This window comes from Miscanthus floridulus, chromosome 12, assembly GCF_019320115.1.
Source record: "Miscanthus floridulus cultivar M001 chromosome 12, ASM1932011v1, whole genome shotgun sequence".
Lineage (NCBI taxonomy): Eukaryota > Viridiplantae > Streptophyta > Magnoliopsida > Poales > Poaceae > Miscanthus > Miscanthus floridulus.
Genome location: NC_089591.1, coordinates 58,974,885 through 59,045,643, shown reverse-complemented (window position 1 = coordinate 59,045,643; position 70,759 = coordinate 58,974,885). Strand labels below are relative to the sequence as shown.

General features: G+C 47.4%; 3 protein-coding genes and 1 pseudogene across 6 annotated transcripts; 2 read left to right on the top strand and 2 right to left on the bottom strand.

Annotated features, from left to right (window-relative positions):
- Nucleotides 1-32,081: 32,081 nt before the first annotated feature.
- Nucleotides 32,082-42,522, top strand: LOC136495957 (regulator of nonsense transcripts UPF2-like; annotated as a pseudogene).
- Nucleotides 42,523-49,893: 7,371 nt separating this feature from the next.
- LOC136496631 (uncharacterized) lies at nucleotides 49,894-55,577 on the top strand. 2 transcript variants are annotated; one of them, XM_066492364.1, is made up of 9 exons: nucleotides 49,894-50,468; nucleotides 51,229-51,654; nucleotides 51,896-51,995; nucleotides 52,942-53,010; nucleotides 53,670-53,721; nucleotides 54,367-54,455; nucleotides 54,685-54,746; nucleotides 54,873-54,969; nucleotides 55,130-55,577. In XM_066492364.1, the coding sequence occupies exons 2-9, from the start codon at nucleotides 51,278-51,280 to the stop codon at nucleotides 55,178-55,180; spliced, it is 897 nt and encodes a 298-aa protein (XP_066348461.1). In that variant the 5' UTR covers nucleotides 49,894-50,468; nucleotides 51,229-51,277; the 3' UTR covers nucleotides 55,181-55,577. The 2 variants fall into 2 exon arrangements, with proteins under 2 accessions (XP_066348461.1, XP_066348460.1); XM_066492363.1 differs by having other exon boundaries at nucleotides 49,901-50,468; nucleotides 53,670-53,781.
- Nucleotides 55,578-55,732: 155 nt separating this feature from the next.
- On the bottom strand, nucleotides 55,733-56,619 carry LOC136496632 (psbQ-like protein 3, chloroplastic). The gene is made up of 2 exons (XM_066492365.1): nucleotides 56,051-56,619; nucleotides 55,733-55,946 (listed from the first exon to the last, which is right to left on the bottom strand). Exons 1-2 carry the CDS (start codon nucleotides 56,537-56,539, stop codon nucleotides 55,848-55,850), a joined length of 588 nt encoding a protein of 195 aa, XP_066348462.1. The 5' UTR covers nucleotides 56,540-56,619; the 3' UTR covers nucleotides 55,733-55,847.
- A 4,212-nt stretch (nucleotides 56,620-60,831) lies between these two features.
- On the bottom strand, nucleotides 60,832-64,789 carry LOC136497656 (photosynthetic NDH subunit of lumenal location 3, chloroplastic-like). Of its 3 annotated transcripts, none has more exons than XM_066493498.1 (3): nucleotides 64,633-64,789; nucleotides 61,615-61,902; nucleotides 60,832-61,173 (listed from the first exon to the last, which is right to left on the bottom strand). In XM_066493498.1, the coding sequence occupies exons 2-3, from the start codon at nucleotides 61,864-61,866 to the stop codon at nucleotides 61,036-61,038; spliced, it is 390 nt and encodes a 129-aa protein (XP_066349595.1). In that variant the 5' UTR covers nucleotides 61,867-61,902; nucleotides 64,633-64,789; the 3' UTR covers nucleotides 60,832-61,035. The 3 variants fall into 3 exon arrangements, with proteins under 3 accessions (XP_066349595.1, XP_066349596.1, XP_066349594.1); XM_066493499.1 differs by lacking the exon at nucleotides 64,633-64,789 and adding an exon at nucleotides 62,060-63,379; XM_066493497.1 differs by lacking the exon at nucleotides 64,633-64,789 and having other exon boundaries at nucleotides 61,615-63,379.
- Between the last annotated feature and the right edge of the window lie 5,970 nt (nucleotides 64,790-70,759).

Genomic DNA, 70,759 nt, shown 5'->3' with positions numbered 1-70,759 from the left:
CCGTCTCGCGACTCTGCCGGCCTCCTGCTTAGGAAACAGACTTTTCGGTCCGTGGGGTTTTTACAATCGATTCGTCAGAGCGTGCTAGAGAGACTTGGCGTAGGAATTTTTTCGAAAAACGACTGAAGAATGGTGCATGGGACTTAGGGGGAGTCCCCCATCTAGCCCCCGAGGGAGGCTTGGTTCTGCAGAGGCAGAGCCGAGTCTCCCTCACAGTGTTATCGTATTGCCGAGACCCACGATGGGCTCGGAGGGTTACTCGAAAAATTAGAACAACTAAAGAACGCTTCTTAATTGTATTTCGAGAAACAATATACATACAATGCTTGGAAATTTAAGGGTAAAAGCGACGTAGCTGTTCTATGTTCCAAGCGTTGGTGAAGATTTCGCCCTTCTCGTTGGCTAGCTTGTAGGTCCCGGGCTTCAGTACTTGGGCGACGATGTACGGCCCTTCCCATGGTGGGGTCAGCTTGTGGCGGCCCTTGTTGCTCTGTGTCAGCCTCAACACCAGGTCGCCTACCTTCAAGTCTCGGCTTCGAATGCGCCGAGCCTGATAGCGCCGTAGGGCTTGCTGGTACTTGGCCGAATGTAGCAGCGCAACGTCTCGGGCTTCCTCCAGTTGGTCGAGGGCGTCTTCACGGGCGGTGCGATTGCTTTGCTCGTTGTAGGCCTGTAGCCTCGAGGAACCATATTCCAAATCAGTGGGGAGGATGGCCTCGGCACCATAGACCAGGAAGAAAGGTGTGAACCCCGTGGCTCGGCTTGGAGTGTTCCTCAGGCTCCAGGTGACCGATGGGAGTTCGGCGAGCCATTTCTTGCCAAACTTCTTCAACCGGTTGTAAATTCTTGGCTTGAGGCCTTGTAGGATCATGCCATTGGCACGTTCTACTTGGCTGTTTGTCCTTGGGTGTCCTACGGCCGACCAGGCCACACAGATGTGGTGGTCGTCGCAGAATGCTAAGAATTTTTTGCCGGTGAACTGTGTCCCGTTATCGGTGATGATGGTGTTCGGGACCCCGAACCTGTGGATAATGTCGGTGAAGAATAGCACTGCTTGCTCGGATTTGATTCGATTGATCGGATGAGCCTTGATCCACTTGGAAAATTTATCGATTGCTACCAAGAGATGGGTGTAGCCCCCGGGCGCCTTCTGCAGAGGCCCGACCATGTCGAGCCCCCATACGGCAAATGGCCAAGTGATGGGGATGGTTTGGAGGGCTTGGGCCAGGAGGTGCGTCTGCCTTGCGAAGTACTGGCATCCCTCGCAGGAGCGTACTAACTTGGTGGCGTCGGTGACCGCCGTCGGCCAGTAGAACCCTTGGCGGAAGGCGTTTCCGACGAGCGTCCGAGGCACCGCGTGGTGCCCATAGGCCCCTGCGTGCAAGTCCCAAAGTAGGGCTTAGCCTGCCTTAGTGGTGATGCATCGTTGGAGGACGCTAGAGGGACTTTGCCTATACAATTCGTGATTGTAGAGGACGTAAGTCTTGGCTTGTCGCGCAAGCCGTCGGGCTTTGGTCCTATCGCTAGGAAGCTCTCCCTGAGCGAGCCAATCAAGGAACGGGACTCGCCAGTCCGTGTTCTGGTCGCTCTGGGGAGGCTCCGCGCTCACTTCCATGACCTCGAGCTCGGCCGAAGGAGTTTTGACAGTCGAGGAGGCGTCGAGCCCCGCGGTGGGTTCGGCCGGTGTGCCCTCTTATGCTGCTGAGGCGTAGTCAGCGGAAGGCTTGTGGAGGTCCCTGGCAAAGACGTTCGGGGGGACCGGAGCTCGAGTCGAGGCCATCTTTGCCAGTTCGTCCGCGGCCTCGTTGTATTTTTGGGCGATGTGGTTGAGTTCGAGATCGTCGAACTTGTCTTCTAGGCGACGTACCACCCTGCAGTATGCCTCCATTTTGGGGTCGAGGCAGTTTGACTCCTTCATGACTTGATCAATGACGAGTTGTGAGTCACCCCGGATGTCGAGACGCCGTACCCCAAGCTCGATGGCGATCCGCAAGCCGTTGACGAGGGCTTCATACTCGGCCACGTTGTTGGAGGCGGCGAAGTGGAGCCGAACCATGTAGCGCATGTGTATTCCGAGGGGCAAGACGAAGAGCAGACCCGCACCTGCCCCGGACTTCATTAGGGACCCGTCGAAGTACATGGTCCAGCACTCTGTCCGAATTTGAGTAGGTGGTAGTTGGGTGTCGGTCCACTCAGCCACAAAATCGGCCAAGACCTGAGACTTGATTGCTTTCCAAGGCGCAAAGGTCAGGGCTTGCCCCATGAGTTCGATGGCCCATTTGGCTATCCTACCCGAGGCCTCCCGGTTATGGATTATCTCTCCTAGGGGGAAAGATGATATTACCGTTACCGGGTGGGACTCGAAGTAGTGGCGCAGCTTGCATCGAGCCAAGACTACGGCGTATATAAGCTTTTGGATGTGGGGGTAGCGTGCTTTGGTCTCGGAGAGCACTTCGCTGATGAAGTAGATAGGTCGTTGGATGGGTAGAGCATGCCCTTCTTCCTGCCTCTCTACTACTACGGCCGAGCTAACCATTTGGGTTGTTGCGGCGACGTATAGTAGGAGGGCCTCGTCCCTGGCCGGCGGTACCAGGACGGGAGGATTGATGAGCAGTGTTTGAGCTTGGCGAGGGCTGCTTCGGCCTCGGGGGTCCAAGAGAAGCGTTCGGATTTTCTCAAGAGGCGGTACAGAGGCAAGCCTCTTTCGCCGAGGCGCAAGATGAAGCGGCTCAGGGCCGCAAGGCATCCCATGACCCTCTGTACTCCCTTGAGGTCTTTGATTGGTCCCATGCTGGTTACGGCCGAGACCTTCTCTGGGTTGGCTTCGATGCCGTGCTCTGAGACTATGAATCCCAAGAGCATGCCTCGGGGGACCCCGAACACACACTTCTCGGGGTTGAGCTTGATATCCTTCTATCTAAGGCATTCGAAGGCTATCTTTAGGTCGTCGACGAGATCTCCGGCCTTTCTGGACTTGACCACGATGTCGTCCACATAGGCCTCGACGGTTCGCCCGATGTGGTCGCCAAAGACCTAGGTCATGCACCGCTGGTAAGTGGCCCCTGCGTTTCTGAGGCCGAAAGGCATAGTCACGTAGCAGTACATGCCGAATGGGGTGATGAAAGAAGTCACGAGCTGGTCAGACTCTTTCATCTTGATCTGATGGTAACCAGAATAAGCATCAAGGAAGGACAAAGTCTCGCATCCCGCAGTGGAGTCAACGATTTAATCGATTCGAGGTAATGGGAAGGGGACTTTTGGACATGCTTTATTCAAACCGGTGTAGTCTACACACATCCTCCATTTCCCATTTTTCTTCCTAACTAACACGGGGTTAGCCAACCATTCTGGGTGGGACACTTCCTTGATGAACCTGGCCGCCAAGAGCTTCTGCACTTCCTCACCGATGGCCCTACGCTTTTCCTCGTCAAATCGGCGCAGGCGTTGCTTCACCGGTCTGGAGCCGGCCCGGATGTCCAAGGCGTGCTCGGCGACCTCCCTCGGTATGCCTGGCATGTCCGAGGGACTCCATGCGAATATGTCAGCATTCGCACAGAGGAAGTCGACGAGCACGGCTTCCTATTTGATGTCGAGGGTGGCACTGATCCTCAGCGCCCGGTCGTCGGGGCAGGCGGGGTCGACCGGGATGAGCTTGATGGCTTCCGCAGGCTCAAACGTCCCTGTGCGATGCTTGGAGTCGGGCGCCTCACCACTGAGTTGGTCGAGGTTGGCGATGAGGATCTCGGCCTCCGCGAGAGCCTCGGCGTATTCGATGCACTCGACGTCACAGTCGTATGCATGCTTGTATGTGGACTCGATCGTGATGACGCCGTTGGGACCCGGCATCTTGAGCTTGAGGTAGGTGTAGTTGGGGACCGCCATGAACTTGGAGTAGCACGGTCGCCCCAGGATGGCGTGGTAGGTTCCCCTGAATCCGACCACCTCGAAGGTAAGTACCTCCTTGTGGTAGTTGGACGGGGTGCCGAAGCAGATGGGAAGGTCGATGCGCCCGAGGGGTCACGTGCGTTTCCCTGGCATGATGCCATGGAAAGGTGCGGCGTCGCCTCGGAGCCTTGATCGATCGATTTCCAATAGCTCCAGGGTGCTGACGTAGAGGATATTGAGGCTACTGCCTCCGTCCATCAACACCTTGGTGAGTCGGGTGTTGCCGATGATCGGGTCGACAACAAGCGGGTATTGTCTGGGATTTGGAACATGGTCGGGGTGGTCATCTTGATCAAAGGTGATCGCTTCCCAAGACCAATCGAGGTACCGGGGAGTGGCCACCTTGACCGAGAAGACCTCCCGGTGTTCCCTCTTCTGCTGCCGTGCCGTAAGGCACGTCGAGGGTCCACCGAAGATCATGAAGGCGTTGTGTACCTTGGGGAACCCGTCGTCCTTGTCATCGTCCCGGTCGCCGGCACCCTTCTGTTTGGCGTCGTTGTCGGGGAGCCCGAGCCTGGCGTAGTAACGCCGCAGCATGGAGCAATCCTCGAGGGCGTGCTTTACCGGGCCTTGGTGGTAAGGGCAGGGTTTCTTAAGCATGTCATCGAAAGGCCTAGGGCCTCTGGGGCCTCGGGGATTCTTGCGTTCTGCGGCCGCGACCAGATCGGCCTCGAGGACAGCCCGCTTCCCCTGGCGATCCTTTTTCTTTCTTTTGGGGAGGTGGGGAACCGAGGCCTCGGCGGCCTCATCCCTCCACTTCCCCTTGGCGTCATTCTCGGGGAAGATGGCCCCTATAGCCTCTTCGCCCGAGGCGAAGTTGGTCGTGATGTCAAGGAGCGCGGCAGCGGAATGCGGCACGTTCCGGCCTAATTCTCGGACCAAGTCACGGCAGGTGGTGCCAGAGAGGAAAGCCTGGATGATTTCCGAGTCGCCAATGCTGGGCAACTCGGTGCACTGTTTAGAGAAGCGTCGGATGAAGTCTCGGAGAGACTCGTCTGGTTTCTGGTGACAACTCTTAAGGTCCCAGGAGTTTCTAGGGCGCACGTATGTGCCCTAGAAATTCCTGACGAAGATCCGAACCAAGTCACGCCAGTCGTGGATCTAAGAGGGAGGAAGGTGCTCGAGCCAGGCTCGCGCTGAGTCTGATAAGAGCAAGGGGAGGTTGCGGATGATGAGCCGGTCATCGTCTGCGCCGCCTAGCTGACAAGCCAGGCGGTAATCGGCAAGCCAGAGCTCGGGGTTGGTCTCGCCGCTATACTTGGTGAGGTTGGCTGGCTAGCGAAACCGGGCTGGAAACTGAGCATTGCAGACGGCTCTACTGAAGACTCGAGGGCCAGGTGGTTCAGGAGAAGGACTGCGGTCTTCCTCACTGTCATATCGGCCGCCTCGATGTGGATGGTAGCCTTGTGCGGGCCCCTCACCATCGAGGCGCCGTCGTCGGCCGATCACCTCGTGGTCGCCCGGCGGCTCGCGTCGATTACCATGGCGGTCGTGGACCAAGGGGACCCTATTGATTGTTGGCGCTCGAGCGGGCTCGGGGCGAACCGAGGCCTCCCTATCCCGCCGATGTAGTGCTGGGGGGAGGTCCGAGATGGTACCGCGCCGCCGGGAGGCGGAACTCTCGGCCTGCTGCACCGCGGCAGTCTTGAGGAGATCTCGGAGCTCGCCGCGAACCCGTCGCCCTTCCGTGGTGGAGGGCTCGAGCATCGCGCGCACTAGTATCGCCGCAGCCGCGACATTCTGGCTAGCGCGATTGAAGATTGGGGGACGATCGTCCCCTTCGTCGTCGTTGATGCGGTAGTGCACGTCGCGGGCCCTTCGTTGGGCTCCTCCGCCGTCGCCTTGACCTCGCGGCTCCTATTCGAGAGAGTCTCGAAGCTGCTGCAGGAGGAGCCGATCTTGTTCGACCTTGGCCTGGAGCTCAAGGAGCTGTTCTAGGTCCGGGCGTTGAGGTTGTGCGGGGGCAAGGTTCCTACTCCGCGCTGCCGCTAGGACAACGTGCGGAGGTGTGGCGGCGTCCACTCCCTGGCGAGGCGGGGACCAGCTGCCTGTGCCCTCGACCTCCTCGTCCATCCTTGGCATCCCGAGTCCGACGTGGAAACACTCGCGAGTGGAGTCGTAGGTGCCCTCGTCGTCGGAGTCGGAGTAGCCAAAACAGTAGTCGCTCGCGGCCAAGAAGTGGCGTACGGCTTCAGGGTCGTGGAGTTCGGAGAAATCCGTTCCGGCCCATGCCTCGTCCTCCTCCGAGGAGTCGGTGTGGGTGTGAGTCGACGTGGTGGTGTCGAAGTCGAGGGCGAAGCGCTGGCTGCGTCCTGAGGGATCCGCGTGAGCGGAAGCGTAGGCATAAGCATAAGAGGCGACGGCGTTTCTCAACCCGAAGGGGTGTGGGGATGGTGCCATCGCCGGGCTCTGCTCCGCCGGGGTTGGCTCCTCAGGGAATGGTGGAGCGGAGCTTGATGATGGGGCGTCGCCGTACGCCACCGGCGTTTTTCCCTTGTCCAGGCTTAGGCTCGACAGGTCCCCAACCAGGGACCTTGCGCCAATAGCTAGTCGTAGGATACCCGCGGAGAGCGGCGTGTCGCCCTGAGTTCGCGTAGTGTCGGGGTGATCCTGCTCGCGTCGCGCCTGGCGAGCGCGGCGAGAGCGGCCGCCCAGGCACCGCCTACGCCTGGGCTGCCGGTGCGTGACGTCATCATCGGTCGGTGGGGCTCGGGCCGTGAGGAGCACCATGTCGTACTCATGCCCTAGAGACATGAACTCTAGGCTCCCAAACCAGATTACCGTGCCGAGACGCAGCGGTCGTACGGGGTTTGCCATCCGGAACTTGTTGGGATGACAAAACTGACACGCAGAAGCCCCCTACCTGGCGCGCCAACTGTCGGTGTTTGGGACCAGGGGGGTCCTCAACCAACTAGTAAATTTGTACTGCGTGTTCCCAATTCCAGATGGTGATACAAAGAGACACAAGGTTTATACTAGTTTAGGCAATCGGTGCCCTACGTCCAGTCTGAGAGATCGATCTTGTATTCCTTGCACCGAAGTGCTTGTAGTAGGGGGTTACAAGCTGGGTGAGAGATGGAGCTAGTCCCAGGTCTCGGCGGGAAGCGACGTGGGCCGCTTGAGACGTTGCTCTCAGGCGGCTGGGAAGTGTGCGTGTTACAGGGCGTTGTTCTTGTGTGTGTCCCTCCCTCGAAATGGCCAAGTCCTTTCCTTTTATAGTTTGAAGGGAGGACAAGGGTAGTACATGAGCTAACTATATGCCGTCGTGTGAACAGAGGCGGCGTGTCCGAGCCCTGTAGCTTGTTCCTGTGGCGGTGTGGTTGTCGGAGTGGTCCGTCCTTGGAGCGCTGTGGCGACGTGCTGGTCACATCCGATCCTGTGCGTCATGGGAGCTCCAGGGCTGCCTCGGAGCGGGTGCGGTGGTCAGCGTGCGGGTCGCTGTGGATTGACTGTGTGCGAGGCCGAGGCTCGGTTGGTGCCGAGGCCGAACAGCGGTGGGGGGTCTCGGCAGACGTGAATCCCGAGATAGCCGAGACCCTGGCGTGGAGTGCCGAGGCCTAGAGGGAGCGGTCGATCTGGTACACTGATTCGGAGGCGATGATGACCCGAGCCAGACTTCCCATGCCGCGTTGTCTTCGAGGCGGGGATTGCGGGGCACAGTGCGGTGCGAGCGCTGATCGTGGGCGCAGCGCTAGAATACAGTGGCCGGTAATCCCCGCCGTGCCCCGTCTCAGCCGGTATGGCGCTGATGCGACCTCTGGTCCCGTCAGCCACTCCGTAGTATTGAGCCGTCGTCCAGCTGAGATTGCGGGAGTGGTTGATGCATTAATTGGACGCGACATGTTGTCGGGAAGACTGGTCGAGGCTGGAGTGACGGGTTCTTGATAAGCCGGCCTCGAGCGATACGGAGAATAGCTGTCTTATTCGAGGCTGTTCGCACGGGGACTCGGGCGAGACGGAGATTGGGCTCCTGGCCGAGTCCTCTCGCGAGAGGCCTCGTGCGAGGCGGAGATTGCGCCAGGGCGCCGAGACCTCCCGCGCGAGGCCTGAGGCGAGGTGGAGAGCCTGGTGGGCTCGGACGGGGCTGGTGATGAGCCCATGGCTTACCCTCTAGCTTTGCTGTTGATGGGATTTAAGTGACCCTTTCGGTGTACGCTCGGGGTACCCCGTTCTATGGTACCCGACAGGCTGAATGCGATCGATCGCTAGCTCGGTCTCTGATGAAGACGCTATATATGGCCCTGGCCGTGCCATCGATCGATCGCTATCGGATCTGTGCAGTATCTTCAGCGTTGGACTGCGAGCACGGAAAGGACGATCTCGCATTTCCATCGACCAGGGCCTCTTTAGTTCCCCTCCAAAACGCCAATTTTTTAAGATTTCTCGTTAGATCGAATCTTTGGACGCATGAAGCATTAAATATAAATAAAAAATAAAACTAATTACACAGTTTAGACAAAATCTACAAGACGAATCTTTAAAGCCTAATTAGACTATGATTGGATATTAATTATCAAATAACAATAAAAATACTATAGTGTCGTTTTGCCAAAATTTTCGGCAACTAAACTGGGCCAAGCGTATCTGGTGCTCCACGAGGCCACGGGGGCACCGCACTGCACTACGCTACACAGTCGCTGCAGGACTGCACGCCACGTCTGCCGAGGGCGCCGGGCGCCGATGGGTCTACTACGTCCATGCGCTTTGACGCCGTCGGGTCGATCGGTTGGCTTCTCACTTGTCAGGGCAGTCCAATGGAGAATTTCTATAGCAGTTTTCTAGGGCTGGCATATTTAATTTTAGACTCAACGCCTCCAATGCATAGTTTCCTATACTAGTTTCTATGGATAATGATATTTAATGAACATCAACATGTATTAAAAACTGACAACGATTATATGTGGCAAGCAGTCATGCAGGAAACCACGCCACATCTCTATTACGTTGATATCTTGTGTGGTTCTCCTTCTCCCTCTGTAGCATTCCAGTTGAACGACGTGCGGAGAGACACATGGATCCAAGCCTCCCGCAGGGGCACCATGCATCGCGAGCGGCTCCAGCGGCCTGTGTGGTGGCTCCGGGCTCCAGCGACTTGAACGGTGAGGCAAGCTACGGTGGCTGGCGTGTCAAGGAGACATGCGCGCGGCCCTCGCCATGGCCGGAGACAGAGGTTGCCGTGCGAGTTGGGGAACGGACTCTCCTGCTCTCGGCTGATGCGTGAATCAGGGGTGGAGCTCACCCGCGCTCGTCTCTGCGGCCGGAGACGGAACTCGCGCGCACAAGACAGGGGATGCCAGAGCGCACGCAGGCGGGGAATCGCGGGAGCGCGCACGGGCTGGCTGGCGACGCGGGTGCACGGGAGGGACAAGCGCACGCTTCGGCGCGACAACAGTGGAGCACTGGATCTGGAGGAAGGAGATAGAAACGACTCGAGTCTCCCCAACGCTACACGGCTGATTTCTTTCGTTCTTGCGGCCTGTTCGTTGGTTGGTTTCTGGGCTGGTTTGGGCTGGCTGGTGCTGGTTTGCTGTGAGAGGAAAACACTGTTGGCTGGCTGGTTTGGGCTGGCTGAAACCAACAAGCGAACAGGGTGTTGATCTGTGAGTCGACTCGGTTTAGTGAAGGAGAAACCGTTTCTCTGTTTTCTAATCTCTCTCTACGTTAGCTCTGTTGTCACCTCAACAAATTGCTTAGCTCTCAAGATAATTAAAACACATAGAAACTATCGTTAATATTGTAACATCCCGCCTCTACAAGGCCGGGCCCGCTTACATCTTGCAGCTTTTCTAGGACATAAACTGCCCTCACAGATCCACACAAGTCTTTTCCGCGCACTTTGTCCTCACTCATGCGCACTCAGGAAGGACTTCCCGGTCGGTCACCCATCCTAAAATTGCTCTAGACCACTCACGCTTAACCTCACGCTTAACCTCGGAGTTCTTTAGAGATGACCTTCCGGAAAAGAAATTGCAACTTGTTTGTATAAGTATGCTATTAATCCTGTTAAGCCATGGGCCAGGATGTTACATCCTCACCCCCTTAAGAGACCGACGTCCTTGTCGGTCAATCCCAAGCCAGGAACGTCCCCTCTTGGCCACATTCGTGTGTCCAGTGCCAGCGCATGTGCCATGCTGTGGGACCACTCCAGCTATGCGCACCATGCCTGCGCAACTACGACACACGCGTCTGTGAAACCGCGAGAGTCGGCTCTGATACCATTTTGTAACGGTCCCGTCTCTACAAGGCCGGGCCCACTTACATCTGTCAGCTTTTCTAGGACATAGACTGCCCTCACAGACCCACACAAGTCTTTTCTGCGCACTTTATCCTCACTCATGTGCACCCAGAAAGGACTTCCCGGTCGGTCACCCATCCTGAAATTGCTCTAGACCAAGCACGCTTAACCTCAGAGTTCTTTAGAGATGGACTTTCAAAAAAGAAGTTACAACTTATTTGTATAAGTATGCTATTAATCCTATTAAGCCCTGGACCGGGATGTTACAAATATCCCATTGGAAGTGCCCTCGGTCTCCCCGATAGGCGTTGTGCCTATACTACTCTATACAGGATCAAGATCAAAGTGGTAGTCACGTAATAGCCACCTACGCGCCTCTCCGCGGCTAGGGCTGCTATTGTTCCTAGTCTATATATTGCCATGTACTTCATTCGTCCCAAAAACAGTGACGTTTTTTACTTTGATTTGTAGACATCATGTTTGACATCATGTTTGACCGTTCGTCTTATTCAAAAACTTTATATAAATTATAAAATAAATAAATTATTATTAAAGTATTTCTAATGATAAAATAAGTTATAACAAAATAGATGATATTTATATAAAAACCATAGCCATCACCACCATCTTCATGATCTCTATCCATTTGCTCCACCACTTGGAATGTGTTGCCCTATCTCATATTCACTTAGGGCAAATGAGTTAGCACTTAGAGTTTCATCAATTTACCAAAACCAAACTAGAGCTTTCAACCTCCCTCTACGCCGACGATCTCGTCGTGTTGTTGTCGCCAAAGGCAGAGGACCTCAATTGTCTGCACCAGATTCTACAACTCTTCGCTGGGGCGTCAGGCCTTGTCACCAACGTCGACAAATGCGTGGTGACGCCCATTCGGTGCACCGACGGGATGGTCGCGGAGGTCCAGCATGTCTTCTCCTGCGTGCTCGCGCCATTCCCATGCAAGTACCTTGGAATCCCTCTATCACTAACCAGTAACTTGTTCGTTTCGGCTGGATTAGCTTATAATTCATGGCTGAAAGTACTGCTGGCTGATTTGGTGTGAGAGAAAAATACTATTTGTTGGCTGATAAGTCAAGGCTTATAAGGCAGATACGAGCTGCCGAACAGGCTGAAGGCTAAGAAGGGCTGATGAGCAATTGCTGGTCGACTCCATCGTCGCCGGAATCCCAACTTGGAAGTCAGGGCTACTCACGAACGCTGGTCGCACGCTGCTGACAAAGGTTACTCTATCCGCGATCCCGGTGCATGTCAGCAACGCCTGTTGCCTATCCGAGTGGGCAATCGCACAGATTGACAAGCGCCGCCGAGCTTTCCTTTGGGCTGGCTCAGAAACCGTGTCGGGAGGAAAATGCAGAATTGCATGGACTACGTTTCTCTGGGTGGGCTTGGCGTATGCAGACCGACATGTCTGGGTGGGCTTGGCGTCGTGGATCTACGTTTCTTTGGGTATGCCCTTCGCCTGTGGTGGGAGACTGGGAGTGGCTACGCAAGTCAGAGCCTGAGCGCTGCTGGGTGAAGCTCCCGGCCCGTCTCGAAAAACCGGTCGCTGCCATGGCCTCGATCAGTATGTCAGTGGTCCATGGTGATGGCTGTGCGGCGCTGTTCTGGACAAATAACTGGTCGCCGGTTGGACCTCTTTGCCGATTCGCCCCTCAACTCTTTGCAGCAATGTCCAGGACCGGTCGCAGGAGGACTCTCAAGGATGGAATGGATCAAAACCGGTGGGCACGGGACATTGTTGGTGCGCTTACCACATAGGTCCTTAATTTGCCAATACCTCCAGGTCTGGGAACTCATCCGTGGGGTGACGTTGAACCCGCTGCAGTCGGATTGCTTCGTCTGGAAGTGGTCAAACGACGGGAAGTACTCCGCTTCGTCGACCTATAGTGCGTTCTTCGCAGGATCCACATCACTGATCGGGGCCAGAGAGCTATGGAAAACCAAGGCGCTGCCGCGAGTGAAGTTCTTCTGCTGGCTTGCTCTTCATAATCACTTGTGGACTGCAGAGAGGCGGAAGAGGCATCGGCTGCAAGATGTCGACGACTGCGCCCTCTGTGCTCAGGCGCCTGAGACGGTTTCTTGGGATGCACCTTCGCAAGAGAGCTATGGTTCTCGGTGCTGTCGCCAATCGGCTTGGCTATGCTCGTGCCGGAATATGACGAAGAGATCGGAGAATGGTGGCTGCGCCAGCGCCAACGTCTAGACTCGTCCGCTCGACCGATCCTCGATTCCATGTTCCTGTTCGTCGCTTGGAACTTATGGAAAGAAAGGAACAGCGTGACATTTGGGAGAGCAGCAGCCACGGATGTCACGGCACTACGGCAAGCAGTCGCGCGGGAGGAAGACAGGGTCACGGCGGGGTTCACGTCGCTCGCGGTCCCTTCGGCAGCTTGGTCACCGCAACCAGGGCCAATGTAACGACAACTCACATGTCTAGTAGTTAGGTTGTAGTCGCTCGATGTTGGCTTCTCGCCACTATCCAGGATTGCTCTATAACACTTGGTTACTTTCCTCTTCATAAAAAACGGGTTGAACACCTGATCGAGAAGAAAAATCAATGATAGTGGATACTACATGCTCCGTAGTCGGCACCACTACACTACAACCTCTTGCAAGTTGCAAGTTTTGGACCTGTGGTGCGAACGCCGTCCTCTCAATGCATGAGAGCCGTGCCGAGACGCCTCTTGGAACCTGTGTGAAGCAGTCGTGTCCGATCCGCGACTGGCCATCGGCGCATCGCTGTGCTGTATCACTCAGCAGCGTTACTGACGACTGTGTGGCTCTGTTATTAATGTCGTCTTCATCGTCTCAGCAACTTTTCGCAGCCACTGTTTCGCGAGCAAACAGCAAAGTGTTGTAGCGTACGGAGTATCCTCATATCCTGTGTAAGCCCGATCGAGGTAGACCAGCAATGCACGGATCAATAGCCCAGCACAGATACACGTGAAGTCCCCTCGCCGTACCGTATCAAAGAACTCAAGAGACAGGAGGCGGCTCAGGCGCGGTCAGGTCATGCATGGCGCGCGGCACAGGGCGCGCAACATCCGGGCACAGCACACGCACGCGCGGCGAAGCGACGGCACAGAGCGAGAGCGTCCACAGAGTGAGACCACAGGCCACAGCCCACAGCAATGGCAACCCCTTCTCGTCGGATCAGTCGCCCCAGTTTAGGCAGACACATCTGCCCGTGCGCGGTCGGCATGATCAGAGGAAGGGCCCGTTTGGCACTGCTCGCAGCGGCTCCGGCTTACCTGACAAAAACACTACAGCAACACTGTAGCAAAAACCGGTTTCCTCTCTCCTACTTTTCTGTCTTACTGTAACAAAAAACACTGTAGCGCGCGGGGGAAGCCAGGAGCCCGGACTTCTCCGGCTTCGATGAACAGCGCCGATGTCAGTGAGAGGGAAGGGGAGGAGAGAGAAAACCGGCTTTTTACTACAGTTTGCTACAGTGTTTTTATCAGATAAGCCGGAGCCGCTGCGAGTCGTGCCAAACGGGCCCGAAATCTACCAGGCCGTAAGGCGCAGGATCTCGTGGCTTGGCCGTGCATGCATATGCATGCGGGGGATCTCACGACTCCGACGACTCGCGTAGTCACATGCAAAGAGGCCGGGTACGCGCGCGGGCAGCAGGCCAGCACTCTCCAACAGTGCTCACTGCTCGCAGGTGCATGCACAGTAGATCGATGTGGACATCAGACAGAGAGTATACGGCTGCCTCCTCCGTCCCCAGCTGGGCGTCCAGAAACACTTGTTCCGGCCGGCCGCTCACAATGACCACGGCCGGTCGTCCACTCCACAACAGCAGTTCATCTACCCGGTCAGTACCCAGCACGGCCACAGCACACCGCACTCATGTCGTCAGTACTTACGTTTTACGACATCGTCTACGTGACATGCACTACGAAAGCAGGTACGGTGACATTGTGACAAGAAGTATGGCTGCTAGATTTGTTGGTCTGCTTGGCATGGGGCCGGCCGGGACGATCGCGTCCGATCCGCTTGCGATCTCTTCAGTCTTCGTCGCCGGCTGTCATCTCGCTTGCTTGCCCGCTGGACAAGCGCAGGGTTCCATGAACCTTTGGAACAAGCAGACATCCGCCCATGCGGGCTCGCGATCTTTGCGCAGAGATTGGGCGCCCCTGCCTCTGGACCCACGACCACGAGTAGGTAGGTACTTCCTCCGTTCAAAAAGAAAAATGTAATTATAGGACCAAAAAAAAAGATGGGAAATTATGAAAAATGCTCCTAGACAGTTCAGCTACTGCACAATCCTCTACCAACCTGATTGCTCGCTCCTCTCTATGCCGTCTTACTGTACATGAGCTTTCCAGAAGATACTCCTGGAAAGAGTGGATAGGAAGGCACACAGGTTGTGGCCGATTTTTTTATTCGAGTGCAGCAACTTTTTTTTTTACAAGAGAAGCCGAGAAGGCATGTGCTTGTTTTGTTCTGGGTGGGTCCCATGCTAGCTGTGGTCCATGTGTGTACTTTTTATGGGAAAATTTTGAATGGTAGGATTGCGTTATTTTTGGATGGAGGAACTACATACAAGCCGCCGAATTTAGCTGTGTAAAACAAAGGCGCCCATGTTCATGCCGCCGCATTGGCCCATCTATCTGCGCGTCTCTCTCTCGCAATCGCAAGCGCACAGATGAGATATATTTGCTCATGACCTCATGCTATGCTGAAAGGTTGATAGTGTTGTATATCGTCACCCCGTGGCCCATGCAGATTTTGATCTCTCGTTGTCACTGATAGACAAAATATGTTGGTCCATCTAACAGGTGGCAGTTTCCAGCTTGTCATGTCAGTGTTTCTAGCAGCCTAATCCCACTTTTAAGCCTAAGAGCAATATTCTTGGGATATGCTTGATCAGGTTGCTCAGATTTACTTGAAAAAGCCTGCCCTTCTTTGCTCAAAATAAGTAAAGTAAAAAAAAAACATGACGTCTTAGAAGGATCGGCACATCAGACAAACAGGATGAGTTCTGATATAGTGATATCACAATATAGCTTGAACTGAGAGCGTTCCCTTTGGTCTTTGGATGATATTGTACCTTCCAGCTCTGCATGCATTCATATTACAAAATCGTCATTACTTGCACTTTGCATTGGTTACTTGCTGCTTGTGTCTTCTGAGAAATGCCAAAGTGCCGTCTCTCTCTCACTCACCCAATCACTCTCATGTCACAAAGAAAGCGGTTTCTTTGGTGCAAACCGTCTATTTGAGGTAATGTCAGGAACTGAGAAGCCAATTTCGTATTAGGAATCCATGTGTTCTCGGTTGCAAAATATATTAATCATTGCTGCTCTGTTCCGTCAATTTTAAGCTTCAAGTTTGATAGCTTTTGCTTATCAAACCCTCTGTAGTAACTTTTGCTTTGTATACGAAATGTGTTTTTCAGTTTGGCTTTGGCACACTGTCATGTAGTATTTTCTTTTTGTCCGGTGTGTTTGGATGATGATCACACATGGCCACACTTCTTTGCTAAACATGTCTAACAATTTTCTCGCCACACCTTAGACATGGTTTGGCAAAGAAATAAGTTAATGAGAAATGGGTTAAAAGTGTGACAAGCCACAATTGCGACAGAGAAACCAAACAACAACCTAAGAAACAATGACAGCGGCTAAACTATGACTTGGCAATGTTTGGCCATGAACCAAATATACCCAAGCCATTATAGTTTTGCTATATCATATCCCGGTAAAAAACTCCCTCTTACACCTAAATTTTGTGAGCATGTTAGAAGAAAATATTCAGGTTATTTAGAAGAGTTCCGCAGCTAAGTTAAAGATCTTGCAGGAACCGGGTGAATATTTTTCACCGACCCGAATTTTAAGTTACACTAATTTTACCTAGAAACTAGACCAAAATAATCACAATAATTTTAGTATAAATCGAGTGTAAATCTAACAAAAGTTGATGCATGGTAACTAAAAACAGGGTATGAGAGAGAGAGAGAGAGATTTGTTTTTGGGCATGGCAAGCACCTAGATGTCCGGACAGACGCCCGCGTTCGGATGCCCATGCCTGCACCGGGTCATGCACTGTGGCTCGAATTCCCACGCTCGGATTCCCACGCCGCACCTTGATTCGCGCAACCACAAGGGGGCCCGCGCTTGTTGGACGACTCACCCTGCCCATGCCGCACCCCTGCACACGGGGACCACTCATGCCCCCCTCCGATTCCCACGTGCATGCACGCGGATACCATTTGCGTCCGCTCGGCGACGCCCCAGCAGCTTGAAAGCTCTAGTTTGGTTTTGGTGAATTGATTAAACCATAAGTGCTAACCTAGTTTATCAAGTGATCATGAGATAGGTAGCACACTCTAAGTTGCGAAGCAAACAAAGATCATAGCATGACGAAGATGATGCCATGGTGATGATCAAGTGCTTGGACTTGGAAAGAAGAAAGAGAAAAACAAAAAGCTCAAGGCAAAGGTATAAACCATAGGAGCTATTTTGTTTTAGTGATCAAGACACTTAGAGAGTGTGATCACATTTAGGTTTGATAGCCGTACTATTAAAAGGAGTGAAACTCGTATCGGAATGCGGTTATCAAAGTGCCACTAGATGCTCTAACTCATTGCCTATGCTTTTAGGATCTAGTAGAGAACTAACACCCTTGACATTGTTTGTAAAAATATGCTAACACATGTGCACAAAGTGATACACTTGGTGGTTGGCACATTCGAGCAAAGGTGAAGAAGTTAGATGTGAAATAGAGTTGGTCGCAAAGATGCTGGCGTCGGTCAACTGACCGGACGCTGGGTCGCTCAGCGACCGGACGCTGAAGGGCTGCGTCCGGTCGTGTTGTCGGTCAGCACAGTAAGAAGTCACAGTGTGACCGGACGCTGGCAGGGTCCGGTCGAGCATGAGCGGACACGTCCGGTCGGTAAAAGTCGGTTTTGGAACCTTACTGTAAACGACCGGACGCTGGGTGTTCAGCGTTCGGTCAACTCAGGCGCAGTGTTCGGTCAAGACAGATGATTGTTTAAGTTGGGACACGTGGCTGACTATGAGCGACCGGACGCTGGGGGCTCAGCGTCCGGTCAACTGACCGGAGCGTCCGGTCGGCCCGTGTTCAGTACAGTGAGGAGCTCAACGGCTCTATTTCGTGGGGCTTCTATTTAAGCCCCATGGCCGGCTCAAGCTCACTCTCTTGGCCATTTACATTGACATAGCAACCTTGTGAGCTTAGCCAAAGTCCCCCCACTCATCTCCATCATTGATTCATCATCTTTGTGAGATTGGGAGAGAATCCAAGTGCATTGCTTGAGTAATTGCATCTAGAGGCACTTGGTGTTCGTGTTTTGCTGCGGAATTCGCTTGTTACTCTTGGTGGTTGCCGCTACCTAGACGGCTTGGAGCAGCGAGGATCGTCGAGCGGAGGGTGGTGATTGTCTCCGGCTCCTTACTATCTGTGTAGAGGTACCACTAATTATAACGTAGGATGTACCATTATTTGGCACCTAAGGTATGATACAATTTTTGGTATCTTAGATACCAGTTTCAAGCAATAATTTTTGTACTTCTTGGTACCTTTCTGAGATACCAGAATGCTAGTCATGTTGAATACAAGTTTTGCCTTCCTCACCTAATAACATCAAAACTTCTGTGCTGCTCAATAGAGTCCATTTGGCAGTAGCCCAGGGAGCCTAGCTTATTTGGTTAGCTTATTTGCTCGTAAAATATGTCTAGGAGAGGAAATTTCCTAAACCCTATTTCTTGCATTGGCATTCTAAATTGCTAAGTTATTCTAATTTATCCATATTAAACACTAAGCTTTGCTTGGGGATTGAGAAGAAAATGCTACTCTAGGATCCAAACACACCCTTTGTTTCCATTTCTGCTTGAAATTGTTTTTGAGTTTCCGTGGTAACAAACAACCTGATACAACAATACCTTCAAAGCAAACAGTAAAATTAAATTAACCTCTGCCAATAATTCCCATTCCCACTTCCCACGTCAGCAATCAAACAACTGTCCATTCATTTTCATTTTGAAACCTTATCTGATGGTTTGCATGTTTATATTCTTTATTCCCTTTTCTATTTCTAGAACACTCTTGCTTTGGTATTGTCGATACGGAACCCACAGGATACCCCGCAAGGGAGAGAGAAGATCTAGTTCAACTAGGATTCTTCCCATGTAAATTTTAGTAGTAGAACTATCAAGTAATCCTACTAGGAAATCTCATTGTAAACCGACTAGGACTCTGGCCTCCTGACTATATGAAGGAGGGCAATGCTCCTGTCAAAAGAGAGAACAGAGCAGATCATAATCAATCCAACGCAAAGGCTAAGGCCGACTGGACGTAAGGTTATTACTCGATCTACGATCGAGGGCCTGAACCAGGATAAATCGGCTGTCTCTTGCGTAAACCATCGAATTCGGCATACGCCGAAGCCCGAACATACTGCCCCGGGTACCCCCGTGGCAGGCTATCGGTGGTAAAACATCGACAGCTGGTGCGCCAGGTAGGGGCTTTCGGCGACTTTGCTTCCGAGAGCTCGATGGACCTCGACAACATAATTTTCCCGACGGGATCAACTTTCATCTTCGGCTCATGGATCTGCGAGGCAGACAACAACGGCAAGCTTCAAAACCATCTCCTCGAAGATCCAGATCATCTAAAAGAAGTTCCTAGTTCAACAACTGCAACGGATCAGCTCACCAAAAGATTCGCGCAGCTCATAGTATCCGAGTCAAATCGGATTTCACGACCACTCGTATCCGATTCGAATTCAAGCTCCAAGGCGAAATTTTATCCGAGTGCTTTCAAGAAACCGAGTTCTTTTTTAGCAAGATTCCAGAGCACAACCCAAAACAACTCGGATTACCCCCAGAATTCTCTCAAGAAGTCGAGTTCTTTTCCATTTGGGCTCGACAACATGACAAAATCCTATCAGGGACAGGTCGAAGGATTTTTCAATCCAAGATTCGGGATACCACTGACAGGAGCTCAGGAGGGTCTCGTGCTAACGATAACATCGCAGGACTGTATCGTCCACTGGCCGGATTCCGTTCCTGAGGGTAGCGGAACCCAACTAGTCAGCACAACAACAACAGCTATTTTACCTTACCAAGAAGGAGACTCGATCTACGACACCGAAGCATCCACTAAAGTTATCAGCGACTCCGACAGCATGAAAACTAACGCCAATAACAGAACGACTCATGCATGAGAAGTGCTCATGGTTCGATGACCGCGGTCACCATTAAATCTCCCAGAAGCACCCGATGTTAGATCATCAGATGAATCAGAATCCAACATATCACCCTTTGCCCAGGGCTACGACGGAGAAACAGATAGTCAGAAACAAGCTAGAGAAAGAAAAAACAAGTTGAAGCAAGGGCGCCAACACCGTGCTAGGCAGCGCAGGGAAGCTTGGATCAGATACGAGTCAGAATTGGCTGAGTACGATAAAAGAAAATCGCAACGAGAAGTCGAAGGAAGACGCACGGCGAATACGCCTTACGATAAGATTCGAGAAGCATTAGAAGAACTCGGAGCAACTTCGCATCCTGGTGAGAAGTATGAACAGCTCCAGGACTTGCTTCGATCGACAATCCCGAGAACGCATGAAGAGAAAGCTCGATCAAGACTACCCGCCAGATCAACAACCCACCGGCAAGAAGATCAAAATCAAAGGAAATCCGCTTTCGAAAGACTTGGGCCGGGTGGAAGCCATGACGGAGGAAGTAGGAAGGAACATAACCAAGGCCACCGATTTGAACAACTAAGGAAGACTAGGAGCAGGGTACCTACCTAGACAACCTCGCAAGATTGTTCCCATCAGAATAACAGTTGGCCAGAGGAAGGCGCCGAATCTGAATTCAAAGAAACCAAGGCACACGATAGGTTCCCCTGCTTCGCGAACAGGCTCGCATTGGTGCGATTACCTCACAAATTCAAACCGTCTAATCACTCCAAGTATGATGGCAAAACTAAACCAAAGCAATGGCTCAGAATATATTCACAATCAATTGAACTAGCCGGAGGAGACGACGATATCAAAACCCTTTTCTTCCCCATGGCACTGGAGGCCATGCCCCTCCAATGGTTCGATAAACTAAATCCAGGATCTATCAGAAATTGGGAGGATTTGCAAAGAGCTTTTTGTGAGAATTTCGCAGGAATCATTACACACCCTATCACTCATGCAGAACTAAAAGGACTCAAGCAAAAGGGAGGTGAAAGTCTTAGAAACTACTATCGACGATTCGGCGAACTACGAGCTCAAGTGCATGACATAACCGAACGAGAAGTAATTGAAGCTTTCTCTCACGGAATCATGGCTAGATGGCAATTTCAAGACTTCTGCAAAGAAAATCCGAGAAACAATGAAGAATTCAGACGTACAGTAGAAAAGATGATTACTGCAGAAGAAAAAACACGAGAGAGGTTCCCAGACAGAAGCAACCAAGACAACCCGGACAAGCAAAATCACCGAAATAGCAGACATCAAGAAAGAAAACGTAGACCAGACAATACTGTGGCAATGGCCGACAAATCAAAGAAGTTTCCCAAACCCAGAAGATATGATGACATTGAAAACATACGTTGCCCATTGCACCCTAGTGGGAGGCACACCATCGGAAATTGCTACACTTTCAATGATCGATACACAAGAAAAGATAGTAAGGAAAACACCAAAAAGGACAATCAGAAAAGAGAAGAAGACAACCACGAGGACAAAGGATTCCAAAAACCCAGGGGAACGGTAGCAGTGATTTTCTCAGGGGCTCCGGATTGCAGAAGCAAACATCAAGAAAAACTAGCACTGCGGACCATTATGACAGCAGAACCGGCTACACCAAGATACCTCAATTGGTCGCAGTATCCTATCCAATTTACCAAAGAAGACCAATGGACTAGCGTGGGAAACGCAGGCCATTATCCACTGGTTCTAGATCCGACTATTGCTGGTATGACCGTCACCAAAGTACTAATCGATGGAGGAGCTGGACTTAACATCATCTTTTCAGAAACTCTAAGGAAAATGGGACTACAACTCGCCGGGATGATTACACCAACAAGCACACCTTTTTACGGAATAGTACCCAGCAAAGCAGCCATGCCACTCGGACAAATTACTTTACCTGTTACCTTTGGAACTCCTTCAAACTACCGAACAGAGTTTATCAAATTTGAAGTCGCCGACTTCGATTCATCATATCATGTAATCCTCGGACGTCCAGCACTGGCCAAATTCATGGCAATACCACATTATCCGTACTTACTGCTTAAGATGCCAGGACCCAACGGTATCCTTTCTCTTGGAAGCGATTTAAAGCGCGCTTTTGACTGCGACGTTCAGGCGATCCAAATTGCAGCTAAAGCGCAAGCCGACAATGGAAGAAAAGAAATAGCCGCAATCGCTGCAGAAACAAGCCAAGAAGAATTAGAAATACCGGCTAAAAAGCCCAGCATCATCGCACCACCAAAAGAAGCCGACGTCAAGCAAATCGACTTAGGCACAGGCGATACCTCCAAGACAGCAACTATCAGTGCTCACCTCTCGGCAAAATAGGAACTCGCGCTCACCAACTTTCTTCGGGACAACAAAGATATCTTCGCTTGGAAGCTAGCCGACATGCCAGGAGTCCCAAGGGAGTTTGGCTGAGCACAGAATTGATGTTAACAAAAGCTCCAAACCTGTAAAACAACGACTACGACAATTCTCACCCAACAAGAAGGCAGCAATTAAAAAGGAAATAACAAAACTGATGGCAGCCGGATTCATCAAGGAGATCCTTCATCCAGATTGGCTAGCAAACCCGGTCCTTGTATAGAAGAAAAACACGGACGAGTGGCGTATGTGCGTCGATTACACAGATCTCAACAAACATTGCCCAAAAGATCCGTTCGGGTTACCACGCATTGACCAGATAGTTGACTCGACAGCAGGATCTGCGCTATTATCTTTTCTCGATTGCTATTCAGGATATCACCAGATCACACTAAAAGAAGAAGACCAGAGCAAGACATCTTTCATCACCCCGTTTGGTGCCTACTGCTACAAGACCATGTCATTTGGACTAAAGAACGCTGGCGCCACGTACCAAAGAGCTATCCAGACTTGCCTTGGGAATCAAATCGGTGAAAATGTGGAGGCATACGTGGACGATGTGGTGGTGAAAACAAAGAACCCCGACACTGTAATTGAAGATTTAAAGCAAACCTTCGAAAACTTGAAGAAATGGAGATGTAAATTGAACCCAAATAAATGTGTATTTGGAGTTCCCTTAGGACAACTACTCAGATTTTTGGTCAGTCAGCGCGGGATCAAAGCCAGCACCAAGCAAATTCGAGCTATAACAGAAATGGGCCCACCTAGAAGTGTCAAAGATGTGCAAAAACTAACAGGATGCATGGCGGCCCTCAACCGTTTCATATCAAGACTCGGCGAAAAGGGGTTACCTTTCTTTAAACTACTAAAGAAGACAGACAAGTTCGAGTGGACAATAGAGGCCGACGAAGCTTTCAAAAAACTTAAAGAATACCTCACTTCATCGCCTATCCTGACACCTCCAAAGAAAGATAAAGATATGATGCTATATATTGCGGCAACTCCTACCGTAATCAGCACAGCAATAGTCATAGAAAGAGAAGAACAAGGGCGCGTGTATAAAGTGCAACGTCCCGTATACTACATCAGCGAAGTACTGTCAGAATCCAAAATCCGGTACCCGCATGTACAAAAACTACTCTACGCTCTACTCATTACCTCACGGAAGCTTCGCCACTATTTCGAAAGCCACAAGATTACCGTGGTGACAGATTTTCCACTCAGAGACATCCTACACAATAAAGATGCCACGGGGCGCATATCCAAGTGGGCAGTTGAAATTAGAGCTCTTGGCATCAATTTCACCCCACGGAAAGCAATCAAATCTCAAGCCCTCGTCGATTTCATGGCCGAATGGACAGAGATTCAACAGCCTTTATCAGATACAATCCTTGACCACTGGAAGATGTACTTTGACGGATCACTCAAACTAGGCGGGGCCGGTGCAGGCATTCTCCTCATTTCTCCAGAAGGAAAACAACTCAAGTACGTCCTTCAGATATTATGGCAAGCTACAAATAACGAAGCAGGATATGAAGCCCTCATCCACGGGCTACGAGTGGCGATTACCCTCGGAATAAAAAGATTACTCGTATACGGCGATTCAGCAGTGGTCATCAACCAAGTCAACAAAGATTGGGATTGCACCAAAGAAAACATGGGTGCTTATTGTGCTGAAATACGGAAACTTGAAAAACATTTCCAAGGATTAGAAATTTTACACGTCCTACGCGATTCCAACATTGCAGCAGATGTCCTTGCCAAGCTCGGATCAGACAGAGCAAAAGTTCCACCTAGCGTATTCATAGAAGAGCTATTAGTTCCCTCTATCAAACAACCCGGTGAAACAACACATGAAATTCAGGCTAAAGGCGTTCAGATCTTGATAATCAAAACTTCATGGACCCAAGTTTTCATTGACTATATCAAAGAAAATAAACTGCCAGCAGATAAAACAGAGGCCACACAAGTTGTTCACAGAAGCAAAAACTACGTTCTAGTAGGGGATAAACTCTACAGAAGAGCAGCATCATCAGGAGTACTACTAAAATGTGTCTCATTTGAAGAAGGCAAAGAAATCCTAGATGAAATACACTCAGGTTGCTGTGGAAATCATGCCGCTTCAAGGACACTGGTTGGCAAAGCATTTCACACCGGATTCTACTGGCCAACCGCTTTGAAAGACACAGAAGAGCTTGTCAAAAAATGCAAAGGTTGCCAAATGTTTGCAAGACAAGCCCATGTACCAGCTCACAATCTTATCTGCATCCCACCCGCTTGGCCTTTTTCTTGCTGGGGGCTAGATCAAGTAGGGCCCCTGAAAAAAGCAAAAGGCGGCTTCGAGTACATCTTCGTAGCAATCGACAAATTCACCAAGTGGATTGAATACAAACCACTCGCGAAGTACAGCGCAACCAAAGCAGTCGAGTTCATCCAAGACATTATGCACCGCTTCGGCATGCCCAATCGAATCATCACAGATCTAGGCTCCCCTTTCACAGCTACAGAATTCAAGGGCTGGGCACAAGACTGTGGTTTCAGTATAGACTATGCGTCTGTTGCACATCCAGAGGCCAACGGACAAGTAGAAAGGGCTAATGGACTCATACTAGCTGGATTAAAGCCAAGATTATATGAAGAACTAGTGGACTATGGGTCCAAATGGATTGAAGAATTACCGAAAGTAGTATGGGGACTACGAACTCAAATAAGCAGAGCAACAGGCTACTCACCTTTCTTCCTAGTTTACGGGTCAGAGGCCGTACTGCCCACCGACTTGATCTGGACATCCCCAAAGATAGAGCAATACGATGAAGGAGAAGCGGAACACATAAGAAGATTAGAACTCGACAGCTCAGAAGAAATCAGAGTAAACGCTACCCTCCAATCAGCCAGATACCTACAAGGTTTAAGACGGCATTACAACAAGAGTACCCAACCTCGATCACTACAAGTCAGAGACTTAGTACTAAGAAGGATACAGAAGACTGACGGACGATATAAGCTACTCAGTCCATGGGAAGGTCCCTTCATTGTCACAAAAGTCACCAGACCAGGCACATACAAGTTAATAACCGAAGATGGAAAAGAAGTCAGCAATACATGGCACATCAGCCAGCTAAGAAGATTCTACGCGTAGAAACAACTCAAGAAAAAACAGATATGCAAGCCACAAGGGACCAACGTTCACAATCGACGAAAAGCAATACTCTTCAATAACATATGTAGTAGTTTATACTCATGATCAATAAAGATGGCATTCATCCACAGCATGTCTTGTCATGACCTTCAACGAGTTGTTTTCACGAAACAAAAAGCAAAATGGCTGAAAACATGCCTAAGCATCCTGGCCGAGAGCAAAATAGCTGAAAAAACGCTTGAGCCCGTCGATGAGGGTAGCTAAAAGCTAACACCCGAAACAAAAAAGCAAAATGGCTGAAAACATGCCTGAGCATCCCGGCCGAGAGCAAAATAGCTAAAAAACGCTTGAGCCCGCCGATGAGGGTAGCTAAAAGCTAACACCCGAAACAAAAAAGCAAAATGGCTGAAAACATGCCTGAGCATCCCGGCCGAGAGCAAAATAGCTGAAAAAATGCTTGAGCCCTCCGATGAGGGTAGCTAAAAGCTAACAACCGAAACAAAAAAGCAAAATGGCTGAAAACATGCCTGAGCATCCCGGCCGAGAGCAAAATAGCTGAAAAAAACGCTTGAGCCCGCCGATGAGGGTAGCTAAAAGCTAACACCCGAAACAAAAAAGCAAAATGGCTGAAAACATGCCTGAGCATCCCGGCCGAGAGCAAAATAGCTGAAAAAACGCTTGAGCCCGCCGATGAGGGTAGCTAAAAGCTAACACCCGAAACAAAAAAGCAAAATGGCTGAAAACATGCCTGAGCATCCCGGCCGAGAGCAAAATAGCTGAAAAAACGCTTGAGCTCGCCGATGAGGGTAGCTAAAAGCTAACACCCAAAATAAAAAGCAAAATGGCTGAGTCGACCGAAATTTAACTTCAAAAGACCCTCTAGCACTTTGTTCCGAAAAGCAAGAGGCTCGGGGGCTACATCCAGATAGGAATACTTTTTCCTCAAAAAAGCACAAGCGCCATTCAAGAAAGCACTCAGATGCCGAAGTTTGTCAAGGCAACATTCTATACCGAGTCGTTTTACATAGCGCAGGTGAAAGGTTGTTAACGCAAAGATCTACATCTAACAAGTTATAGCACGGACAAAGCACTTGACGGATCACAAAGGAGGAAGAAAAGAAAAGTACTCGACAAATCGAGGGGTCTCGTCAGAATAACGCACAGAGTTGTTTTACGGAGCAGAGACGGGAACAGGACAAAGTACTCAGCAAGTCAAGTAACTTCAACCGCACCCAGGCAAAGAATACATCAACAAAAATAAAGAATCTTCATTTAAAAAGGAGTGTAATATTACAAGGGGATGCTCAATCGAGTCAGGCGTTGTCATTAGAAAGGGAAATGTCAATATTTAGACTGTCTACAACCCTACTAGCTAGACCTTCGACCTCAGACTCCATCCTCTCAACGGCGTCAAGATATTCTTGGCTTTTAGCTTCTTCTGCTATCTTGGAGAGAGGCGCCTCTGGAGCAAGGACCCGGACCTGGGCCAGCACATTCTTGGTACATACTTGGGCACACCTCTTCGCGAACTCTTGGAAATGAGTCGAAATCCGGGGAATGAACTGCGCCCAAGATTGCCTGTCATCCGCTGGAGTCCGGAGGACATCGGCTACTGAATGAAAAGATTTCCACAAAACATTCTAATTCTCAGTAGCCGTCGCCAGCTTCCCGGACAAGCCTTCAATAGTTTTTTGGGCCTGCACAAGATCTTTGTCAGCTCCGCGCCTAATTAGCTTAGCAAGGGCGAGTTCTTCCTCAGCATGAGTAATTACCTCCTCAGCTCTATTATGACTAGAACAGACAAGGGCCCTCATTTCATCAATACTCTCCGAGAGCTTCTGCTTCTCAACTCGGAGAGCTAGACAGGACACCCAAGAACAAGTCAGCGAAAAAAGAAGTCAAAATACAAGAAGAAACAGGCAGAACCCGTGGCACCTTTGCATTCATTCTTCGCAGACTCCACCGCAGCATCTCTCTATTTCTCCGTCTCCACTACCCGGGCGCGAAGGGCTTTCTCCTCCTTTTGGTGCATTTGACGCTCCGTCTCCAACTCAGCCCGGAGGAGGTCAAGATCGGCTTTCAGAGCATCCACCTCCGAAGACAACTTCCTCTCATTTTCAGATGAGAAAAAGAAGCCAGAATGATCACGAGAGAAAGACTGAGCAAAAAGAGGCAAAGAGAAACAAGGCGTAAGGATAGAAGAAAAAACAAGCATGCAAAAGAGGAGTGGCAGTAAAACCTACCTGGAGCTTTTCACCAAAAGAAGTCGTGAGGGTCGACAAGCTCCCCCAGACTGCGATCAGCTCCGATAACCGATGAGTGGCATCGAACTGTTGCACCACGTCACCAGAAAAGGAAGGGCCGCCGGAAGCAAGAGAAGGGGAAGGAGAGGCCAGCTGGGGCGAAGAAGGAACGACCAAAGCAACCTCCAGGGAAGCCAGAGCCAAACCCTCAGAAGGACCCGGCGCGACGGCCACAGTTACCTCTGGAGCGACCAAGTCCGCAACTCCGCCAGGTAGCTCTGAAGCCCCCGCGGCGACTTCATCAACAGAATGTTGTGAGTCTCGAGGTTCAGAACTCGTTGGCACGGCGGGAGGCAGAGAAGAAGTCGATGAAGAAATTAGAGAAGACGAAACACTGAAAAGTGATAAAAGGAAGCACCAATAAAAACAAGAGGAAGGAAGATAAAAGCCAAAAAGATAAAGCTAGAATATACTCACCCGACTACTTTTTTCTTCGCGAAGCCACGAGAAAGCCTCGCAGGGGGAACCACGACGATGAAGACGTCCCCACCACCCGGCGACGGGAGCGGGACAACCGACAATGGAGCCATGGAAGAAGCCGGGGCTGGAGCCGTGGGAGAACTCTGCACCGGAGGAGCGTTACAGCTCGGGACAGAGGCAACCAAAGAACTCGACACCGGAGCTTCAGAAGAAGTCGGCGCGGGAGCCTCGGAAGAACTCACACCCGACCTCCGATTACTTCAAAAAGTTCAAGACTAAAATTCAAAACAAAGAGGAGAAATTCAATGCAACAAGAATATGAAAAACAACTCACCGCCGCATGATGAGGGGGACTTCATCATCCTCTTCTTTCTCAGCCAACGAAACCAGAGCACCTGCTGAAAAGGAGATGAAAAGTACTCGGTTCAAGAGAGAAACATGAAAATAAAAGAACAAAGAGTATTAAATGTGCTCACCTAAGAGCATGCTAGCAACAACTGGAGTACCTGAGAGAGTACTTGGTTTGCGAGGCTTCTTGGAGACAGGCAAGCCAGATGAAGACCCGTCCATTCACCCCCTCTTCGGGACACTGTGAGGACCGCGAGGGACTAGACGAGGAACATATTCTTCATACACATCAACAAATCTGAAAGAAACCCTAGGAAGGGCTGTAAAGGTTTGAGACTTACTAATTGCAGAAGTACCAGCTAGACGATCCCCAGTCTCCACCACGGTAGGGAGAACATCAAGGGGGATCGGATCGACAAAGTTCCACCCAAGCTCCTGTGAAAAAAAGATAAAACACCAAGACAAGGAAAAGCTAAGCAAGAATGGATGCAGCAAGAGTACATAAAGAACTCAAACAAAAAGATAGACAACTCATAGCTGGGGGTGGGTTGATGGCCGAGAACTCAGAGACGGCAGGAGGAATGACGCTCACTCCTTTCAGCATCTTCTGGAGGCGCTTGAGTACCTCCTCACCGGTCAGCTCAAGAGCTAGGACCATGCGTGAAGGATCCTCGGCCCCAGAATACTCAAAGCCGAGATGCTCCCGCTCTTTCAAAGGCTGAACCCGGCGACGAAGGAAGCTTGAAACAATACCAAAGCCGGTCAAACCCTACTGTTTCAGCATGCTAATCCTATCAAGGAGTGGCTGGATCGCTTGAATCTCAGCAGGTGACTCAAGCTTCTTGTCCCATCGGTCATTCACCATAGGACCAGATCCGGAGTGAACGACAAGAGAAGGGATCAAATTGGCAGCGTAGAACCACTCGGCACGCCAATCTTTGACAGAATCAACCAGGTCATAATCAAAAAACTTAATTTTGAGACCCTGGCGAAACTGAATCCCGCAACCGCCGAGGGCGCTGGTTTCTTCACGGCGGGGTTGAGGTTTCAGACGAAAGAAAAAGCGAAAAAGAGATAGAGAAGGAGGGATCCCAAGGAAGGCTTCACAAAGGTGAACAAAAACAGAAAGATGGAGAATGGCATTGGGGGTTAGATGGTTCAGACTAACCCCGAAATAACCAAGAAACAGATGAAGGAAGGCGGAAGCAGGAAGACAAAGTCCAGCGCGGACAAAGGAAACAAAAAGGACAATCTCACCAGGACCCAGAGCCGAAACCCGATGCTCGCCCGGAACTCTCCATTCAGCGATGACTTTGCTTTGGATCAAGCCGTCGCTAACGAGCTCGCGCAGCTGGTCTTCGCTTGTTGTTGGAGTCGGCCAAACCTTCTGAGCTGCCCTCATGGCCACGACCTCCTGGTTTTCAATCAAAGACAGGGATGACTCCTCATCCACGAAGGTCGCCTGAGACTTGCTTGCGGTTTTCTTCTTTCCCATGAACTGGCGGAAGCAAAAAAGGCACTAAGGAAGATGAAGCTAGAATGATGGTGCTCGGGTGATGGCGACAATGACGGCGGCGGATTTCTGAGAGCTAGGGTTTAAAGGCAAGAGCTGGGCGACAAGGGAAAAGAAGATAAAAGGTCTTTAAATAGATTTTTCAGTGATACAAACGGCCCACAAAGCCCGTTAAAACACAATGTGGGAACGCAACGGTCCATTTACCGACGCAGCTAAAACGACGGAGGGCACGAATCCTCACAACGGTACAAACCAACGGGCAGATTTCAGACTTATCCGTCCAACGCCACGGCAGGGTTATCAGATTGATACAAGAACAACCCGTCAAACCAAGAAGAGAGAAAGAAGAAAGAAAGGGCTACCTCACGAGGAACAAAAGAACCCGGTTATGTAAGAAAGAACTCGGTAGTCTCACGAACGACAGGGATCACAACAGAAAAGTCAAAGACAACTCAGAAGACAAGATTCGTTACATTACAAGTGACTTCAAAAATAGAAGATTACAAATCTTACAAGACCCAACGAACTCGGTACCATGAAAAGCAAAGTAGCAAAGAGGAACACGGACACGACTAGGCTCTGGAACGACCACGTGTCCCAAATTGCTACTCAGAAGAACAAACCGCCATCAGTTACACTGTTTTCTTCAAAGGACGGACGCAGTGCATCCAAGGCGGAAATCGACAGCACGGCAGGGCAACATGGAGCATAGAAGGCCGGCATGCATCTGTCTACCCAAGACCGATGTGATGCTGGATATGGTGTTGATCTGCACCGGACGGTCTCAAGACAGACGACGAGGATCAACCCAGAACTGCCGGATGAAGGAACGAAGCCCACATCACAAGACTTCCTCCAACTACCACCACGTACATCCTAGCACAATGCTGTTGCGGGATTAGCCTACCTCTAATCCCTATCACAAGACTTCCTCCAGCTACGACAAGACACACAGGAACTACAAAACATGCCCGAGGGCTGCTCTACTTCACAAACTACCATGTTCATGACCACCAAGGTTTCAACAGAATATCCAATGAATGAAAACAAGCACTCCGGGACAGTATTTATAGACCAAAGGATCGGCGCACATGGACTAGGAGTACCAACGAAATAAGCCTAACAAAGGACACAGTGAAAAGACATGACTCAATAATAGATGACTCAGGCGAGAGGAAGCAGTACTCGAAGACGGGCATATTCGGAAGAATATACCAGCACAGTACAACCCGTGAACAAAAGGCATTTACACTCAACCACCACCATACAACTACATCTAGCAACAGCAGACCATCAAAGAATACGCTAGGACCTCGCATCCGATTTCTTCCTGAACAAAACAACACGGACATACGCTCGGAGGCTCGACCAGCACCATAGCCTAATCAACACTAAGCTAGGGAACCCGGTTTTCATTTCAACTAATTCCGGAGGCTCGGAACCAAAGACAAAGGACCAAGAATACAAGAAACTCAAGACTACAACGACGACGATACATCAAGACTCTTCATCCGACTTCTTTTCTAAAGAGAAGAACTCGGAGAAAGCGCGGAGCTGCGTGATAAACCCAAAAGCACGAGGCTAGTACACTCAGTGAGTGCAATTTCACCAAAAAGGAACCTGGACATAAGCTCGGAGGCTACATGCCGCAAAACTACTCGGATGATGGTTTAATCCAAGACTAAAAGGCCACTTCGGAAGGATGCCGCGAGACTACTCGGACGATGGTTTAATCCAAGTCTTGGGGACTACTTCAGAACACAAACTTTCAAACAACATAAAGGATCAAGACCCTCCAACTTTTTGTTCCAAATAGCAAGAGGCTCGGGGGCTACATTCAGTGAGTGCACTTTTTCTTTGAAAAAGCACACGTCACCAAAAGACTTCCTCAACACAGACCATTTCAAGACATTACGACAAAAAGAACCCAGAACGAGCCATATTCGAGTTCTTTTTGATAAAACTTCAACGAACAATCGGAACAACTTCAAGACAAGATCCTCCAGCTCCTTGTTCCAAATAGCAAGAGGCTCGGGGGCTACAACCAGATGAATGTATTTTTTCTTCAGAAAAGCACTCACCACTCAAAGATCCTAAGAAGCGCTACAAGGTTTCACTCCAGAAAGCACTCGGATGACATCTTATTCCTACTCAACAAGACTTGAAGGGACAGAGCGAGACTTTCAGAGCTCAACCATGAAGTGCTCGGGGGCTTGTCGATACGGGACCCACAGGATACCCCGCAAGGGAGAGAGAAAATCTAGTTCAACTAGGATTCTTCCCATGTAAATTTTAGTAGTAGAACTATCAAGTAATCCTACTAGGAAATCTCATTGTAAACCGACTAGGACTCTGGCCTCCTGACTATATGAAGGAGGGCAATGCTCTTGTCAAAAGAGAGAACAGAGCAGATCATAATCAATCCAACGCAAAGGCTAAGGTTGACTGGACGTAAGGTTATTACTCGATCTACGATCGAGGGCCTGAACCAGGATAAATCGGCTGTCTCTTGCGTAAACCATCGAGTTCGGCATACGCCGAAGCCCGAACATACTGCCCCGGGTACCCCCATGGCAGGCTATCGGTGGTAAAACATCGACAGGTATCAGAGGTGATTGTTAATGTAGTGAGTAGTAAATCTTGACATTTGATGTACATAGATTATGATGTAACCGAATTGTTCATTTCAGATGCGAATCACATGAGGACTCTTGATTCAAGTATTAAACGTAATTTAGCAATTATCAAGAAGCTTAAAGTGATAAACGATGAAGTGAAGGACGGGTTAATTGAAGAATTGAAAACTGTAAACTTGAGCAAATTTGTCAGTGAAGCAGTTTCTTACATTTGTGCTGCTAAGCTTCGTTCTACTGACATACAAGTTGCAGTTCAGGTATGCGCAGTGTTAACAGTACCTGGATCTGTTTTACTTAGTCTTATCAGTTCACAAATATACACTTAATCCGTCTTGTAAGCTACAGCCTTGCTCATTATACATTTCTTTATAAGTTATTTCAAAGTTGATGAGCCAAACTATGAAGTTATGGGAGAGAGTCATCGAGCAGCGCCTGCGAGGAACGACGCAGATATCAACAAACCAATTTGGTTTCATGCCCAGAAGGTCAACCACAGAAGCAATCTTCTTAATAAGACAGGTTATAGAGCGGTTTAGAGACCAGAAGAAGGACCTCCACTTGGTTTTCATTGACTTGGAGAAGGCTTATGACAAGATACCAAGAAATGTTATGTGGTGGTCTTTGGACAAACATAAAATCCCATCAAAGTACGTGACCCTCATCAAGGACATGTACAACAATGTTGTGACTAGTGTTCGAACAAACGATGGTAACACAAATTACTTCCCAATTAAAATCGGACTTCATCAAGGGTCAGCCTTAAGCCCGTATCTCTTTGCCTTGGTAATGGATGAGGTTACCAGAAACATACAAGGGGATATCCCTTGGTGCATGTTGTTCGCTGATGATGTAGTGTTAGTGGACGAAAGCTAGGCGGGAGTAAATAGGAAACTAGAGTTATGGCGGCAGACCCTTAAGTCTAAAGGTTGTAGATTGAGCAGAACTAAAACCGAATACATAAGATGCGACTTTGACGGAGTTGTACAGGAGGAGGAAGATGTGAGTTTGGAAGGTCAAGTAGTGCCTAAGAAGGATACCTTTCGGTATTTGGGATCGATGCTACAGAGGGATGGAGATATTGATGCGAACGTTAGCCATAGAATCAAAGCAGGGTGGATCAAGTGGCGACAAGCTTCTGGCATTCTCTGTGATAAGAGGGTACCACAAAAGCTAAAAGGCAAGTTCTATAGAAAGGCGATTAAACCGGCTATGTTGTATGGAGCAAAATGTTGGCCTACAAAGATTCAACATGTTCAACAACTGAGTGTTGCAGAAATGCATATGTTGCGATGGATTTGCGGTCACACAAGAATAGGCTGAATTCGGAACGATGATATACGTGATTGTCTAGAGGTAGCACCAATTGAAGAAAAGCTTGTCCAACATCGGTTGAGGTGGTTTGACCATGTCCAAAGGAGACCTCCAGAGGCACCAGTGCATTGTGGAGTCCTAAGCCAAGCTAATAATATGAGGAGAGGTAGAGGAAGACCGAAATTGACATGGAAGAAGACAATAAAAAGATATTTGAAAGCGATATACCTAGAGATCTATGTTTGAATAGGAGTAATTGGAAAGCAGCTATTGAAGTGCCTGAACCGTGACTTGGGACTCTTGGTGGGTTTCAACTCTAGCCTACCTCAACTTGCTTGGGACTCAAAGGCTATGTTGTTGTTGTTGTTATTTCATACATGGATTAGCAATGTGTTCTGTATAAGTGAAGCATGCTGCTGCCCTAATTTTTATCGGCATCAAAATCTGTAGGCTATTAGCTTATGGAGTTGTGCAGCATTACACATATAGGTTATATTTTATTTTTTTTGGCGATATTATTCTTGTCTGTAAACTGTTAATATTATGGTGAATTCTCATGGAATGTAGATTTGCTCACTGCTCCATCAAAGATACATAGACTTCTCTCCTTGTCTTATTGAAGAACTCCTAAAGACCTTCTATCCTGGGAAGTCTGGAGAACCGGATTTAGACAAGAATGCAGGAGCCTTGAAGAAGCGAAGCACACTAAAACTTCTAATGGAACTGTATTTTGTTGGAATTGTTGAAGATGCTAGTACTTTCACCACCATTATAAAAGATCTTACATCACTGGAGCATTTGAAAGACCGGGAAACAACTCAGACAAATTTGTCTCTCCTTGCTAGTTTTGCTCGCCAAGGAAAGATTTTTCTTGGACTGCAACAACAAGGGCAAGATGCTTATAATGAGGTCAGGAAAATTTTAGTTTTACTGCAACCCGTTTACTGAGCATTAGATGGCACAGGAGATCTCTATCTGTAGCAAATTAACAATATACTTTCTAGTTATATTCAGGAGGGTTTACCTTGAAATTATGCTGGAAGATAGTTTGACTAATGTCTCTATATTTGTAGTACATTCATCTCTTGGGCCTTTATTTGTAGCACAATGATATGTATGCAAAGTGTTATTTGTGCTTGAATTCCATCATAGGCAACACTGCAACAGTCTTTCCAAATCTTAGGTTTATTACTGTTGCCATGGTTACTCATTAGATTCATTTTCTCTGCTGCAGTTCCTCATGGACCTCAATATTACTTATGATCAGAAGAGGTTCTTCAAGAAAGCCTTTTACTCTTACTATGATGCAGCAAGCGAACTTCTACAGTCAGAACATGCGGTAACTATATTTTTTACTAACCCGGTATTCTTTAGAGAAATACAATAGTGGAGCCCTACTGTATTTTTTAGTTTATGTGGTACTCTACCATCTTATGCATTAACAACCAACTCAACTATGCAGTCTCTTTGTGTGATGGAGTCAGAAAATGCAAAAAATTTGAATGCCAAAGGAGAACTAAGTGATGAAAATACTGCATCACATGAGAAGCTTCGAAGATCTTTCGATCAGTTATTGCATTGTGTTTCCTCGTGAGTTCTCTTGAGCAGTAACATCTTTGTTTTATTTATTTCTTAAGTAATTGGTTATGTATCCATACAACTAGTCCTTTATTCTGTGCACTGAATTGGAAAATAATTACTCTGTTTTTTCAGTCTTCGATCCAGATTGTTTTCTTAGTGTAAAACTTTCATTTTTTGTAGAAAAGAATATTTTCCCACCAGGATAGGAGCTAGCAGAAATTATGCTAATAAAAACCTTTGACTCTAAACCACTTGCTCCCTCCCGTTCCAAAATACTTGACCTTATAGGATTCAAATTTTGTCCCAAAATACTTGACCTTCTCACTTCCCAATGCACCTTTCTCTTCTCTCAATGTACCTTTTTCTTTTCTCAATACATCTATATATATCTCCTTTTTGTTTTATGTGTACCACACCTTTTCACTCATCCTTAATTCCTGTGTCCAAACCGAAAATGTCAAATATTTTGGGACGGAGGGAGTGACATTTTTGGGAGACCATCTTAGTTGCTAGCAGTTTCTGGTAGTCCATCTTAGTTCCTTTCTTTTGAGGAATATCATTTCTAGTTATTACATGAAGTATAAAAAAGAAACAGGCTATACCTTTGCAAATAGTCCAGTTTTTTCTTTACCTCATTGCTACAATGGAAGTACCATATACATCGCCTGTGTATAATGGTGCTTACAAATATTTTGAATATATTGTCTTGTAGTTTAGCTGAAGCTCTTGATATGCAGCCTCCTGTTATGCCAGAAGATGGACATACAACTAGGGTTACCACAGGCACTAACTTACCTCCTTCTGGGAAAGAATCCTCTGCAGTACAACTTATATGGGATGACGAAGACACGAAGGCTTTCTATGAATCTTTATCTGATCTCAGGTTTTTCCTTAGATTGCTAATGATATTTTACTTCTCTGTACACACTACAAAATTGTTAGTAATTCTATAATGTGATTTTTCTTTCCACCTGTGTAACCGATTTGTTTTGAGCAGAGCATTTGTGCCTGCTGTACTACTGGGGGAAGTTGAACCGAAGTTGCTAAAGCAACATGAAAAGGTTCATGAACAATCTAACGTAAGTCTCTCAAATACTTTGCACTGTAACTGTTTTCACGAATTAATAGAAGGTTTGATTATGGCTTTATGTACTGAAGTTTTAAACATTGTCATGGCGACTTCCAAGTTTGCAGCTATCTAGTCATTCCTTCTTCTCCCATTTTCCTTTTTTTTTTTCAAAAAAATCCCATTTAGGCCCTGTTCTGTTTGATCCCCAAACCAAGGGGGTTGGGAGGGATTGAGGGGGATTAAATTCCCTACAAGTCAAAATCCCCCTTAACCCCCTCCAATCCCCTTCAATCCCTTTCATTTCGAGAGCAACCGAACAAGGCCTTAAGGTTTTAAATCTTTGGTGGCAGGGGCACAGGCATAGTCCTTTGTTTTTTTTTAGTTCTTTCTTCTCTTTTTCCCTGACCCTCTTGTACTTTTAGGCCTTGACACACATATGCATTACTAGTTTTGAACTTACAGTATGTAGTCTGGCTGATCTCCACTTATAGTATATAGTTTCTATTCACTTTTGTAGCTACCCTATTTTGTACTTATTTTCTTTTTCAACCTTTTGTTCTGGAAGAGATGAATGTTTCTATCGTTTGCATGATGGCCGCACCTTCTCCAACTAGGTTTTTCCTTCTTTGGTGTGATGTTCAGTTGACGGGTGGGCCTGGTGCAAGCGGTAGTCTTACCGCCTGTGACCGGAAGGTCCCGGGTTCGAGTCGCGGTCTCCTCGCATTGCACAGGCAAGGGTAAGGCTTGCCACTAACACCCTTCCCCAGACCCCGCACAGAGCGGGAGCTCTCTGCACTGGGTACGCCCTTTGGTGTGATGTTCAGTTAAGTTAGTCTTTACTAACTGCTAAGCTTACTGGTTTTGTTTAATTAGGAGTGTTCCATGCAACCACAGACTGAAGTACAAGAGAATGGTGGAACGGCTGTCTCTGAACATCAAACTGACAGAATGGCAAATGAGGAACCCAAGAATAGAGAGAACACAGAAACAGAAAGATTGGCTAAAGAAAAAAATCAAGAAAAGGTTAGCAGAAAAGATGGTGCTGAAAGAGAGAAAGTGCGAGGCATAGATGGTGCAAGCTTGGATAGCCTGCTGCAGAAGTTGCCAAGATGTGGCAGCCGTGATCTAATTGATCAATTGACGGTAAGAAGAGTTGCTATTTTTTTTTCTCTGTACATATGGGTCAGTTACTCAGTTAGGCCCCTTTTATAAACTCATTTTCCTTTTTCCAGGTAGAGTTTTGCTACCTGAATTCTAAAGCAAACAGGAAGAAACTTGTGCGAGCCTTATTCAGTGTTCCAAGGACTTCTTTGGAACTGCTACCTTACTATTCTCGATTAGTTGCCACATTGTCCCCATTTATGAAGGGTCTTCCAAGTATGCTATTGTCGATGCTTGAAGAGGAGTTTAATTTTTTGATAAACAAGAAGGTTTGTTCATATTAATAGTGCAGTATCATTTGTTACCAGGAGAAAGCTTGCTTTAGTCCATGGCAATATATTTTGCTGTTCTTGCGTCAGCGCTAACTCTGGTTATCGACTATGTTCCTTTTTCAGGATCAGATCAAAATTGAAACAAAAATTAGAAACATTAGGTTTATTGGAGAGCTGTGCAAATTCAAAATTGCACCACCATGCCTTGTCTTTAGATGTTTGAAGGTATATACATCTACACATAGTTCGCATATGGAATTAGCATTTGCCAGCTTACTCACTCCAATTTTTAAAGTTTGTAATGGCTTTGTTTATGTTTTTACTTCACATCAGCTACTGTGTTATGTTTTCTTCACTTCAAATTACTTTGAACTTAACTTGGTCTCAAGATACTTTCATATGTGCTTAACTTAGTCTTGCAATCCTTCCATATTTTCAGGCTTGCTTAGATGATTTCACTCATCATAACATTGATGTGGCCTGCAATCTTCTGGAGACCTGTGGATGTTTTCTTTATCGCTCACGAGAAACTACAATTCGCATGTCAAACATGTTGGAGATACTGAACAGATTGAAAAATGTCAAGAATTTGGATGCACACCATACCACACTTGTAGAAAATGCCTATTACCTATGTAAACCTCCAGAAAGATCTTCCAGGGTATCTAAAGTTCGACCACCTCTACATCAAGTAAGGTTCCATTTGTAATCTGATTTGCTTTCCTCCAGAGTCTCTAAAGTCTGGTTACTTGTACATAAAAAATTAAGTGCAATATACTAATTGTTTTTAATGCTTGCAGTACATAAGGAGGTTACTTTTCTCAGATCTACAAAACAACTGTTCAACATATTCTTCTTCAGTTACTCAAGTTACCTTGGGCAGAGTGTGAACAGTACATTGTGAAGTGTTTTCTTAAGGTCCACAAGGGAAAGTATAGCCAGGTTCACCTGATTGCTCTACTCACTGCTGGTCTTAGTCGCTATCATGATGACTTTGCTGTGGTTGTGGTAGACGAGGTGAGTTACTTTAGTTGAAATGGGAAGTTGTTCCAATTCAAGGAGCAGTGAAAAATTGTCTTTTCACTTCACATGAAAATGTTTATGACATGCAAACTTACAACATGAATTGGGCCTTAATCCTGCACTTTTGTACTGTTACCACATTTCTTTGATTTGGATGCTGAGTTTGGTACTTGACTTGCTGTTTTGATTTTGCTTAACCCGTATCAAAACAAATTGTACACTGCCTTCATCTGTTTTCTTCTTTTGTGATTGGACATTTGAGATTGTCAGCTATAGCCGAGCTTAAAGCAGTATCAATAGTTTAATTTCTTTTGACAATCTGGTATCTGCATAAGCAACAACTTGAAACATAATATGAACATCATTTAATTAATGCATGTACACACGGAGATGTTTTTTTTTATAAAGCACACAGGAGATGTTAATATTATCCTTTATATTTGGACGCAGGTGCTAGAGGAGATTAGAGTTGGACGCTCAGTGTTTTCAGATCGGATGACTAATCGCGATTAATCGTGATTAGTCGTCCTTATCGGTGCTCGATAAGGGCCCTCAATTAGTTTAGACCGATTAGAAACCTTATCGTACGATAAGTTGCGACTAATCACGATTAGTCGTCCGATCAGACGAGCCGGACGACTAGTTGGGTAGGGAGAATTCGGCCCAGCTAAAGAATTCGGCCCACCTTTAACTGGCCCATTAGGGTAAGAAGAAGAGGAGTGAGTGAGTGACCTAGTGAAGGAGCTGCAGCCGCCGCACATTTCCAGCTCCTGCTCGGCACATTTCCAGCTCCCGCTCTGGCTCTGCTCTCTCTCGCAGCCGCCGGCACCTCTGCCCGCGTCTCCTCCGCTGTGGCCTGCCTCTCTGGATTTCCCTTGCCGGCGTCCGCAGCTCCGTCCACGCCCCTCGCCGGCGTCCGCTCCTGTCTCCTCCCCTGCCGGGACCCAGTAGCCCCGTCCGCCTCTGAGGCTCTGTCGCTCTGAGCTCCTTCCTCGACGCCTGGAGGACGGACGCAGGAGGCCTCAAGCATCAAGATGAGCCACCACTCTGCCTCCTCTGAAGGTTATTGTCTGTCTACTACTCTGCTGCTGTGTATTGCATGTTGCCACCAATTTGTAACACATCTGTGTGGCTGTGCCGCTCTGCAGAGGATGCTCGACGGCGTGCAGTTGTTGAGGTAATTCTACCTGAGAATGAAGCTGTCTCAGGAGGGGCTGCCTCAGCGTCGTCAGCTGCTCCAACTGCTGTGCACAGTGTGCACTGTGCTAAACTGCTAAACTGCTGTTAGTTCTTATTTGATAAATTGGTGTACTTGGTTAAGTTGTTTTGCCATGCTCTACTGTCTACTACTCTTTACATTTTCTTTAGTCTTTATAGTTTTGTTTTTCTGTTATTTTGCCTATCTAACTGATTATCTTCTTTCTTTGTAATTTCAGATTCAACCACAAGTCAGCAGTCAGCACTCACCATCAGGCATCAACAAGCAGCAGTTACAGGTAAGTGGCCAAAGCACCATGATAATGATTCATTGCAAACATGATTGCATGCCAAATTATGCTTGATTGCTTGCCTCTAACATTTACCTATTTATTATGGCTATGTTTACATATATTTACATCATATATATAGTATATACATGGTCGATTAGGCCATCTAGGCACAAGGACGACTAAATGTCCGACTAGCTGATTAGACCGATTAGGACCGACTAATCGACCAGTCGTCTGATCGGTGGTCATACGACTAGCCTCGATAATACAATCTGAAAACATTGCTTGAGCTAAACGACTATGCAATGCAGCAACAGCGCCTTGCCCATATGCGATTCCTTGGAGAGCTATATAATTATGAGTGCATTGATTCATCAGTTATATTTGAGACACTAAACCTTATTATTGTATTTGGTCATGGAACATCTGAGGTAAAAATTTTACTCTAGCAAAATTGGAGGCAACTTATCATCTGTATTCCTTGAGTTTTTCTTATGGAATTTGGAAGTGCTGCATTTCTGCAGCTCGCATCCTGATTTAATATTTTTTCTTAAAAAGATCACACACTTAGTAAGATAAAATTCTTGAATAAACCAACTTTTGGCCTTGCCATTCTGAAGCATGTTAGGTATAAGGTATGCATTTCTGTTTCCTTCCAAAACCTTGTATGACCTAGGAGCCTCACATTTTTTTTCTGGGATACTTTGGATCTAGAATTCCTGGTTTGCATGTTTAATAATTTTTTCTGAACTTTGTTCTTACCAATTATCTTTGATGCTTTGTGGGCGCCTAATTGTATAAATTTTTAATAATCTATGTGTCGACGTTTATTATTTATTTACAAAAACATACCATCCTTTGTTTGTGTCCTGTGCAGCAAGATTTGCTCGATCCCCTCGAAGATTTTTTCAGAATCAGGCTGGTCATTACACTTTTATAGACTTGTGGTCACTATTTTACCAGAGGCTCTTCAAAAAGAAAGCTTGACAGTTTTTTTCTATTGTTCCAAAGATATGCTCTCAGCAAAGGGCCGTTACCACTCGATGTAGAATTTGATGTTCAGGTTAGTCCTTGTTCTAAACATCACGAACTTGGTAGAGGTTGCGAATTCCAGGCATTATTAGTGGAGTCTAAGCTCCATCTAAAGGGCATACCCAGTGCAGAGAGCTCCCGCTCTGTGCGGGGTCTGGAGAAGGATGTCAGTGGCAAGCCTTACCCTCGCCCGTGGCAATGCGAGGAGACCGCGACTCGAACCCGGGACCTTCCGGTCACAGACGGTAAGACTCTACCGCTTGCACCAGGCCCGCCCTTCGAGTCTAAGCTCCATCTAAACTTAATAAAAAGCATGAGTTCTATTCTAGTCAATAGGTGTAGCTTCTGAATTCTGATTCATTTGTGTGTGCTGAAGGATATGTTTGCTGAGCTGCGACCCAACATGACTAGGCATTCATCTCTGGAAGGATTGAATAATGCGCTAGTTGAGCTTGAACAAAATGAGCACGTGGCTGCAGCCAGGAAAGGTGGAGATGAAAATCACTGGGACAGCGAATCACAGTCGAAACAATCTGAGAATGTTGTATTTGATGCCAATGACAAGATGACAGCAAATATATCCAAGAAAAATGGTAGGGACCATGAAGAAGCACCAAACGGTGAGAACTCCACAGATAGCACAAGCAGATATCGGAATGGTCATGAAGATGAGGAAGATTTTCTGCGTGAAGAGAGATTGGATGGCAGGCTGGAAAATGAAGATCGCATTGAGGACATTGCTGTGCCTGTTGGTTCCGATGAAGAGGATACTGTTGAGGTTCGAAAAAAGAAGGTGCAAGTTGACCCTAAGGATCAAGAAGACTTTGACAGGGAGCTGAAAGCCATTCTTCTGGAAAGCTTGGAGTCACGTAAGTTGGAGCCGGCCAGGCCCACTGTGAACATGAAGGAACCAATGAGTACCTTCAAGGGGTCAAAGGACCTGATGACTACTGAAGCAGCGGACAAAGAAAACGTGTGTGATGAGTTAGTCAAATCCGGATCCGGTGGTGCTAGCGAGGTGTGCTTCAAGGTGCTTGTGAAGAAAGGGCACAAGCAGCAGACAAAGCAAATGCTCATCCCGGGGGACTGCCCACTGGTGCAGAGCACGAAGCAGCAGAGTGCCGCTGAGCACGAGGAGAAGCAGAACATCAAGCGGAAAATTCTTGAATACAGCGAAAGGGAGGAAGAACTGAACGCAGCGTCGGCGGCGCCGGGAAGTGGGAACGGGGGTCAAGGAGGAAGAACTGACGAGCCTCCTGCTGCTGGTCGTGTTACCTGGGACGGCCCAAGCAGAGGTGGTGGTGTTCGGCAGCATTACTGGGTCGCTGGTGGGTTCTCTACCGTGGCTATGGAAGAAGGTGAGCTGATGCCACTGCGTTCATGGTTTGTTGTTGTTGCCCCAGGAAAGAGCCGCCCCAGTATCGTCCCATAATGTATTTACTCGATGGTGTAATTGTATTTACTCGATTATGCGGCGTGAGAATGGTTGCATCAGGAGTTGACTCGTTGGTATGGTTGTGGTGTGTTAGCCAGCCTTATCTCGGGAAATTATTTAGATTGAGGTTAGGAATCAGTATTTGGCACTGTAGCACTTTCGTTTGTATTTGACAATTATTGTCCAATCATGGCCTAACTAGGCTCAAAAGATTCGTCTTGTAATTTATAATCAAACTGTGTAATTAGTTATTTTTTTATCTATATTTACTACTCTATGCATGTGTCTAAAGATTTGATGTGATAGAGAGAAAGTGAAAAAACTTATCTAAACCAGGCCTAGGTTGCTATCTCAGATCAGGTAATTTCGTACCCAGTAGCTCAACTGATACCTTGCGATGGAACCCCGGTGACCTTGAACTGTTTGTTGACTTTTATGTCTGCTCTGTCAGATGTCAGGATGCATATGGGCGCAAGATCTGAGCGTGAGAATCCTAGTACATTTTCAGATTTGAAGTCGCTCCTTCACTGCCCCCGTTTACTCGTTCTATTTACGCTGCACATGCCCCTGGTGCCTCCTATCATTCATTCCAGCTCGTTTATTCTCGCATGCTTTCAACCCTCCATGATTATTCTTTTCCCTATATACTGCAATCCGTGCATGTCTGCCATGACCCATGACCATGACTCCATGAGGTCGATCTCCTTTGCGCCCAGCAATTGCGATGCGTTGCGAGGGAGAAAGCGAGTGCGGCCCGAGTGAGTGAGCACGGAGTGACGAGCCCGATGCCAATCTCGCCCGATGGCGTCGTGCGGTGGTGGCCAAATTGCTCTGGCCTGGCGTCGCCCGACGTCACGTCCGACGCCTGCAGACGTACAGGGAAGGCAGCATCTCGAAGCGCGTGGTCTCTCTGTTTTTTCAGACTCGCACAGGCACCGGATAACCTCGGTGCCTAGGGGCTAGCTAGGGGGGCTATATGGAATGGAATCGGTAGTGCTATTTTTTCTCGGATAAGTGCAAGAGCTCTGTCATTCGTTCAAGACGACGCGAATACCGTCCGGCAGTGGTATCGGAATCGATCTCAGGGCCTCCTTTACACGGATATATGGAATCGCGCAGCTCCCGCCTCGGCGGATCGGATCCATGCCGGTAACACACGCGCGCACACACACACACATACTCATCCATAGTCGCAGCATCGCAGGGCAAGCAGAGCAGGGACTGACGACAGGTGCGGCGAGCAAGTTGCAGGCACCAGCGCACTGCCGGGGAAAGCCGGCCACCCATAGTTGCGGGAGCACCAGCGCACTGCCGGGGAAAGAAAGAGAGCGAATAGTATCTGGGTGGCCTCTGGAATCTCCGTGCCCGAAGTGGATTCTGTCAGGGTGGCACTCGCGGTCTCGCGCCCAGGCCAGCCCCCCGCGCGCGGCATCCATCCATTCGTCGTCCCGGAGCGGAGGCCCCCGCCCGGCTTTTGGATGGTTTTGACTCTTGGAGGGATCTGAAAGAGAAGGAACGATAGGCGTTAGATTCTGCGCCCAAGTTGGTTCATTCATCTCTATATTTTGCTCTAATAACTGCATCTTTTGGCGGTGGGCCGGACCGAATAAAGCGCCCCGGTTCTGGCCGGCTTTAGGCGTCGGATCGTGGCTCCTGCTCCCTCTTTTTCACTCGTTCCTCTCTTGCTCTGCTTCATCCTAGTTGGATAAAGCCAGCGCAGCTCCAAGTAATATCTGCGCCGGCCTCAGCCTCTCAGGTGTGTCATGTGTGTGGGGTGTCGATGTGCAAAAGCGATTGTTTTTCCCAGTGCTGTACACGCTGGGCTGTTGTTGCCTGGTGCTTTGCTTTCTTTGCGCGTGAGGCCATTGTGTGCTGTGTGCGCCCATCGCTTCAGAAGACCTTTCGCCGGCGACTTCACTTCAGCTGTGGTCCGTTAGCTCGGTGGATCGTCCGGTCGCCGTCCTACTCCGCTTGGTGCCACAGGGTGGTGATTGGTGAGTGATGACGTTCTGCAGGCACGCGTGGATGCAAACCGAACATAGAGATACCCCCCCTCCGGGCCGTTTTCTAAGGCGTTCTCGTGTGTTTTCCTATAGTCCAGGATGTAAGGCATGCGGTTTTGAAGCAAGCGTTACATGCGGCCTTGATTCCTTGACGTATAGGAAGGCGCCAGCTAGCTGCACATTACGTTTCACGAAGCATCACTGCAACCGCATGGATAGTTTGGCATCACTGCACCTTGGCATGGCATCAGCCATCAGGAGGATGGAATAATTTCCTCCTTGGTATCTGGAATCCATCTCTTGGTGCCTTAGAAAACGGCCCGGAGGGAGTACTAGACTAGAAACGTCGCTGCCGAGCCGTGTTCTCCGGCCGATACAAAACGAGCGTGACGGTGCCCGCGAAACGGACGTCGAGGAGGAGCGCGTGCCTGCCTGGTGGTGCGATGGGCTGATTGATGGGCCGCCTCGCGGTTTTTGGTGGGCCCGGGCTCCCACCTCGGAGAAGGGACCACCCGAAAGGCCGAAACGAGCAATGCTGGGCCACTCAGTGGCTGCTTGGAATTGGAGTAGTGACCACCAGCACTCATTGCAATTCCGGCGGGTTGAGTGGGGCCCGCCGCAGTTTAATACTATGCGCCCGTACGTTTCGCACGATCGCCGCATGACGGAATGAGGGAGAAGATTTTTTTTAATGACAGAATTATTTCCTTGGTTCTAAGAAAAAGTTTCGCTTCCTTCATTGATTTCTTTTTTATTTTTGAAGTTACCTATTTATCCTAAAAGCTATATTTAGTTCCTTATATAGCCCTGGGACTTAATGGTGTCATAAGTCAGGAGCAACATAACGATTTTACCCTTAGCGAAAGATATATCAACGCAGAGTTTGTCTGTGTTTAATTTTCAGCAATACTTAGTCAGGGCCAAAATGTTTCCATGTTTAAAAATAATATGTTCCTTATTTTATACAACTATGATAAGCTTAACCATTTGAAATATTGCTCCAAATTAAACACAGAAAAACTTAACTCTACATTGATTCATTTTGCACCCGGAGATAAAATCATCGTTGTAACCCTGTTAAGTGCCAAAACTAACAGAAGTGCCACGCAAGGAACCAAAGATAGTTTTCGGGCCAAATAGGTAACTTCAAAACTAAAAGGGCCTAGAAAAGAAACGAACTTTTTATAGGGACAAGGACATAATTCTCTCTCCTTTTTTTTTCCTCTGTGGTGTGCGTGGGTGACTGGATCTGGGTGTGGTCTGTGGTGGTGGTGGGAAGAGAGGTCCAGTTTCCGGGAGATCAAACTCCAAAGCAAGTGAAAAAGAAATGAAACTACACGTCGCGTCCTCTCAAAGAAGGAAAAGAGGTGAGAGGTGTAGGCAGAGTGGTAAAGTCATCCAAGCCCTTTCAACGAAAACTAAGAGATTCTGCGAGGAAAGTCAGGTGGCACTCACTGCAGGTTATTAGCACAAACTAGTATTTGTATATGTTGTACTATATGTATCCTGGAACAGACATGACTTTGTTTCGCCTTGGACCATTTTTATATAAAAAATAAAAAAGGAAAGAAGAAACATCAAAGCTTGGTGACACGTGAATATATACGTGATCGTATGTATCAGCCTGACCCCACACTTACTCCTATGTGTCATGAGCCATGCACCCACGTTTAACACGTTGGCCTCATCGCCCGAGCGTCGCAGCCAGGTTGTTGCTTGGTACAGTTTGAAGAGAGCCAGTGTGCAGTGCGTGGCAGCCGCCGCCGCCGCCGCCCCCCTCCTGTCGAGCCTATCCATCCAAATCCGTGGATGCATGCACGGCGCAACCTGCCACACGGACGAACGCCAACGCCACTATTCTTTACAGCCCACCGTACCGGCCGGCAAGTCTTATCACAATAATGCGCGGGGGGGCGAGCGACGCAATGCGGTGCACCGAACCTCTCTCACTCAGAGAGAGTGGAACGGCAGGCCGCTTTCCGTGCTCGCGTGCGCCCCACCTGCCGTAGATGCCCGTGTGAACGCCCCCGCTGTCCGCTTGCGGTCGCGCGCGCGCCGCCGGACCGGAACCAGAGCGGGGCGGGGGTTGGTGCATCATTTCCTCCTGCCACCGCCCGGAATGGGAGCCGTTTGCCCGCGGGCGCCGGCCCATGCCTTGGAGCCCTTTTTAGTGCTACTAGGCACGCACTCGTGGACAAGCGACTGAGTAACTAAACATTAACATTATTTCCTAAAAAAACTAAACATTCACCACCCTGTTCGCTTGTTGGTTTCAACCAGCCCAAACCAGCCAACCAACATTATTTTCCTCTCACATAAAACCAGCACCAGCCAGCTCAAACCAGCTCAGAAACCAACCAGCGAACAGGCCGATTATTATATATATATATGTAAAGAGTAAATTGCACAGTGGCGATTGCGTTGCAGGAAACGAATTGCGCAGATTCTCTGGAGCCACTGATCTTAGCTACATGTAGGGCCAAGCTTGACACGTGCCGACGGAACGTGAACCTGATCCTCCTAGCAAAAATCTGAGCCAGGCTGATTCATTCATATACTGGCCACTTATTACTCTGATACACTCAATTGCTCCACCGAACTGATTCGCCACACGGTCACATGGCTGATATGATGTCTGTAGACGACTTTGCGTGACATGACATGGCTCAACTTTTGGTCACCGTGACAATGCGGCAAAGCCAGTTTGTCTCAACTTGCAGCTGACCCCTGTCCGTGCGATCTTTAGGGGGTCCGCTTTTTAACGGCCAGGATCGACCCTGCTAGTGAATCTTTGTGCGCAGCAGATGGGTCCCAGCCTCCCAGGGCAGATTCCGCTTGCTGGTAGATGGTAATTGGAGTCGCTGAGTCACGCCCAAATAGCTTGTTGCCTTTACATGCAATGCAATCTTAGTTTTGGTTCTCGGGAAAATTAGTAGGATCCGATTCCGAGTCCACACTCAGATCAAAAGCGAGGTTCTCTGTGAGGAGAATGAATGGAACGGCCACTCAGTTCTCAGGTTGCACTAGAAAACAACAACAAAAGGGGGGAAGTAAAGATAAATCTGTAGGAATCTGAAGAAATTTGTGAGAGAAAAATACTGTTTCGGATGAAAAAAGAAACGGATCAAGCAAGGTTTAAAGGTACGTGAATGGGGCAAAAAAGGACATGCAAATTTTAGGTTCGGTCGCTTGCAAAAAAGGACGTGCAAGTGCAAGTTTAGGAAGCGAAAGAGAGGGCTCCAAGACTTCACTCGATCGCCACTATAAAAATAAAAACTACGTTCTGAGGGTATTAGTTAAAGTAGTTTCACCACATATTTTCTGGCGCAAGAAACCTTTACCACCACGGCAGCGATCGAGGTCCAACAAGAAAATATAGTTACCGGGTATCTTGGTTGCACCAAGTGGAGAGAATTGGATTCTAGGTGTATGGCAGACCACTGTATCTAATAACTAACGTGATGCCTCACTAAAGTAGGGCAAGCGGAGGCAACAATCCAAACAAGCTCTCGTATTACAACAATTTCAGCAGAGACCACAAATTCGGACCCCTGTACATTTTAGGGTCTACTTTTATTGCACCTAATTCACAATAGAAATGGGTTTGCAAATTTATTTCAATAGACACGAACACATAGGATCCACAGCATGTTCCTTTTTTCTTTTCTTTCTCTTTGTTTTTCATTCCTCCCTGGCAAGGCGGCCATATTTGTCATGGCCCTCATTTATCCCAAGATCTCACCTGCTAGGAGGGGAGGAGCCGCCGGGAGAGGAGGAACGTACAGGGGCTACCGGGGAGGGGGGCCATGCTGACGCCAGTGGAAATGATCACACTGGAGGGTAGCACGACACAGGGGGTAATGATGGAGGGCGGTGACGAAGCAACGGTGGCGGGCAATACAATATGATGGGGACAGTGCGGGACAACAGAGACATCACGGTGGAGGACGGAGCCGATACTAGGGATAAAAATCTAGGAGGTGAAATTGTTGCTTAAATTTAGAAGGAATATTTGGAGAGAAAAAAAACTATTACTCTCTCATGCATTGGATGCATGCATGGGCCGGACACATGTCACGAATCCCACGGAAGGTGGCCACGATTGCTCAATATGAGTACCATCCTCATTGAGTTTTTCCTCTCATCCTCGGAGTGGAATAGTCCACATAATCCATGTGGCTTATAGACAGTTAAGCCTCTTATGGTCGCATGTTTTCCCTTTTTCTTAGGATGTTGGCGCAATGGTCTCATTGGAAAATAAAATCGACTATATAATCGTGACCTATAGTTGAACATGCCTATCAAAACAGGAAATATGATTCACATATGAAACAAACTACTAATTAAGGGTTTGATTGCTTCTCTTGCTCACCTTTGGCTAGCCTTGCGTGTCAAGGTTAGAGAAGAAGAAATCATTTTGGGATGCTTTGCTTGTTTGAATTTGGGTAGTGTGAACAAGATTTTCTTGCTTTTGAGGGGAAGCCAAAGTGCTCTCCTCACCTAGCAAGGTTTGTCTTACCTAACGTTGCTAAAGAATTCTTCTGCGCAAGGTTGGAAAGACAACAAAAAGTATCATAAGACGAATAATAGTGATGGAATAAAGGTATGTTTAGACTCATTAGTGCTAATTAGCAGCTAAAATCAACATATAAGAATCTAACAGGCGTACCGATAGATCTGCTAACAATTAGTTTATTAGTTGGTGGAGGGGTACTAATAATTCATATGCACGTCGCTCCAACTACTTATTATTACCGGTCGGATCCAAATAGCCCATACTAATAATTCATTTAGCTAATACTCTTTCTATCCCGAAATTGTAAGCGTATAAACTTATACTAGAGAAATTCAAACTTTACAAACTTGGACTAATAATTAGTCAAATTATGTATAAGTTTAGGACATAATACTTGCGACGATGGATTTGTAGATGTCATTGATTCTTTAAAACATAAAAATATATTATAAGAGAACCAAGGTCAATTGATTTTATTATTATTTTGGGACGAAGGGAGTATTTAGCAGTTATTAGTTGGCTGACTTTTAGACAGACAGAGGGGGTAGGACTTAAATATAATGCACTCTTGCATTTTTCATCTGTAAAATTCTAAAACTACGAAGTAGATGTCTATATTATCACTGCTGCCCCAGCTCCCCTTGCTGGTCCTTCTTGCCGTCACCACTTTCAAGTCCTAACTTCTTCCTTTCACGCGAGTTCGCCGGTGGCAAGAAAAGAGAGGGGACCCATCTCTTTACCTCTTTAGATCTAGTTTGCTTATATTTAGTCTAAATAAATTATCGACGAAATCAAATATTTTTGGTCGAGATGTTATTACCTAAAATAACTTTGGTGATTGCCACGATGAGTCCATCGTTACAAGCACCGATTTCATCAACATGGGACCAATCTATGACCATTATTTGCAAGGACACTACCTCGGGTCATCGATCTCAGTGTTGGGAGGCCATTGCCGCTGGTGGGCGGTGGCTTCCCCTTCCCCGTATTAGCAGCAGGCAGCAGGCAGCAGGCAGCAGAGCAGCTCTGGTCTCTGGACCTCCGGTGAACTCCAACAGAGATCGCCTCCTCCCTCCCTCCCTCCCTTCCGTCCGCCATCTCTGATTCCTTTTGCGTGCGCAAGTTGTTAAATCGGCACACGACCTCTGCTTTTGGAGTGGAGGAGGGGCATATACGGGTTCACTGGTGCGCCGGGGCCGCCGCTTTTTCTGCTGGCCTCTCATTGGAACGCACACCATTTAAAGAAGCAAACTGCACTCCACCATCACCAGCACCAAGGCGCCACCACCAAGCACACCGCCACGCCACACGATCCAACGCGCAGGCAGGCGAAGATCAGACCGGCCAGAGCTTAATTGCCTTCTCCGTCAGGGGTCGGTCCCTGCTTGCTGCGGCGTGAGAGCAGATATTAGATCGGATTTGGGCTGGGTAAGTTTGTTGAGCAGGATTATTCTTGTCGCCGCCCGTGCTTCTTGGTTGATCCTGGTCCGGCAGGATCGAGACCGGCGTCCCTTTCCCAGCGTTCTTTTGGATTGCTTCTCTCGCCGGAATCGTGCGTCGTTTTTTTAACTAAATTTTGGGTTTGGTATGAACGACGCTCGTGTGAAAATTCAGTTCCTTGCCGGCGCTTTGCGTGCAGATTGTACGGCCGCGGTTGATTGGCGGGGTCTCAGAGTCTGACTTTCTGTAGTACTCCTAATCATTATCACTGCTACTGGATTTGGTTTTCCTAGGTCATTTTCTAGTAGTTATGAACTGCAGGTGTACGCTGGCCAGGTGCCCAGGTCCCTGTCCACAATTTACTTTTTTTAATGGGCTTACTTTTGTTGTTCCGAGGATTTGCATGCAGCATACTCAGTTATGCCTAATTGTGCCTACAATTTGATCATTTGGTGTTCTAGTGTTGTGTTCTTCGTAGAGTTTATGAAAATTTGTCAGTTACACAGCTTTTTGAGCATAATTTGGCAGGTGGTCAGTTACACAACTGACTGTGCGTTTCAGTTTTGAATTGGATACATGCGGAGTGAAAGAAAATCTGTTTCTGAAACATACATCTTCATCTTCATGTTTCTTGAGCTTCTTTTTTTTGCCGGCAGTCTTAACATAGAAGTTTCGAGATTCCTCTGTTAAAGCAAATCTTTTAGTTTGGAAGGTTAACTTTCTTTGACATATTTAATGCCATGTGCAGGTTCTTGTAGCAGTAGGCACCAAACTCGTCCAGGTTGTGCAAAAATGCAATGAAGTTGTTTGGGGGAGCTGAGCTTCCTTCTAGGCTGGAAGATCCAAAATCTGTTCTCGAAAATTTACTCTGCCTACAGATGGCAGACGATCCTAATATGAACTTTGGGGCATTCTCCCAGTCACTCTGCAGCCAGCATGTAGTTTCATTTCCGACAAGCGTAGCCACTAGTGGCTCAGGAGGCATGCCAACATACCTGGATTGTTCCACTGGGATGGATGCCAGTGTGGGGATGCTGACCACACCTTCAGTGGTTGTTTCCACTGGTTCATCTAATATGCCAACAGATTCCGGGCAGAACCTCAAATATGGTGGGCCGCTGGCTGCGGATTGGACACAGCTTGAGCTTGAAATTCTGAGAGATGGCATGGAGAAGTAAGCTATCTCAACCATCATATGCATACATATTGTTTTGTAATTCTGTTCCTTTCAGAAAATTTTGCCGTTATTGTTGATTTTTTTTTTTATCTTAGTGCTGTGTCCAGTGGATACAGATTACATGAACGATGCTGCCACAAAGTTTTTCTATCACTTGTTGAAGTTTGGATCCATTTAACTCGTTGCTAAAATATTTCCCTTTGTTTTTCTTTTGTGTACAATCATGAAAAATTCTCAGATATGTTCATGAACAAGGCATCATGAAGTATATAAAGATAGCAGCATCGTTACCGAACAAGACAGTAAGAGATGTCGCAATGAGGTGCCAGTGGGTAGGGGTAAGCAGTCTATAGCCCGTACATGCTGTTCTACAATGATATTTGTTCTTTAAAAAAGGATCCATTTTTTTCCATTTTTGACTACGAGGATACTATCCGCTTAAGATGCATAATGCGTAAGAACACTGAATATATGCAACTTGTGCAAAAATGTTCAGAAATGTCAATCACTTCCTTGGATATACACGTACATACTTCCTTTCTTCCTTGAAACAGTTTCCTGTTCGCTTGCTCGTATCTGGCTTATAAGCCATGGCTTATCAGCTAACGAACAATATTTTTCTCTCACACCAAACCAGCCAACAGTACTTTCAGCCATGGCTTATAAGCCAAACCAGCCCAAACGAACAGGGCTTGATCTGAATAGAATTCCACTAACCATGTGTGCATATAACTAATACTAGCATGAATGATAGACGACTTTGTTTTCAATCTATTAGACTTGAGCATTTGGACCATGATCATAGTGAGACCTGAGTTGGCAATCACTGTACCATTTTGGTCTATTATTCTATCGCTTTTGATTTGTATTCTGAAGAAAAAGGAAGGGCTATCAAAAGACAGCATGACCTTATTACATGACAAAGCACACCCATCTCTCTGTTGGCAGTATTCCACCTTTTTGTTCTATATGTTTGTTAGCTGCAATAGGTCTACTGCTGAAATAAACTGACCCACACTTACATATTCCTTTTGATTGATATGGATACTGTAATATTCGAATTCAACTAAGGTATGAATGTATGGTAACTATTTCATTTGATGTATATGATGAACTAAATTTTTTATTTTATTTTGAAGTTCCATCAGAAGTATAGCTAGCTAAATAACAGATAATTTCTGTACCAATCTGCCTTTACTTGAATGTGCATTTTCTATCCAACTTAACTGTGTTGCTCATTTTATTTAATATTAATACTACCAACAATTTGGATATATCTTGTAGAAGAAAGTAAATACAAGGCGAAGGAAACCCCAAGAACACCATACTGGGAGAAATACAAAAGAAAGAAAGGTATTAATATTCCTTTCTATTTGATGAACTTTGTTCTGTATTGTTCTCTTTATATTTACTGCCACTGATTATATGAAAAATAGAAAATAATTCACTTAGAAAAGCTAAGGCTCGTTTCCAAATCCAATTTTGAAGTCGATGGAGAGTATAATAAAAGTCAATATATGAGAATGTATCATGTGCTCCCATGCTCCCATGATTAAGAAAAAACACATAAAAAATTCCACCAAAATATGGGTGGTTAGATGATACAATGATGTATTCAAGGGAAAAAAATATTGGGGTTGAAAAAAAAAATGTGCAAGGAGAAACAAAAAAAGAGAGAATCAGCAAGTGATTTGGTGTGGGTTGCCGATCCAGATGAGCACTGCACCCAACCCAATTGCATGCTGATTTTAGTTTTTTTTTCTGTTTTCACAAAGTTTTGTTCAACCCTTAAAGTTTGCATGAGCATAGATCATTGCATCACTATCCATCCATGTTTCTGGTGGAATTTTTTTGCACTTCTTTTTCTTTTGCGGGATCATTGGAGCACCTAAGGGGGTTGAGCACAGATACATTCTCGTCATTATATACCATGTCAGTTATCTACTTGGTCAATTCATACATGACTTGCATTTATATATTTTTAAATGGTGGCCATTATGGTTGTTTATCAGGATAAATTTGTAGAGCCTGCACCGTGGGGAGCAAATCATCCTCTTCAAACAGGCATGAGAGCCTCTTCATTTATGCCGCATAATGTTCAAAACAATATGTTTCTATCTGGAGGTTGGTAGGTCACTTGACTACTTGAGTATCAGGTCTAATTGTTTGCTTCCATGTATCTTCTTTGTTTCTTGTTATCTGCTGTTAACTGTCTCGTGCAATTATCAAATATTATGATCTGGCATTTGAAATTTTCGCATCTGAGAGGATAAATACTGCTGCCAATACTGGAGTGACTGAACTATTTCACTTTATATTGACTCCATTGCTAAGTTTATCGCAGGTAGGCACCCCACTGGGCTTGATATTTAATATGTAATCTTAAATGCATATATTTTTACCTGTAAGTCGTGGATGTTTACTGTTCAAGAACATGAATGAGAATAACTTTGGGTGTGTAGTACTTGTTAGAACAAATTTAGGATTACACAGCCTTCTACTTGCTAGTATCTGAAACTACACACAAACATGTAGCCTGCTGTCTTGTCCTTGGTTAATGAGATACTGTAAATCAGTTATTTTTGTTTGTCATAAATTGCACTTGAGATCCTTGTATTTTTCAGTAGTGCACTATCCTAAACTTTGGCAAGATTTGACCAATTTTTGTTTGTAATATAATATGACAATGCCGTATTTTCCATCATGTAGCCTCTGAGATAGATCGTCCAGTGCAGCATCTACTGGAGGAAAATAATAGGCTTCTTAATCAAATCGAAACAAATATTCAGAGTTTTCAGGTTTGTATAGTTCTCCTTTTGTTACTTACTCTGTTTACAGTTTTTTATTCATAATTTCTGTTAATCAATATTAGCAAGAAATGTATATCCGAATAGAAAAGCATATATTTCTTTTAGAATAGCATAACCCCTTCAATTTCAGTTAGACTGCATAGGGAACAACATTACCTTTTCCTCCAATAATACATGATGAGCATTATTTTATAGTTATCTTTATTCTCCCTTGCAGCCTCATAACAATTTCGATCTCTTCCATCGGGCAAGAGGGAACATTAATGATCTTCTACAAATGTAAGCATCATCTAATGAAACACCTTTACAGTTATTTTGTAAGAAGATTAGAGTTATGCTTGAAAGGGTTCGATTTTGTGATACAGCTGCTTCTCCCGCTGATAATAATGTTTCTTCTATAAACAGCACGAGCCAACTGCCTGGACTGAGGACCAAGATGCCTCCACTTAGCGTGTCAGTGGATGAAAATCTTGCTAGCTTCGTGCTTCCTGGCATTACAATGGTAAGAATTTGAAGTGCTGTTCGCCAATTAACACTCTTTTCCCACACAGACGACTGCATTTTACCTTGAGATTCCAGGTCCTTTCATGAATTTTCTTGAACTTCAAATTACAGCACCTGTGTTGTTCTTGGCTTACTGACCAATTTATGTTCCTTATCAGGATCAAATTCTTGGAAGCAACCATTTGAAGGAGGAGCCAAGAGGATGGTAGGTCACTGCCAACGGGCTTCAGTTTAGGCAGACTTTGGGACTTTATTGGTAGATGCATGGAACATATGGAGAACTACTGCTTCATTTTGCACACCAAGTGGCGACACCATTCACCAAGGACCTGCTTTCTCTATCTGAAAGCGAAAGGAGAGGTGACTGAAACCGTTCAGCTGCCCTGCAACTAGCCTTAAACATTGGTGGCTAAACAGCGAGGGTTATTAGGAACTGCAGTTTTTGTGGCCTTGCTGCACCTGTAAATAACTATGATTCTTTTTGGCTACTCCTTCAGACAGTAGGGTAAATAGATGTAGCGGAGGAAGCTCACAAGAACTAGCTAAATAGTTCTCTCTAGGAAGAACCCGCTACATAGCAAGAAGGAACCTTTTTGCCTGTCGCCATTTGTTGCTCTTCCTGCATGTGAAGTTGTGAACGCAATCCTAGTTCCTAGTTCTATATCCGTGCTCCGTCTTTGTATCCTAGTCCTAGAAATATAACGACCTGTTTGGCAGGTTTCTTTTGGCTAGAAATGATGGTTTTACCGGCTCCTAATTCATTTCTGGAAAAGAGAGAGAAAACGGCTTCTTGTTACAGCGCAGAATATTCCCTAGAAGCTACAGCTGTTTTGTGAGAAGAAACCTCTCAAACAGGGCGCCTAAATATATGAGCATCTACATGATCTTTGCGAAAATCTCATCGAGGGCGGAGACGATGTTGCCGTAGCGCTCCTGCACCTGGACCTCGTCCTTGTCTCTGGCGGCGTAATCCAGCTGCGGTCAAGAGCAGAGCACAAGATGAGCAAGCACATCCATGCCATTAGCCACCTGCACTGCACTGCAACGGAGATAAGACAATTCCGAGCTGCACTTCTTACGCTGGTGACGCTGTTGAAGAGGTCGGAGTAGAGCCTGCGGAGTTCGGGGCGCTGCCCCGTGGGCCTCGCCTGGATGATGGCGTACAGGTCCTGCTTGAGGTTGGACGCGCTGGCGCGCAGCGCCGCCTGCAGCTCCCGCCACGCCCCGGCGTCGATGAAGCGCTTCACGCCCAGCAGGTTCCGCGCGTGGGTCCGCACCACGGCCTCGGCCTCCTCGCTGGACTTCTCCGGCAGCGTGAGCCGCAGGTCGAACGTGCCGGCGGCGCTGCTCGCCACGGGCGGCAGTAGCTGGGACGCCAGGACCGCCGCCCCCGCCGCCGTTGCTAGCCGCCTCCTGCTGGTGGTGGCGGCTGCGGAGGCTGGTGCCCCTGGCCTCTGCGACTGCTGCTTGCTGTTGCTCTTGCTCGGTGGCTTATTGGGGGACGTAGTTTCTGCGCGCGACAACAGGCTCCTCGCGGACAGCGCCTGTACGGCGAGCCGCAATGCCATCGCGGAGCAGGAGCTCGTGCACCGGCTGTGGTTCTCGCCTTCTCGGTCGATGGATGGGGTGAGGTTTTGGCGTTTTGCTCAGCCAGACAGTTCGGATAACGTGGCAGGCGCCAGGCGTAGGTCACGCTCGATATTCGTCGTCTGACAGACAAATCGTATGCTCGAGTTCGACAGGAAGATGCTACACTGCCGTTACTTTATTTTGCATCGCATCGACCCCGACGCGTTTGAAATGTTTACTTGACACATGCTATAATTTAGGACTGAAGAAGTCGGTAAGTTTAGTTTTGGACATCGATTTGATCTCTAAGACATAGTCTTGTCTACTATGCTTACCTTGAGTCTTTTAATTGATCAGAATAATGATGTATATTTTCATGAAACTACGGTTCAAGACAAATTTACTTGTACTCGCTCCGATGTTTCTCATGTCGTGTAGTTTTATCAAGTGAAACATCTTTATCTTTATTTTTTTCGAACTCCAGCGAAAAAAATTAGAGCGAAAGATGAATTTAACTGAATTTTTTGACTGATATAAATTTTTTAGACCCAAGTGAAAAATACAATATTTCGAAAATTTCACAGCAATTGTAAACACCCAAAATTAGAACTGGTATATCAGAAACCTTGCCTAGGAGCAGGGATCCAAAGTAGAGGGATCTCTCCGGTAACGTCCACAACCTGCATAAAGTGCTCGTCTGGATGGGGTTGGGATTCTGGAAATCAGCTAAAAAGAATCTCCGGTGTCTCGAAACGGGAGAGATAATGCAGCGGATAAAAAAAAAATCTGGCATTCAGATTCTTCAAATCTCCGAATCCTTGAAACCCAGATAACGGTACATTCTTCGTTTCTTCTCCACCCAGCACATCAAAAGACAATATTGCCCCTGTCTTGTCTTCCCTACCGAGACCCTGCACTGCAGTCTGTCACTCTGTCCGCTACTACTCACGTTTGGGCCTAGAGCTCACGTTTGCCTGTTCACGATCCCAAACTGCAGTACAACAGCGACAAGAAATGCTTAACGGTATTACAGACAAAGGCCTTGTTTAGATTACCTCAAAGTTCCAAGTTTTTTCACTCTCTCTCCATCACATCAATTTTTGGACGCATGCATAGAGCATTAAATGTAGGTAAAAAAAAGTAACTAATTGCACAGTTTGGTTGTAAATCACGAGACGAATCTTTTGAGCCTAGTTAGTCCATGATCGGACAAAGTTTGTCAAATACAAACGAAACGTGCTACAGTGTCCAAATTGCAAAAATTTGCAATCTAAACAAGGCCAAAAAAATGTTTTGAACTAGTACATAAAATCTCTCGCTAATCTAGCATCCAGATTAAAAAAAAACTTTGCCTAGACTCTAGATTCCTAAAATCTCCTGTGGCAACATAGGGTGTGTTTTCGACGGATAGATGGTGGTCAGCATGTATGTATGACTGTTTCATGTACAAGTGCATGATCACCCTGTTCGCTTGATCATTTATGTGGCTTATAAGCCGGTTGATGCTGTTTTATTATGAGAGAAAAATAATATATCATGGCTGATAAGCATGGCCGATACGATCAAGCGAACATGGTGATCGATATCAGAGAAGACAATATTGAGGGCATATTGGGAATTAAGCTTTCAAATTCCTAGAATCCACAAACATAATCCAAGAAACCAAACAGGTAGGGCTCTTTTGGAATGCAGGATTGGGAAACATAGGAATAGGAAAAATATAGAAATAGTATAGGATTATAACTGAAAAACATAGGATTGAAAACCATAGGAAACTTTGAGTGGTTGTTGTTTGGATGGACACAGGAAATTCGTAGGGATGGAAAACTTAGGAACATTTGTTTGTTAATATATTATCTCTAAGAACAGTATACTATATTATATTAAAAGAAAGTCTGAGACAACCACGGGCAGGGGTTAACTACAGCACTCCCGCTGCTCCTGCTCCGGTTACGTGGTACCGATCAAGCTTTTGCATTAGCGAATCATAGCTTGCTTTGCCTCGACGGGAAAGAAAACAAAGAAGTTGGACTGCATGTTTTTTTCCTGCAGTTTTCCTACAAAACCAACCCTACAGAAAACTTTCCTTTGCTTTTTCTATGCACAAATCCTGTGTTCCAAAGGGACGAAAAGTGTACTTTCCTCCAAAATCCTTCAATCCAAAGGGTCCAGGAGGATTTTTATTATCCAAAATCTGGATTCTAGAAATCTGGATGACTAGATCCTAAATTCCCAAGAGAGTCCGACGCTACCTAAAGTGGGTGCAGGACTCGGATATAAATATACATCTGACAAAGCATACATTATGTGCGGCATCTGCATGCAATAGATGGTAGGGCAAGCGTAGGGGCAGATCGCACGCAGGAGGGGAGGGGAGGGGGGCTTGAGCCCCCCTAAGGCCAATCTCAAATTGTCAATGGGCATTTTCATGAGAGTTTCACAGCAAAAATAGAATATTTGCATGTTCGTTGTCCGTGTTGGTCCTAATGCGGCTGAGCCCCTTGTTCATGCTGGTCCTTTCAGCGGAGTGACAAGGCTAGTTTTCAGAAAAGGCCCAAACGCTGGCTTCCCCGGTCAGGCTACTCTTCAGAAAAGGCCCAAACGCTCCCCTTCTGGCTTCCAAATCCACGAGCTCTTCAAAATAATAACGCTCCTGAGAGGGATCGGACCGGGGACCTCCTGCCTTGGGTTGTAGCGCTCTTACCAGTCCAGCTACGAAAGTTTGTTGGATAGATGATACCCGCAACCCTATTTAATAAGGAAAAACTAGGAAAAATACCTTTTAATTAATCACTCTTTGGTATGCTAAATCATATCATAAACGACTTTCTTTACCAGTATGGAGGAAGTATTTATGTAAGTTTTCAACCTTTTAAATGTATTATCATAATTTGGTTAATTTATAGCTATGTTTGTCGAACTTTTTATTGGGATTTTATAGTATTACACATGAGATTTTTTTAATAGGACTACCCTGGTCTCAGATCCTGGGCCCGCCACTGGCCTGGCCTACGAGATCTCCGGCGACGAGAATGGCGACCTCTCAATTCATCCGGATTTACACCATCATGGCTGCAGCCTCGGTGGTGCTTATGTTGGCATGGTCGTTCCTGATCACCTGGGTCTCGAGAGCGCCAACAAATTCTTCAAGGAAATCCTCAACAACATCTTGCACGCGCCCATGTCCTTCTTCGACACCACACCATCCGGCAGGGTATGTCCGTCTAGAGCCTCTTTTCATTACTTCTGAATGCCTGATATTCCTCACTTATTAGGCATCATCGGACCAGAAAACTCTTGATCTACTGGTCGGACCTGATGATTACCGCATTTTTCATGAGACGCAAAAGTGTGGATGGAAACTGGGCCCCCTCTTGGTCAAGGCTGGACCGGCAGACGTGTTGTACAGCCCACGGCAGCCCGTGAGAGCACAAGCCCAATTAGTGGGCCGGCCACGTTCACCTGCTGCTCAAACCGGTCCAACAGCACAGCCAGGTGGATCCAGAGCCCCCACTAGTGTAGTAGGATTTGGCGAGCCGCGAGCCCACGCGCCTTGCCGAGGCCTGGTTCCGCTACCGTTCGTGTCGTCGTGCGTCGTGCCCCCGCCGCGCGCTGCCACGTTCTCTCGCGGCAGAACAGCACGGCACGGGCACGGCTCGTTTCCTTGCCCCGTTGCCCAGTGCCCATTGCACACGGAGGACGCAGCAGGGATCGCATGGCAGCGCCGTTCATTTGGGCGTGAGGTGGACCAGAAATCCACTTGGAATAGATAGAAACACACACACATATATACTCCTACATAGCAGTCCCAGAAACCAGTGCACGACGTTGTCGTAGCTTCAGGATTTCGTGGCTTATACACAGGCGCTTCCGGATCAGGCTCTCCTACGCTCCCTACGTGGTGGCCAGCCCGGGTGAGCCCAGGCTTACATCAGCCATCAGGACAGTTTTGAGGCCAGCACAGCCTACGCGCTCCCTACGTTGCTTGCACGGGACGCGTCTAATGCGATCCGTCCCGTTCTCCAGACAGGTGACGAAATCCTAGAGCCCAACCAAAGAGGATCCGGGAGTTGGGAGGCAAAATGCAGCATGGGCACGTTATGCAGTTAAATTCATGCGGTATTGTGGTGCTTCGACGACACCGGAACTAGATCTCCTTACTGAACTGCGCATCAAAGCTGACATCCTTAGATCTGCCTCGAAGCTCTGTATGCAGCATGCAGCATTTCACATAGAGGGCTACAGGATCCGAGAGCAGCAGAGCATCGGCAGCACGCGAAACGCAAAGGGGGAAGACGCCAAGCCAAATATGAGACATGTATACACAGCCACACAGGTGAAGGTGATCGCACACGGCATTTTCTGTCATCCGTCTGTCCTGGAGGTTTCGAGCATCGAGCTATCCTATCCTATCAGATCCAGCTCTCTCGTCCGCGTCACGACACCGCGTTTGCATTGCAGGAATGCAGGAATGCAGGGGGCGCATCTGATCTCTCTATTCCTCCGGATCATGCGGGCCGAACTGCAGCAGGGACGGCGCGAGGACGGCGACCACCTCGCGGAGTGCGTCAGCGGTGTCGCTGTAGCGCACCTGCGTCAGAGGGAGGCTTCTGCTCTCCACTGCGTCGCCCAGCTGCCATTTGTGAAAGCACCTCTTGTTATGTAATCAGAAAGACATCAACAGTATCAACACATCAAGTGTGCTAATTGCCTACATGAAGCTTACTCTGCATGTACAAAGACCGCCACCAAACATTGATTTAATAATAATAATATAAGGTTGCCCGAAAGCTAATTTTGACTCGGAATAGCTGTGCTCCAAGAGAGGAATTGATGCACCTGAGTTCTCTATTGGCTAAGCCTAGTCAGTAAGCACTAGTACTACTTGCTTAAGATGCGCAAAGGTGTTGAAACATCCGGAAGATCCAAAAGGTTCATAAAACCTGCTCCAAGAACTAAATACTTGCCTTAGAGTATCATGACACTTAAATTCAACAAATACTACCCTGAATTTGCAATTGACCAAAACATGCTTTTATTATGAAAGGGTAAAAGAGGGGTAAAGGATCCTCACCTCACCCATGGAGTAGAAGAACTTGTTGGCAAGGACAGTGAGCGCCTTCTTGTGCTCTTCGCCCTTGCACGAGGCGATCACGCGGCTGATGTCAATGTACAGGAAGGTGGCCTTTAGCCGGAGGTCCCTTCCGACAAGGTCCCACGAGTCCTCGTCGTCCACCTCCAGATCCTCCTCCATCACAGAGAAGAGCTCGATGGCGCAGTTCTTGATCCGGCAGAGACATCCCTTCTGCTCCATCTCATGGTCCATCGCTCCCCCCGCTCTGTGTATGGGGAAGATCGAGACCTGTGACACGTAATTATAGGATGAGGGCAACAAAGAAACAAGCAAAGTGAAAACAAAAATCGATTCTTGGACCATGTTTAGAAGCAACAGATATCACCAAGTGCATGAGGAAAAAGAAGCCACGTATAAAGGGGCAAAGTGGTCAATGAGAAGGCACCAGATTGGTCAGCAGTGACGCTCTTCAAACTCAGATAAACAAAAGGAGACACGTTTGGGCAACGGGTTCGTTGCCTGGGCTTGGAGATCAAGAAAGAAGGCAATCGCTTAAACCATAAGAAACTGGTCAGTTCCTAAGGAAAAAAAAGGAAAGAAGAAAGAAACTGCTCAGAGGGCAAATTTGTGAGGTGGTCATATACTAGAAACCTGCAACCATAAGAATTCAGAGGGCAGCAGGAAAGATCACGAACTCAGTAACCTTAGGAGTAAAGAAAGGAGTCGTCTCACAGACCCATAAATAAACTACAACAAATACATCAACATCCAAGCCTTCACTATTTAGAGAACCCTTTTTTAAAGCAAATTATCTAGCGGCTATTTCAACTACACTGCTTCCTTTGCCAAAAATAAAGAATACTTAAACTTGCTTTCCTGATTGTTTTGACTCAGTTTCAGACGTCTAAAGTTAAAAATTATCATAAACCCTCCCAAACGTCATGCCATGATTAGATGTTTCTGAGATAAACTCAAGGAATCACAAGCTCCACTTCTCACATTGTTTCTTGCAAGTCCCAATGTGAAACTTCAATTAGAAACTAATTAAATAACCAAACAGTAGTTCTGTTTGCAGCTGGGCAAAGGCATCATATGATGCACTTGGAGAAACAATGCTTTCACACTAGGTATCCCATATTGCAGATAGGGACTATTTCTAAGGGACAATTGTCAAAGCTTCCAGATTTTATTTAGTATAAAATTGCCTTCTGAAAGACCGAGATGTTAATACCAAACAAAACCCTAGTTATGTCTGCCTCTGTTTTGACCTCAATTTTGGCTCAACAGCATAAATGACCAACTCAAGCTTTGTTTTCCTCTCCTATCCACCACCCCGTGCCTTTCAAGAAAACTCTAAATGGATGCGTGTCCAATGAGCAGCTGAGGTGTGGGGCCTAGTTTCCATTTTAATTCCATTTTCCTGGGTCGCTGTTTCCGTTCGGATAACAGTGGGAGGACGGGGACAGATAGCAGCTGACTGAAACAGCGTCCAAAACCAAAGGACTAGCTGGGGGCCTGGCCTGGAGGAGGCTGAGGGCCCAATTCCATTTCTGGTCTTCTTCCCTGTCTTTCCCGATTGCCTCCACATATGTCAGATGGACTTCACAAATCACACCTACGAAGATTTGAATGGAGAATCTCGAAACCGAAAGAGAAAAGGCAGATTTGAATGGAGAATCTCGAAACCCAAGAAGAAAAGGCTTTCTGAGGCTGTGGTGTAAGATCATTCAATAGAGGATTTGACCGATGCACACAAGCACCCCAATGAATCGTTTAGTTCTTCAGAAATGCACTATGCAAAAAGAAGATTCCTCGTCACATCAAATTTACGGTACATGCATTGAGTACTAAATGTAGACGAAATAAAAAACTAATTGCACAGTTTGCTTTAACTTTGCGATACGAATCTTTTAAGCCTAATTAGTCAATGTTTGGACAATAATTCACAAATACAAGCAAAATGCTACGACGTGAATCGTGCACTATGCAAAGTGCCGAACTAAACGCGCCCCTACAGGAAAATGGATGTAGCATGTTCATCAGGAGTTTGCAGATAAGTGATGGCATTGTGGATGGCTGAAGGGTAACTGCGTTAGGAATGGAACAAGTGGAACCGGACAAGTAAAGAGGGGAGGACAGGTGTCTCCTCCCATCAACTTGCAGAGACAAAACGAAACCCGTTGACCCGAGGAGGAATTTAAGAGTAGGTACGCTTTTCTGTCCGGGGATATTTATTTCTAGAGTAAAAGAATCCATTTGGGGCCCTCCTTACTTCCTCGTGAAGAACATTTCAATCCAAGAAGGGAACTTTGGGGTTTCTTCAGAACAGGAAAGAAAAAGCGAGGAAGATGCAGCGCATTGTGCGTCGGATGGAGACACACAATCCGAGCAAGGCGAGAGAAACGGCGAAGGCCAAAAGTTCTCAAAGGTTATGCCGATCGATCAACACCAAAGGCGCATGCGATCCGAACGAACCGCTCCCAAGAGAAGCTGGGGGATGGGGAAGAAGACAGAGCAATATCAGATTCCCCCCTGCATTACCAATCCCAGTGAGCGCCGACTCAACTCAAATCCGATGCTCCCTCATCTCCCCCAGACAAAAAAAAAAAGGAGGGGGGAGGAATTTAACCAACGACAGCGATAAGATTAGATAACTACCCTTGTTTCTTCACAGTGGCGAGAAGCTCGAGCCCCCCAAACGGAAAGGAAAAAAGTCGCTTCCTTTTCCAATTTATTCGAAAGCCCGATCGATGCATCCGAAGCAGCGCAGCTTCACTAGTTTAAGAGCCCAGAAAACAAACAGTGCCTTGTTCTATTCTATTCCTGTCCTGCCTTTACGGCGGCCCTAACGATTTCCCTTCATGCGGCTCCGGCGCTCCGCTGCTGTTGTTGATTGCGGCCGCAATTTATTACCAAAAGATCCAAACTGAAGCGAAGCTAGTACTGCTAACTAAGCCAGAGAGAGGGGACAAAAATAAAGCAAGAGGAACGGAACAGGGCAAGGCCTGGTGTCTGTACCTCTCGCGGTCTCTCCTCGCCACCAGTTTCACCTCCTGGCTGGGCTCTCCTGCGCTGCGCCGCTTGCGTGACAGCGCCCGTAAAAGGGGAGGGGAGGGGGCGGACTCTTTGTTCACTCAATCGCCTACGGATGGATTTACAGACCCCGTGGGTTCGCTCTTTCTACTCGGGCTGTAGCCGTCCATGTCCGGTGGTGTGGTTATATAGACGTGGCGGTGGGCGGGGCAAGGATCGAGTTCCCACTCTCTGCCGCTGCAGGTGGGCCCTGCGCCTACTGCTCGACTCGTAGTAGGAGTCGCCGCAGGCAAGGAGTTCTTTGAGCCCCTGGTTTAACGGGCTGCCTTTGATGTTGTCAAAAAAAAAACGGACTGCCTTTGGTTGACTCCTTATTAAACCGAACTCGGTTCGTTATTATTAAATAAAACTATGTTTTTTAACTAACGAACTGTGCATGTTCCTATTTTTTATGATAAAATATGTTATATTTGCTAGAATGCAAGTTGTACTAGGAGGCTTTCTATATTGGAAAATTAAAAGAAAAAAAACACTAGCATTCTAGCAACGTAATTAAGTCATCCAACGGGCAAACAAAACAACACGCCCTGCCCTCCACACAGCACATCCACTTCTTTTTGACACCTCTCGTCTAGATACAGCTGTAGCACCTGTTTATATACAAACATGCACCTACACCGCACATATGCACACCACACTCACTCCACCTGTACACAACTAACCAAGAACGTTACACAAATACGAAGACGTGTCCTTGGAGAGATCACCAGAGAGGCTCTAGGCGACGGGTACGTTGCAATCCCTTTATAGCTCTAGGATCACCAGAGACACTATAGGCGACGGCTCAGTGTTACACTGTAAATCTTTTGCTAAAACATTGTATGGGATTATGTTTATGTGATAGTGTATGTAAAATAGTGTGTAAATCAATTTCTATAACTTGAAACGATCGTCGGAAACACGAAACGAAAATTACATTTCATAGTCAAGTTATATTACTTAGGGTTCTAAATCAATTTTTATTAAGCAAAAATACTATAGAACGCATATACCGAATTTTAGTAAAGTTAGAAGTACAAACCGGGTAGGTGACGATGAAATACTTGAGGCCGCGAAGGGAATTTGCTAGCTAGTATACCGAATAGCTTGGAAATCGAATTTGACGCGAATCCGATCAGGACTTAGTCGATTTCGTAAGTTTGAAAAGTGGTTTGACAAGGACAAGTTTGACAATTTTTGTAGAATAATCGGGTTAAGGTGTGATGGGGTATTAGGGCTGGTTTTAGTAGCTTAACATGCCCTCTCGAGTATGAAATAGGTGGTTTAGCAATTGAATCATCGAATTGGGTTTTTGGGACGCTTTAAAAAAGCGTGCATGGCACGTTTTGAGCCGAGTTCCGCGCGTGGACGCGGTCACCATGCTCCTATGCCGTTGACGGCGCGCCGGCCGTGCACGTGCGTGTCTGGCCACGCCCAGCTGGTCCCGGTGGCTGGCTACCCTGGCGCGCAGCTGCTCCTCCCCAATGCTGCGTTGTGCACTGCCGCTGACGTCGCTGCCGATGCTCTGGTGGCTGTCGCGTCGCTCCGTGCTGGCTCTGCTCACCTGGCACCATCGCACTGGCTTCGCATCGCCGCTGCCACGCTAGGCCGTGTTGCACAACCAGAGCACGAACACTCCTGCGCCGTGCACTGTCGCGCTTGACGGGCTCGATGCCCTGGCTAGCCCACCGCTGCCTGGCCGGCTGCCTCGCCGGGTCATCGCTGCACCGCAGCGTTACGTCGTGTCTGCCTGTGCCACTGAGCCACCGCCGTCCCAACACTGCTGCGCCGCGTGGTCACCGTCGCGTCTGCCTGCGCCTCTGCATCGCTGTCGTCGCAATTTAGTGCACGTGGCCCTACTGAGGCCACCGCTTGTCGTTCGCCTTTAATGGCGCCACGACTGCGCGGCTGCGCTGCCACCACCCGCACGCGGGTGTGCCCCTCTCCTGACTGCACTGGCTCACAATGACTGCTCGGGTGCGGTCATCACGTCCCGCCAAGGCTCGGGCCAGTAGCCGGACCCCGTTCCCTTCTCTTCCCCTCCTTTCTCTGCTGTCGGGCCACCCTGGACGCGCCTTCAATCCGGCATGGTGAGGTCGTGTCCTTTTAATTCAACGCGCGTCCGGCTTCGTCTTCTAGCCAGTTAGCCAACCGGCCCCGCACCGTACCGTGTCGTACCTTGACAAGCTCCAATTTAGAGCCGACGCCCGCCAATGCGCCATTAAAGGCTTAGATGTCGTTGCCGTGGGCAATACCCGTCTAGTTCTCCCGAGCCCAATTGGTTGCGCCTCTAGTCTTGCCTCACAGTCCTCCACCCCGTGCGCACCCCAAGTTTCACTGCTACTGCCTGCCTAGCGCCGTTGACGCGGTCGCGTCACCACGGCCGTCGCCGTGTTTGCCATGGCCGGACTTACTTGTCCCGTCCCAGTCAAGCCATCACGTCAGGTAGGTTCTGGGTGAGTTGTTGATGCCCGTCCTCTAGTCCTTTAGTCTCGGTTGTGCCTGAGCTCACGGGAACATGGCCGCCGCCGCTGCAGGAGGTCCGCCGCCGTGGAGGGACCTCGGGACCACGTATCTGTTCACCGCTTCACCTCCCATCGCCTCGCATTCGCATCAAGGTGAGCATCGACTCGCTATCGGGGGTGGAGAGGGGCTAGGATAGCCAGCGTGACCGCCCTGTGCCAGCGTCGCCACGTCGGTGCGCGCACGGGTGCCCAAGGACGTGGTTGTGGTAAAGACAGTTTGTTTCGAGGGCTTATCCATAAAATAGCTGACTATAGGAATAGTGTCGTGGGTCTCAGGGTGATTCGTCGATAGGTCAAGGACGTTTTCGCAAAATAGCCGAGGCGCGTGGGCCTTCCCATCGCGGGCCGCTGTCGCGCGGTTGGGCCGCGCCCGCATGGGCCGCGCCGGTGGTTGAATTCAGTTTTCTTTTTCTAGGGAATTAGTAGATGCTTTTCTAATTTGAATTATGAGTTGATCTTTGGAAAATGATAGTAAATGTTGTAGGTGTCTAAAAATAGTGAAACAAAATTTGTTAGGTTCACAAAAATGTTATCTATCTATTGGTGTAGTTAGTTTACAGTTAGCTATGATAATGATAGATTCATTAATTCATTTAGGAAAGCTTAGTATTATTTAGCTTAATATTTGTAGGAATTTTTGTGGCAAATTGATAATTTTAGCCATGAAATTTTTACAGTAGGTTCATTAGATTATTATGGGCTCACTATAATTTTTGTAATCCTAGAGTAGGTTGATAAATAGAGTAGCTAGTACTCCTTGTTTTATCATATATAGAGTAAATCGATATTAAGAATAGGGATGCCTTTAGTTGCTAAGTTAATACATGAAATGTTCATACTTGTTTAGTGGAAATGATAGGCAACTTAGCATATTAGTCGGTAGAGCTAGTTTAGTAGCTTGACAGATGTATTTTATTTTAAGAATTGTTGTTGCCATATTATTAAGTGTTGCATCATCATTTTATGCATGTAGATAACGAGTTGGTAGACTTCATGCATGCAGACGATCAGGAGTACAAGGAGATCGTTGAGAAGTACGAGGAGGAGATTCTGGTATAGGAGGGAGCCCAGGAGCCTTCAGTTGCTGACTTTGTTGATACCCCGCCTGTCCAAGGCATGCCCTGGTGCATAACCCTTATTTTTAATGATCACTGAATATATATATTATGTGCATTTACGTTACATGCATTTTATGAAAACTACCTGCATAGATATACCTACCTATGAGTCCTACTAGCATAGGTCATGTAGTTGCTATGCTCAGGATGTTAGTAGCGTGAGTAACCTGCTATTACTCACAATAGGTGATTATTATGATCACTAATGATAAAATAGTGGAAAGGAAAATGGAGACCGAACAGGGATATGGTTTGGGTCTTGGTGGGTGTAAGAGGTTGTGTCCTGTGGCCAACATGGCATAGCTTGGTTACACTTTTTCCCTATCTATGTCGGTTAAGGACCGGCCGTTGCAATGGACTCTAGACAAGTCACGGATTTATTATCCTAAACACATACTTGGGTATGGGCGCAGGGAAGACTTGTTGCTCTCTTGTCATGGGTTTTGGCTCTTTCTGGACCGACTGATGGGAGGTGGGGATGGTGGATGTCTAAGCACCGCACTGAGTCTGGGACTCAGGAGTAGGGGCTTGGATCCAAATTTAGATGGGGACCTGGACCCCGTGATAGGAGAGTGGTGGGTTGGTTCTGCTTATGCCTGAGGTATAAGCGAGGCGTGTGTTTTGGGGTATTCAGCTGGACTCATTGATTCGCAAATCACCGCCGTATTGGTATGACTTGTCTACACTCTAGCATCGTAGTAAGAACTGAAAGATGAAAGGTGGTGAAATGGAACTGTTTGCTCAACTCCTGCTTGAAAGTAGAACATGTGCTTACATAGAATGGCTAGATAATGAAATAATTATGACTGCTAATAATAACAAAAATAAGGATTCACTATTAGTATTGCTTTCTGCAAAAGAAAAACCCAGCAAACCATAAAGCTTATCATTTTCCTCGGAGTCGGGAAATTATTCGCACTAGTCGGATAAGTCTTGCGAGTATATTGTGTACTCAGGGTTTATTTACCCCTATTGTAGGTACTGCTTAAGGAGTAGCCGTTGTGTGAAGGATTCTTCTGGTGGGCATAGATGGATCCTTATGTATTATCGATAGATGTTTCTTTTCATTCCCCTGTTAAATTTCCGCACTCTGAATTTGGTACTGTAATAATATATCTTTTAAGAATTCTGGATGGATGAAATGGACTAAGTATTGTAACTCGTTCTCATTGTTGGATCCTTGGGGGAAAATGTGGATTATTCGAGCTCTCCCTTGGGGTGTGCTTGATGGAATCCGCCCGATGTAGCTCGCTCTCGGGGTGCTTAATGTCTAGTGGAAGACAAGCGCCTCCATAAGCGTGTTATTTCGGGCGGTTCTACCACAGTTGGTACCAGAGCCAATAATAAGCCTATGAGTTTCATCACCCTTTCAAAAACCTAAAATTCAACCAATAAAAGTTTTGTGAAAAGTAGAATGCGATAAATTATGTAAATAAGTATAAGCCCTAGCAATATGGTCTATCTAGGATAGCGGCACTGGTTTTATCTAATTAGTTTTCTGCAGGTACACTAACTTACGTTGCGTAAGAAAATATTTGGCATACAGAAAGTGAGTGTGTGATGTGCCAAAAATTTTGCAAATGCCGCTATATTCTGGCTTGAGTGAATATACAGGCCAATGCATATATCATGATAAGAGAATATTGTTTAAACTAAACTCCCCTACACGTATAATTGGATTAGTAAATTGATAGGATGAACTAAAAGAATGCTTTAATAAATATCCTATCATTTCTCTAATCTCTTATTCCTAATCTAGAGGGTTGTCCTAAATGGTTGGTTCCTATCTATTTTCATATGAACTTGAGGTCCGGTCGTGGGAGCACCAGTGTTGGAGCGGACCATGGCCTTGGCGAAGGCCAAGGTGAAAGTGGCCGAGGCAATGGGAACGACAATGGAGAGAGCCATGAGGCCCCACTTCTGGCTCCTCCTCCTCCGCCACCACCACCTCCAATGACTCATGCGGAGATGATGATGGAGATGTTGGCTGCTCGTCGCGAGTCAGCCCATGCCATGGAACTGTTGGCACAGGCTATCGGTGGCTTCGCCCGTGGAGGCCACGGGGGAAATAATGGGAACAGGGTGGTGCCCACGGTCCTGAGGGACCCTGCTCTTATCAGGATTTCTTAAAGATACACCACCCACTTTCACGCCCATGGCTAAGCCTTTAGATGTGGAGCATTGGCTTCGCATTCTAGAGCAAAAGTTTCTACTGCTCATCGTAACTGATGAGCAGAAAGTGCGCTTTGCGGCGCAGCAGCTGTTGGGATCTACTAGTGCATGGTGGGACACATTTAATGCCATGCAGCCGACAGATCGTCGGGTGACCTAGCAGGAGTTCACTGCGGCATTCAGAGAGTATTACATTCCTGCTGGTGTTCTAAACAGAAAGTTGACAGAATTTCTAGACTTGAGGCAAGGAAGCATGTC

Bases quoted from the DNA above. Each gene is read 5' to 3' on its own strand.
- LOC136496632 (XM_066492365.1), bottom strand. From the start codon at position 56,539: ATGGCATTGCGGCTCGCCGTACAGGCGCTGTCCGCGAGGAGCCTGTTG. The intron at 55,947-56,050 runs GTAAGAAGTGCA...TCTTGACCGCAG, and splicing joins TCTTCAACAGCGTCACCAGC to CTGGATTACGCCGCCAGAGA.
- LOC136496631 (XM_066492363.1), top strand. From the start codon at position 51,278: ATGAAGTTGTTTGGGGGAGCTGAGCTTCCTTCTAGGCTGGAAGATCCA. The intron at 51,996-52,941 runs GTAAGCAGTCTA...TATATCTTGTAG, and splicing joins TGAGGTGCCAGTGGGTAGGG to AAGAAAGTAAATACAAGGCG. The intron at 54,970-55,129 runs GTAAGAATTTGA...GTTCCTTATCAG, and splicing joins TGCTTCCTGGCATTACAATG to GATCAAATTCTTGGAAGCAA.
- LOC136497656 (XM_066493497.1), bottom strand. From the start codon at position 61,977: ATGGTCCAAGAATCGATTTTTGTTTTCACTTTGCTTGTTTCTTTGTTG. The intron at 61,174-61,614 runs GTGAGGATCCTT...CACAAATGGCAG, and splicing joins TCTTCTACTCCATGGGTGAG to CTGGGCGACGCAGTGGAGAG.